A 72089-nucleotide genomic window follows, 5' to 3' on the forward strand; every position below is an offset into this window, starting at 1 on the left:
CTTTATTGTAATGAAACTTCCTCAGTATGGCATTGCTCCATCTTTCTATGATCATTTTTTATATAGAGGCTAATGTTTCACAGAATGTTTGTGAATAAACTCAATGTTAGTCAATTTCCGAGTTACAGTAATTAAAACAAAAATCAGGAGTCAATAGACAAAAGCTAAATTCAGAAGTAATTCCGTCACAACCAATACTTGTGCATCCTGAAAAATTGAACATCTCTTCCACAAAATTAGACTGCATTGCTCAATGAACTCATGTCAGATTGGCCAGATAATGTGAAAAGGTTCATCATTAATGGGACAATATGCAAGAGAGTTGTAGTTACAGTAGTGAACTAGTAAACTAAAGACCTTGGGGGCAATTTCCAACTGCTGGCCACCCATTTCTCAACTGAAAAACAGGCGGCTAGCAGCTGGAAATCAGGTGGGGGACCAAGGCAATCCCATTGATGCACGAAGCCTGGTGCAATTTGGGAAACTGTGCACAAAGTGAAGAACTCCTGATTACACCTTAGACGCCGACTGAAATTTTCAGGTACAAATGGATGGGATGAGTGCTGCCCACACAGTGCCCATTTGTACTAGGTGTTGAAGCAGCCTAATCAATGGTGTTTAAATGGATTACAAGAAGCCGCTCAGAAAATGTCCTAAAAATGGCAGTCCTGCTCCTCCAGAGCCTACAAAAAAGCTTTGGTTCACTGACAGCCCATTCAAAACCTCTGCTTGCATTGCCTCCACCTTAACCCACCTCCCACCCAAGCACTACTCGCTGGCTGGATCAGTGTAGAAATTGGCCGATTTCCCACTCTCCCAGAACCCACGAGCTATAGTAAGACAGTCATTTGGTGCCCCTGACTCACAGCAGCAGTCAAATGACAGCCAAACAGAAAATGGCTTTCCATGTCGGCATTGGGCAGTAATAAGCGACCACCCCTCCCCTTCCCCCCCCCTAACATTTGCTCAACTCTTGACCGTGGCAAGTTTTGCAACTGAATTCAATAAATCTGGCAATTTGTGGACTGCCACCTGGGAAAGAATAACCACATAACTCTGCAGGATTGTTATCAAAACCCAACTGGTTTATTACATTAGTATCCTTCAGGAAAGACACTTACCAGTTTTATCTGGCATGACTCACCTGTGACTCCAGCCCCAGCCATATCATTGGATCTTAATTCCCTCTGAAGAAGCCTAGCAAGCTACTCAGTGGTTCAAAAACCACTATGAAATAAGAAGGCCCAACACGATCATCTTTTCAAAGGAAAACATGAATTTTTCTAGCTGGCCGACGAGATCAGTGGCGAGCTTCAAAAATGGTGCGGTGCACGTGCGAGATGTGCGCCGCGGAGCTGCTGCGATACTCAAAGGGCTTAGAGTCCTAACTGACAGTTTCAATTATTAAAGTGACAGAGCATGTGAATTTATTAAAAATAATTGCAGAAATATTCCCAGCCTCTCTCCCATCACACCCCCCAATAGCATTAGATGTCATTCCTGCCCTCTCCCCCCCAAAGTATGTCTCTTGAGTATATGACCTTCCCCGCATCCCCCGCCCCACAAAGTTCAGAACCTTTTACCTTTACCCCTTCCCATCAGCCCCTCGACTAATTGGGTACGTTTTTTCCCTCTGCCGCACCTCCCCCCCCGGCCCTGAAAACTTCCCTGCTCCCCCCTTCCCAGCCAGTGTTGTGCCTCGGATCTCCAAACTGAGATCCAAAGGCGTAGGAGTTCTAGCAACTGGCTGGAATATTGCAGCGGGACAGCCGTCGCGATGAGGTAAGTATTAATTCATCTACTTACATAAATTAAAATATTTTAATGAGGCTCTCGTTGCTGAGCAACGGGGGGCGGGGCCGCCACGAGGCCTCGCCGCCACAGGTAAAATGGGGAGGGGCCTTCCCAGCATCAAGGCCCGGAGGTAATCCCCAGGCCTTCCGGTCCATGACTCCTGATGTCGGGGGCGGGGGGGGGTGCAGGTAAAATCCAGCCCATAGAGTCATAGATTCATTTACAGCACAGCAGAAGGCCATTCAGCTTATCAAGTGAATGCTGGATCTCCACAGAGCTAAGCAGTCAGTCCCACTCCCCAGTTTAATCCCCATAGTCCTGTAAGTCTATTTCTTTCAGGTGGCCGTCCTGCTTCCTCATGAAGTCATTGATCATCTCCACTTCCACCACCCTTGTGGGCAGCGAGTTCCAGGTCATTACCACCCGCTGCGTAAACAAGTACTTCCTCACATTCCCCCTGCATCTTTTGCCCAAAACCTTCAATCTGTGTCCCCTAGTCCTTGTACTATTAGTTAATGGGAATAATTTTTCCTTGTCTAACTTATCTAAGCCTGTCATAATCTTGTACACTTCTATTAAATCTCCCCTCAATTTCTCTTGTTCTAAGGTCAACAAACCTAGCTTCTCCAACCTAACCTTGTGCCTTTGTCTATCGTTATACTCCTACGCACTGCTATCCAAGTGGCTGCAGCTTGACTGGTGGAAGGTTGTTGACTTTCAATGTGGAAGACTACAAATGGCCTTGCAGGACAATCTTGAGCAGTTCTGGCCTTAGGAGAACTGGATTTGGACTGCACCATCTCAGCATGAGCTGCAGTAGTCTGGGCTGGCTGGCTGATAGGCAGCAGCAAGGGTACAGGCGGAATGTCGATGATGGGAAGACAATTGCTGTCATCCTGAGAGAGGACAGCAGGTTTGTGCTCCACGGAATCACTGCTACTCCACCTCAGCAATCCTAGTAATCTGCTGGAGAACAGATTGCTGAAAAGCTGTGACACCTCGCAAGTCCCTTTGAACATTGGTATCCATAGCCATGATGGCAGCAGTCTGAGCTTGCTTGCCAACAAGCTGAGATTTCATGACTTCAGTCTGAGCTTCCACTGCAGCACTTAAATGTTGGGTGGCTTCTGCTTATGTTGCAATGAAAGCTGAGACATCGGCCATCAGACATTACATCATAGTTGTGTCCACATGGTGTTGGTCACTAATTCCACGCTAGGAAGAAAGGGCAAAGCCCTGTGCTAAATTGAAGTTGGGCACCTTCATGCTCCTTGGCAGTGACAATAGGCTTAGTGGCATACCCAATATGCATTTTGCTGTATATCCTTTCATCAAAGTCATCATCTGAGTTCCTTGCAGCAGAACTTGTGTGTGTCGTCGCCCTCCAGGAAACTGGCACCCGCGCTATCTTTTCCCCCTCCCTGGCTGCAGGACACATATGTATGATGACCCACCATATGAAGATCCCGCCCTTATGCTATCCTCTAAAGTTCATGCAGTACCAGTGCCTGAGCTGGCGGCTGCTGGTGTCAGATCAAGTGGGGGGATTTCTTCATCATCAGTGGCTTGCTCCTCTTCCGCTTGATTTTCTGGCACCAATGCTTGACCAAGTGGCAGTTCTTGCTTTGGAAAGGAGCAAGACGCAAGGGCAAGGTTATGATTAGGGAAGCAGGGAAAGCCAGAAGAGGTAGTGAGATGAGAATTAAGTTTGGGATGTGAGAAGATGGATTAAGTAGGAACATACCACCATCTTTTATGGTCTCAGTTCTGCCATTGGCCACTGCCTCAGTTGTGGCGGCTCCAGTGATTGCCAGCATTTTCTCCTTAATGGAGGTGAGGGCATGCAGTCATGCCTGTCCCTCATTGGTTCGGTAGTGCTGTCTGTCGTGATGTGATATTTTGCCCTGCTAGAGAGAGGGAAGTGTGTCAGTGAGCATGTTGCAATGTGGTTGAATGATGTGCCTGTCATAGTTGGAAGCTGGCAGTATGTGAAAGCTGAGAATCGAGGGTGTGAGGCCTGCAGCATTGGTAAACGTGCGAAGGTGAGGTGAATCTATGAATGTTACGCATGAGCTGCGCTTGATTGAGACAATTGGTAGGCGAGTGAAGTGGGGGGGGGGGTGGGAGGTGGTTGATTAATGGAGCAGTATGTGAGGCTAGTGGTTCATTTGTAAGGATATGGCATTTGAAGATACATCCAGTGACCCTTGGCCACTCGTATGAGATCATTAAACTTCTTTTGGCACTGCACCTAGGTCCTCAGGCAACACTGCTGGCACCGACAGCTACAGCTATCTGCTCCCACTGTCTTCTCACTGTCTGTCTGGAGGGCCCCCAGGTCCCCTGTGGTCAGAGGACATCTCTCCTCCTCTCACCGCCTGCACCAAGGCCTCCAGTGCTACATCTGAGAAACTTTGAGGAGGCTTTCTATGCTGTTTTGTCATTTTTAATTTCTTGTGGGTCAGACACTCTTCCCCAGCCTCTTCCAGTACCCGCTACAGCCAGCTTGCACCCTCTTTTAAAAGCGGGTTTTAAGTAGTGCTGGTTAGCTTTAAGTTTTGCTAGGTTGGCACGAACCTGGGCCCTCTGATTAGGTGAGCAACCACTCAGCAGCACATTTAGTACTGGACTGCACACTAGTATCATTTAAGTTAGCAGGCAGCATGAAGTTTGCAAGCTGTCTGCACTGGAAGGAATGGACACAGGCTAATCACACACCGTGATCTTCATGCCCGTTGTCGGGTTTTATCCAATTTCTCCCTGAGTGCTTTATGACTAAGATAGATACTGTGACTCATTCTGAAAAATAACTCCTAGAGTCATAGAGTTATACAGCACAGAAACAGGCCCTTTGGCCCATTGTGTCTGTGCTGGCCATCAAGCACCTAACCATTCTAATTCCATTTTCCAGCACTTGGCCCGTAGCCTTTTATGCTAAGGTGTTTCAAGTGCTCATCTAAATACTTCTGTAGAAATTAAAAACATTTAATTGAGTTTAAAATTAAAAATTTCCTTCAATAATTTACAAAAGATCTAGCTCATATGACCAATAACATTTTGCCAGTTTAAAAAGGTAACTGTTGTAATAAGGTTAAAGCAAAATACTGTGGGTGCTGGAAATTTGAAATAAAAACAGAACTGCTGGAAGCACTCAGCAGATCAGGCAATACCTGCAAGGAAAAAAGACAGAGTTAACGCTTCAAAAATGACCTTTCATCAGAACTGTGTTCCTATTGATAGATTATTTCAATTTGATAGTTTAGGAAAACCAGGGATCATGCACCTAAACTACACAAGGATAGGGCTAGGTTAGAATTTAACCAATTTTTCTATTCCCAGAGGATGGTAGACCTAAGGAACAAGTTACCAGCTGTGCAATGTGTCCTGGCTCTCTGCATACCATCAAAAGAGAGCTGCTCTAGTTGCTGCTGGGGTGGAAATAACATCTTATTAAAGGTTGGTGAAATGCCAGATAATATACGGATGTTCAATGTGGTTTCCCGGACTAGTTTTGATTGGCTATGCCAGTTGAAAAGGAATTTTCCATATATTTTCCTACTCATTGGGTATGGACTTTTACCTGTTTTTTGCTTCTCTGGGCAGAGAGTGGGTAGGGAATGTCTAATCACCATGCTGTAGGCATCATGACTTTATGGGCAAGATGATCTTTTCCTGACGTTTGTATGGCGGTGAGCGCATCCATTTTCTTGTTTTTTTAAATTCATCCATGGGATGTGGGCGTCACTGGCCAGGCCAGCATTTATTGCCCATTCCTAATTGCCCTTGAGAAGGTGGTGGTGAGCTGGTGGTGAGTTTATTATATGCCAGCTTTCCTGGTGAAACAGTGTAGGTCCTTTACTTTTTGTACCAGCTGTAATCTGATCTCATGCGTTGGGGAGGGAGGTAGGACATCACTGTAGGAGTTCCTCAGGGTAGTGTCCGAGGCCCAACCATCTTCAGCTGATTCATCTATGACCTTCCTTCAATCGTAGGGTCAGAAGAGGGGATGTTCGCTGATGATTGCACAATGTTCAGCACCATTCACGACTCCTCAGATACTGAAGCAGTCCGTGTAGAAATGCAGCAAGATTTGGACAATATCCAGGCTTGGGCTGATAAGTGGCAAGTAGTATTCGTGCCACACAAGTGCCAGGCAATGACCATCTCCACCGAGAGAATCTAACCATCTCCCTTGACATTCAATGGCATTAGATTGCTGAATCCCCCACTATCAACATCCTAGGAGCTACCATTGACCAGAAACTGAACTGGAGTAGCTATATAAATACCCTAGCCACAAGAGCAGGTCAGAGGCTAGGAATCCTGTGGTGAGTAACTCACCTCCTGACTTCCCAAAGCCCGTCCACTATCTACAAGGCACAAGTCAGGAGTGTGATGGAATACTCTCCACTTGCCTGGATGGTTGCAGTTCCAACAACACTCAAGAAGCTTGACACCATCCAGGACAAAGCAGCCCACTTGATTGCCACCCCATTCACAAACATTCACTCCCTCCACCACTGATGCACAGTGGCAGCAGTGCGTACTATCTACAAGATGCACTGCAGGAATGCGCCAAGGCTCCTTAGACAGCACCTTCCAAACTCAAGACCTCGACCACCTAGAAGGACAAGGGTAGCAGATGCATGAGAAAACTCCACCTGCAATTTCCCCTCCAAGTCACACACCATCCTGACTTGGAACTATATCATCGTTCATTCACTGTCAATGGGTCAAAATCCTGGAACTCCATTCCTAACAGCACTGTGGATGTACCTACACCAGATGAACTGTAGCGGTTCAAGAAGGCAGCTCACCACTACCTTCTCAAGGCCAATTAGAGATGGGCAATAAATGCTGGCCTAGCCTGTGATGCCCACATCCATGACGAATAAAAAAAAAGAAGAGTGAGTTGCTGCGCCTATTTCCTGATTATGAATTGAAAGTTATACCCTGTTTCCTCGCAGTCTCATGGAGGTATCTATATTCACTAATGCTGCTGAGAGACTGTACAATCAGGATCAGAGTTGTAGGTTTGGCTTCATAAACACTCTAATTTTGTCTCCGATCCTTATTACTCTATTAATGTCAAATGAGGACATGACAAAGGTACGCCCAGCGCAGGCGACGCTACAAAGTCCTGTTCACTAATACCTTTAGACTGGTGCCAAAATTGGGGGAGGTATTTCACAGAGCAGTCAAGCAAAAGCCTGCCATAGTCATACTCACAGACTGTAGCTTTCAGCCAACGTCCTGGACTTCTCCGTCATCCCTCAGTATGTTCTGCTCCACCCACCCCTCATAACTCAGATCTCTAACACTAGGAGTCACCCCGTGGCTCTTTTCTGTACTACCTTTACCCCTTGAGAGTCTCGCTTTTCACCTATTTTATAAGTGAAGCCACAGCAATGTGAGCTATGCACCATTTTGTCTACTACACCACCTTTTCAAATTAAAACAAAAAGGTAATATAAGCATTATTTCATAAAGACAATGCCCCTTTAATTATTTTCCTAATCATCAAGTGAATAATTGTTCCTAGAGGGAAGACCCAGCAAGGCTCACTGTAATGACTGTTGATGGCATGAACAGGCTTTAATAAAATACCTCACAACTACAAATATTCTCCATGGTTGTCTCCCATGGCATAATTATTTATACTGCCATCCTTCCATATTCTCATGCAGAAAGAAAAACTTGTTTAGAATCCCAAAATGCTTCTTTATTATTTTGTTGCTCTTAAAAGGTCACTTTGTAAATAAGGGTCAAGTGATACTTTTGAAATTACTATAAAACTTCAATCATTAAACAAAAAAAATCCCAGATTTCGTTATAATCTGCCAACAAAAAAGGCCGCTGTTTGCAAATATGGATTTTTAGCTTTCAAGCTTTTATCAATGGCAGCTCCTCATTCACTTGCTAGTCATTTGCATTTAATGTCATCACCAGAGCAAGGTAAGGATTAATGTAAGAAAATACTTCTGTTTAACTCTCCAAAGAACTGTATTGTATCTCTCCTTAATGATTTTTAGTTCAGTTACAAAATGCATTCATTTTTCGACTGACAGTGAATAGTCTGTAAAGCTAGCCAATCTTTTCATTCATTCAAGCCTGCAAAGAGGTTTCTCTGTGTGCTAAAAATACATTCAGCTTTTAGCTGCTTCTGTTTTATTTTTAATTCTCCACAAATCCTGTATCAAGTCCCACAAATCAATGCATTTACTGGCAGAATCTCTCTCTCTCTGGCGATGTAGCTGTCATTTAAGCCATGCTGTCTCCACAAACAAAATGGTAAAAAAGGAATTGTTGAGTGCATGACTCACTTGTGAAGCAGCAAGGACAATTTATCTGTGTTCCCATGGGTTGTGCTTGAATGCCATGCTCAAGCAAGATGCCACAGAATTTTGCTTTGCAAATGCAGATCTAAAAAAAATTGGAGATGCACAGAGGTTAGAGGTCAGTGACTGATGGTTTACCAAAAATAAACTACCAGATGTGGTGCAGCCACACAGCTCATGAACAATATATTACGAGAAAATTATAGCCCTGGATATCAGATTGCGCCCAAAAACAGGGATGTGGGGTACAAACTATCCATGTCAGTTACTATCAATGGATGCAGCACCTCCTCAAGGCAGCTGAGAACTCTTAAAGGGGATGTACATTCTGTCTGCAAAGTCTAGGTAGCAACTTGATTAAGAAATGGCTGAAGGACGGAGTAAGCAGCCACCAAGTCTCTCTGATGATACAATGGAGGCTTTGGTGCAGGCAGTGGAGAGGAAGAGGAACAATGTTTTCTACTAAGGAGGCAGGAAGCCCTCCAGGCATTTACTTAGGAAGCAGGGGCAAGAGATTGCTGAGTACGTGTTTGTGGGGGCGGTAGCATGGTGGTAATGCTATTGGATTAGTTATCCAGAGGCCCAGATTAATGCTCTGGAGACATTAATTCAAATCTCACCATGGCAGCTGGTGGAATATAAATTCAATGAATTAATAAATCTAGGATAAAAAGCTAGACTCAGTAATGATGATTATGAAACTTGGATTGTTGTAAAAACCTATTGGTTTACTTATGCCCTTCAGGGGACGAAATCCGCCATCCTTATCTAGTCTGGCCTGCATGTGACTCCAGACCCACAGCAATGTGTTGACTCTAAACTTCCCTCAGAAATGGCCTAGCAAGTCACTCAATTGTATCAAGCCTCTACAGAAAAGTCAAACAAGAATAAAACTGGATGGACCACCCAGCATCCACCTAAGCACCAGAAATGACAAAGGTGCATTCTGCCCAGTCGACCCTGCAAAGTCCTCTTCAGTAACATCTGGGGATTTGAAATTGAGAGAGCTGTCCCACAGACTAGTTGAGCCACATCCTGATATAGGCAGACTGATTGAATCATACCTTACAGCCAATGTCGCAGAATGCTCCATCACAATCCCTGGGTGAGTCCTGTCCCACTGGCAGGACAGTGGTTTACAGTCGGATGGGAGAGGCCCTGGAAGTCCTCAACATTGGATCTGGACCAAATGAAGTCCCATGGCATCAGATCAAACATGGACAAGGAAATCTCTTGCTGATTAACACCTACTGCCCTCCTTCAACTGATGCATCAGCACTCTGCCATGTTGAACACTATTTGGAAGAAGACATGAATGTAGAAAGAGTACAGACAGTAATCTGAGTGGAACTTCAATGTCCATCACCAAGAGTGGCTTGGTAGTACCACTACTGACTGAGCTGGCTAAGCCTTGAAGGACATATCTGCCAGACTGGGCCTGTGGCAGTTGAATTTGCAAATCCTCAGATACTGAAGCAGTCCATGCCTGCATGCAGCAAGACCTGGACAGATTTGGGCTGATAAGTGGCAAGTAACATTCATGCCACACAGGTGCCATTTAATGACTATCTCCAACAAAAGAATCTAGCCATTTCCCCTTGACATTCAATGGCATTACCATTGCAGAATCCCCCAGCATCAACATCCTGGGGGTTACTATTGACCCGAAACTTAACTGGAACAGCCATATAAATATTGTGGCTACAAGAACAGATCAGAGGCTGGGATTTCTGTGGTGAGGAACTCACCTCCTGATTTCCTAAAGCCTGTCCACCATCTACAAGGCTCAAGTCAGGAGTCTGATGGAATACTCTCCACTTGCCTGGATGGGCGTAGCTCCAACAACACTCAAGATGTTTGACACCATTCAGGACAAAGCAGCTCTCTTGATGGGCATCCCTTCCACCACCTTCAACATTCACTCTCTTCACCACTGGGGCACAGTATTAGCAGTGTGTACCATCTACAAGATGCACTGTAGCAACTCACCAAACCTCCTTAGACAGCACTTCCTAAACCTGCGACCTAGAAGGACAAGGGCAGCAAATGCACGGGAACACCACACCTGCAAGTTTCCTTTCAAGTCACAAACCATCCTGACTTAGAACTATACCACCATTCCTTCACAGTTGCTGGGTTAAAATACTGGAACTCCCTCCCTAACAACACTGTGAGTGTAGCTACACCACATGGACTGATGTGGTTCAAGAAGACAGCTCACCCCCACCATCTGAAGAACGCAGGAAGCAGGAGCAGAAGTAGACCATATGGCCCAATGGCTCCGCCATTCAATATGATCATGGTTGATCTTGGGCTTCAATTCCACTTTCCTGCCCGCTCCCCATATCCCTTGATTCCCTGCAAGACCAAAAATCTATCTATCCTAGCCTTAAATGTATTCTGTGATAGAGCATCCACAACCCTCTTGGGTAGAGAATTCCAAAGATTCACAACCCTTTGAGTGAAGTAACTTCTCCTCATCTCAGTCCTGAATGATTGACCCCTTATTCTGAGACTGTGTGCCTGTGTTCTAGATTCCCTGACCAGTGGGAACAATCTCTCGGCTTCTACCCTATCAAGTTGTTTCAGCATCTTGTATGTCTCTATTAGATCGCCTCTCATTCTTCTGAACTCCAGAGAATATAGGCCCAATTTACTCAGCCTCTCATCATTGGACAACCCCCTCATCCCAGGGACCAATTTAGTAAATCTTCACTGCACTGCCTCCAATGCGAGTATATCCTTTCTTAAATGTGGAGACCAAAACTGCACACAGTATTCCAGGTGCAGTCTCACCAAAGCCCTGTACAATTTTAGTAAGACTTCTTAATTCCTGTACTCTAATCCCCTTGCAATAAAGGCCAACATGCTATTTGCCTCCCTAATTGCCTGCTGCACCTGCATGTTAACTTTGTGTGTGTTCCTTGTACAAGTATTCCCCAAATCTCTCTGAACATCAACACTTACCAGTTTCACACCTTTTAAAAAATATTCTGCTTATCTATTTTTACGATCAAAGTGAAAAACTTCACACTTCCTTACATTATACTCCATTTGCCATCTTGTTGCCCACTCACTTAACCTGTCTATATCTCTTTGCAGCATCTCTACATCCTCCCCATAGCTTACCTTTCCACCGAGCTTTGTATCGTCAGCAAACGTAAATACATTACTCTCTGTCTCTTCATATAGAGTCTAAATAGCCGAGGCCCCAGCACTGATCCTTGCGGTGCCTCACTATTCACTGCCTGCCAACTTGATAATGCCCCATTTATGCTCACTCTCTGCTTCCTGTCTATTAACCAATCCTCTATCCACGCTAATATATTATTCCCAACAACGAGTCCTTATCTTGCCTGTTAATCTTTTATGTGGCACCTTATTGAATGCCTTTTAAAAATCCAGGTATACTACATCTACCAGTTCCCCTTTATCTACCCAACTAGGTACATCCTCAAAAACTCTAATAAATTTGTCAAACAGGATCTCCCTTTAGTAAAATGATACTGACTTGTTCTAATCATACTCTGACTTCTCCCTCACTCCACACACTCTGTACGACAAGCTGCAGATGCTTTCAAAACTGATTTCTTTCTCACTGCTCTGCCTCACACCACAAGCTAATCCTTGTTCCTTTCTTTCAGTTCAGCTGCTGAAAATGTCAACATACTTCATCCCATGTAGCAAGATGAGCACAGTATTCCTGAAGATGTCATGCAATCTCAAGACAGTTGCCATCTTTGCTTTGTGGGCCACTGTTGAAAGGGGTTTCCAGGGAGTCACATCACTACCGCACTCTGTTCTCACACAGAGCCGTGAGTGCTGAGGCACTGATGAAAGCTTAACCTGAAGCGTTAACTCAGTTTCTCTCTTCACATATGCTGCCTGACCTGCTGAGTATTTCCAGCATTTTCTGTTTTTATTTCAGATTTCCAGCATCCGCAGTATTTTGCTTCTGTAAATTGAAGGCCTGTTTGGAATAAAGGTGGATAGGGAACTGGTGCTGCTTGAAAGAGGCATAACTGCTCCCACAATAGTGGGCAGAGACATTCATGAGGTGCTGCTTGTGGTTGCAAACCAGCTGTATGGTGAGTGAGCGAAATCCCTTTTGATTGTTAGAGGTGCCTGGCTGCTGATGGGAAGCACACATGGCAAAGTGGATGCAGTCAATTGGCACCCTCCACCATGAGGAAGCCTGCCATACATGTGAAACCTAGTACTTTCTTGTTCTGCTTTGCTCTGTTAATACAAAAGAAGATGTAGGTGTATCTCCTAGTGTGGAAAACCTCATTGATCTCCCTGATACATTGAGGGGTTGCTGATGTCACCTGTTGAAGCCTGAAAGGAGCAAGTGGCATAAAAATTAAGGGTAACAGTGACTTTGACAATCACAGGCAATGCTGTCCATGCCCTTGTTTGAGGCTGGAGTTGTGGCTGCGGCAGGTGACCTAGCCCCTAGGTGCTAGGACCCCAGCAATTCACAATATATATTAATAATTTAGATGAGGGAACTAAATGCAACATCTCCAAATTTGCAGATGACACAAAACTGGGTGGGAGGGTGAGTTGTGAAGAGGATGCAGAGAGGCTTCAGGGTGATTTGGACAAGTTGAGTGAGTGGGCAAATGCATGGCAGATGCAGTATAATGTGGATAAATGTGAGGTTATCCACTTTGGTAGCAAAAACAGGAAGGCAGATTATTATCTGAATGGCTATAAACTGAGAGAGGGGAATATGTAGCGAGACCTGGGTGTTCTCGTACACCAGTCGCATGCAGTTCCAACAGGCAGTAAAAAAGGCGAGTGGTATGTTGGCCTTCATAGTGAGAGAATTTGAGTACAGGAGCAGGGATGTCTTGCTGCAATTATACAGGGCCTTGGTGAGGTCACACCTGGAATATCGTGTGCCGCTTTGGTCTCCTTATCTGAGGAAGGATGTTCTTGCTATAGAGGGAGTACAGTGAAGGTTTACCAGACTGATTCCTGGGTTGGTCGGACTGACGTATGAGGAGAGATTGAGTCGGTTAGGATTATATTCGCTGGAGTTCAGAAGAGTGAGGGGGGATCTCATAGAAACCTATAAAATTCTAACAGGACTTGACAGGGTCGATGCAGGAAGGATGTTCCCGATGGTGGGGGAGTCCAGAACCAGGGGTCATAGTCTAAGGATACGGGGTAAACCTTTCAGGACTGAGATGAGGAGAAATTTCTTCACCCAGAGAGTAGTGAGCCTGTGGAATTCACTACCACAGAAAGCAGTTGAGGCCAAAACATTGTATGTTTTCAAGAAGGAGTTAGATATAGCTCTTGGGGCAAAAGGGATCAAAGGGTATGGGGCGAAAGCGGGAACAGGTTACTGAGTTGGATGATCAGCCATGATCATAATGAATGGCGGAGCAGGCTCGAAGGGCCGAATGGCTTACTCTTGCTCCTATTTTCTATGTTTCTATGTATTGGGGGCTTAGTAGACTGCTTTATGCCTAAATAATGGACGCTGTGTGGCAGAATTTCTAGACTGTTTTTTTATTTCCAGACAGAAAACTCCTTGTGTACAATTATCTACAAATCATATGGCAAAATGAATAATTAATGCAGGTTGCATCCTGAAATCTGGAAATGCTAGTGTTAGAGCTGTCAGATAGTTCCATGAGAAATGATTTTAATACATCTGTTTTTCAATTCATCTGACTGTTCAGACATAATTGTTCAGATGTTTAATGTTTCATTGGATATATTAACATATTCATAAAATGTCAGAATGATACAGCACAGAAGGAGAACATTTGGCCCATCATGCCTGTGCCAGCTCTTTGGTAGAGCAATCCAGTTAGTCCCACTCCCCTGCACTTTCTCCATAGCTCTGTAAATTTTTTCCCTTCAAGTTTTATTCAATTCACTTTTTAAAGTTATTATTGAATCTGCCTGCACTGCTCTTTCAGTCAATGCATTCCAGATCATAACAACTCGCTGCATAAAACAATTTCTCCTCATCTGCCTCTTGGTGTTTATGCTTATTGTGCTAAATCTCTGTGGTACTCTGGTTATTAACCCTTTTGCCAGTGGAAACAGTTTCTCCCTATTCACTATCAAAACCCTTCATAATTTCGAACAGCTCTATTAAATCTCCCCCATATCTTCTCCAGTCTAAGGAGAACAATCACAGTAATCTCTCAACATAACTGAAGTCGCTTATCTCTGGTATACTTCTAGTAAATCTCCTCTACACCCTCTGCACAGCTTTGAAATCCTTCCTAAAATGTGGGCCGGAATTTAAGGTTGGGTGGGAGGCCCCACCCACTGGCTGAAAAGGAGGTGGAGGTCCTGCCCAAGACCAATTAAGGACCTGGGGAGCCTCGCGGGGATTGTTCGCTCCCCAGGCCCTTAATTGGTCTTGGGCGGGACCTTGCCTCCTTGAGGCAAGTAGTCCTGCCTAATGGAGCTGCCGGCCAATCAGTGGGTCAGCAGCTGTTAGTCAGAGCAGCGCCACCGGGAGCGGTGGCTACTGCTAGGTCTACACCTAACCATCGCAAGCAAGGTGAAGGATGGCTCTGGAACTCAGATAGGTTTTTTGGGGCCTTGTCAGGGACAATCTGCCGGGCCCCAGTGAGGCAAGGGGTCCAGTTTGGAGGAGGGGTAGCGTTGCGCGATGGTGGGTTTGGGGCTTCGGGGCAGCCCTCCGTGGGGCACAGGGTGCCCAATCAGGAGGGGTCACCCCAACCTGCAAGAAGGCCGCCAGGTTTTACCTGGTGGTGTTCTTAGGGTCTTTGCCATCTGCTCGCCAAGGGTAAAATACCCGCAGTCGTGGGAGGAAGCCCTTAAGTGGCAGTTAATTGATCGCTTGAGGGCATTGATTGGCATGGGGTGTGCAGGCCATTTCTCACTGCTGCTGCCCTGCATAAAATTGCAGCAGGGCGGGAGGGGTTTGGGAATGGCACCCCCCCACCCCCCCACCTCCCACTCAATTTTACACACCCCCCTCCCTGCCAGCAGCCCGCTTTTTGCGGGGGGGGGGGGGGGGGCATAAAATTCCGGCCGTGGTGTCCAGAATTGGGCATAATACTCCAGCTGAGGTCTAACCAGTGAACAGAAGGAATATTGCAGGGTATTTCGAAGAATCCGAGTTTCAAATCCCTTTGCAGCTGAGGGATCAGAGCAAAGCTCTGAAATGAACACTGTAGATTTAAAAGGGAGTTTTTAATGGATCAGGTGTTGAGGTTGAGTCGGGGGTGGAGTTGAGTGGGTGTGCAGAAGGACCCTGAATGTTCTTGGTCCACATGGTCCCAAAATTTCTTAATCTTGCTCTGCTGCTAAATTCACACTGAATGGCTAACAGGGTACAGGGATTTATGAAAACAGCACCAGGCAGCCTGAGAAAGTTCCAGACATGGAGAAACCAAGTGCAATGGTTTCCTCTCAGATGGAACAGTTAGAGGAAAGTGATTAGTATAATGTAGTGCAGTGGTTACTTCACCTGTAAGAAACCGTAACTTTATGAGATTAGGCCACTGATGCAACTGATGACATCATCAGGCATCTATAAGGAGGAACCACCATTTTGAGAGCTTTATAGAGAGCATACACACCAGCAAGGAAAAGACCTGTACCTGAAATCATGCAATCTGGATACGTAAGGCAATAAATGGTGTTTGTGTTGACTCAGAATATAAAGCCTGCGGTTGGCATTTAAAGAAGACTTAAGAACACAGCACCGCACTACAATTTCTGGCAACAAGGAGAAAAGAAAGAAAAAAAAAGAAAACAGGAGGCATAGAAATTTCCCAGGTTAAGAAAGCAAACACAGACAAAAAAAAAGTCAAGAGAAAATGTGGAATGGACCAGAGAGAAAACCTGGGCCGGAACAGAAAAAAAAAACTGTTTTGCTGGTAATAGAAATAAGGAAAACAAATGTGATGCAGCCATAAATTAATTATTAAAAGGGATGCAAATCTGAACACACTAGCCATTTGAAGAAAAAAAAAGGGGCTCCAAGAAGGCAAGCTTTTAGAGAGGGTAAATCATTAAATTTGCAAAGGTTACTCGATATTGGAAGAATGCTGGAAGCCAGTGAAAGACAAACTGAAGTCTAGAAGGGAAAGAGGCAAATAACGTAAGGCAAGAATCCCCTGAGGTCAGGTCAGGATCGTTGACAGAATATGTGAATACCACAAGAGGAAGGTTTAACCAGAGAAACACACCAAACACAAGGGCACAGAGGAAACCCAGAGAAAGGTCTGAGGCACGTCAAAGAACTGCAAGACAGAGATTGCAATCACCTCATGTTTGAACATGCAATCATTGTAGTTGTGCATATCCTCACTACAAAACTTGTCCTGTGAGACGAAAGAAGTGTAACGCCTGCAGAAAAATGGAACATTTCGCAAAAGTATGCCGATCGAAACCTACACAAGACATTCATAGAGTTGAATGCCAGAAAGAAGATTACATCTTTGCAGCACAAGAGAAGATTTTTGTTTCTCCAAAGCACAAGTACTGGCACCTGCCCATGTGTGATTTGTTCATAGGTAATTCGACAATCTCTGCAGTAATTGACTTGATCAAAAGGACATAGACAGATTGGTGGAATGGATGGACATGTAGCATGTGAAATTTAATGCACAGAAGTGTGAAGTGGTTTATTTTGGTAGAAAGAATGCAGAGAGGCAATATGAAATAAAGCGTGCAATTCCAAAGGGGGTACAGGAGCAGAGCAGAGCATAAATCATTGAAGGTGGCAGGGCAGGTTGAGAGAGTAGTTAATAAAGGAAACAGCATCCTAGGCTTCATTAATAGGGACATAGAGCACAAAAACAAGGAAGTAATGTTTCATTGCTCTTCACAATGTAGTTTCCTCTCTTCGCTGTGATCATGTTTCCTTTTCTCTGAACTACCCTGAGCACTTTTGGGTCAAATGGTGAGCTAATTTTCAATGTGTTCTCTTGCTGAACTACATTGTGAAGAGCAATGAAACCTTCTTCAAAAAAGTCAATGCTGAAACAATTGCAGAAGAAAGTGACAAAGATGACTTTGATGACTTCACACCTGTGACAACTCAAGAAGTAGCCAAATTAAGCACAGCTGAGTTTGATGCTGCAATATCCACAGAGAAGATCATCGAGACCTCACCAATTAGGTGTGCGATTTAAAGACTATGTCATGCAATGATGATGAAGACTTAAGAATACAGCACAATACTACAATTAGCATGTGTGACCTAATGTTACAAGGCAAATGCAATAATAGTTGCAATGTGTGATCCTATGTCATGTGATCAGATGTCACATAATCAACGCTCCTGGAATATGTCTAACCAGAGTTGGAAACCCGACTGAATCTGTTGGTCCTCGTTGGATCGTACCTCAACCAGAATTATCAACATAGAAGAAACGAAATGGGAGAGGATTGGATACAAAAATAATAATTTGCACCAGTGATTTTTTTTAATATGTTATACAACTAGAGCTTGCAGATTCCCAGTAGAAAGGATTACAGCAGTAGCTTATTGGACATATAAATCAGAAAGGAAACCATCACAGTTAATTATAAAAAGATACCATATAACATAACTGATGACCTCTTGTAGTTCTGTAATCGCCTTTCATTTAGAAGCAGTGGTAGAGCCACTGGGGAAAGGGGGGGAGGGGTGCTGGGGATGTGGTGGAGTTGGGGGGCCATGACTTCCTCAGTCACCTTGAGGTCGGCCAAAATGGCATTGGAGAACATGTTCGACTCTGATAGGTTCAACCAGGGAAGTTAACATTGGATTTAAAAGAGAAAAAAGACCAAAGGAATCTGACCTGAGCTCTTGGGCGTTTGGAAAGGACAATGCAATGATAATATTGGAGGACAGAACGAGGTGGGAGGAGGAGCGTGGAAGGGAATTGACACCAAGGCGGCAGTTTTGGTTCCAAAAATGCAGGAGAGTTGGCAAGATTGCTAAAGGCTTGAGCCAAAACAGAGAAGGATCCTGGCACACAAATGGGAAAATTGATGCAAACTGAGGAAAAGTGTGGGCCAATGGGAGAGGTGACATATGGGCGGGAGGATGATTTTTCAGGAGTGGCTGATAAAAGTGCATATTCAGAGAGTAAGTCAAGAGGTGGGGGTGGCACTGCCCCCAAAGGAGAGCAAGAGGGAGGTGGTGAATGGCTGGGCATTAGCACAGAACTAGCAGCAGCTAAGGACTACTATATATTAAACATACAAATCCAATAAGAACATGCAGCGACATATACTACGATTATGAAATCTAAGGAATCCTCCAGTGCAGTCTTTTCATCTGATTGACAATGACATTAAACAACACAATATGTTAATTTCAACAAAATTACCTTGGTTACCATTTCAAGCAGTGTTCAAGTGGATTATCATACCTGATTTGGATTTTTTTTAAATTATTCTTTCAGTGTTAAAGCAGAAAATTCATGTTGTTGGCAGTGTAGTTACATATAATTCTTTATTTTAAATTGCACTTGCTCAAGGTTAACTTTTCCATTAATTCTGCAACTTTGACCGTGGTAATCTGAATACTACAATCAATTGCATTGACATTGGGTCTATCCTACTTTCATCTGAGTTTCTGCCTGCAATTGAAACAGAATGCAATCGGTTGAATTGCTGGTGAAAGGGAAAAAGACACGGAGGTGAGCGGAGGCTGAAACAAGTCGGAACCATCAGCCTTAATGACAGCGATGAATGGAGGCATATATTCCAGTTACCATGAATTTCTTTTCAAATCACATCACAGGTCTACTGCATTGACACCACTTTTGGTGACATCAGAGCATTCTTCTGTGCTGTGTGAATGAAGGAGCAAATTGATCCCAGCGGGGTTATACGCTCAGATGTTGAGAGTGAATCGAGGATTGCTGCTCAGCCAGCCTGACATGTTTTTGAGCTATTCAGAAGCGACGGTCGACCTGGAGCAGCTGCACATTTCAGATTCTCGCCCCCTTTGAACCTTTTCTTTGTGATTTGATGTGAGACAAACCCCCCATTTATATCACTGCATTCACTCGCACGGAATGGAATTACATGACTCAAGAATCAAAACCAGCCCATTAATATAGTATGGCCTGAAAGAAATGCAAGGGTGCTAAGGTGATCCTTTATTACTGGCGGCTTCAATGCGATCATAAATTGGGTACATTTTTAGTCCAACAGCTCCCTGCTGTATAATTCACTTTTATATAATGGGCATGGTCCAGAGTCAGTGTAATAATGGGTTACAGATGACAAAGAACTGAGCACTATGTCATAGAAAGAAAGAGAATACATTTCTGCTGCAACTTATCACACTCTCAGGGATTCCCAAGGTGCTTCATATATTACTGCTTCCTGTTCATAGCATTATTGGTTGGGATGCACTGCTATACTATTTCAATTAATGCTCTGACTTTACAGAACCAAATGTGGATATTAAAAAGGATCTATTATGCAATAAAAGGGCTTATATTTCTCAGCATTTGTATTACAGAAATAATGTACTTTGTAGTTTTTACTGTAATGTGATATCTGCAAATGAAAGATCAGACTAGACATATGCACTCTTCAGTTGTCTGTTCCACTGTTTCTCAGCAGACTCATTCATAAATCACAATGACTTGTATTTCTACAATGCTACTCATGTAGGAAAACATAGAACACTTTGCAAGGGGGAATGAGAGTGTACCATGCAGGAAAGAAAGAGGATTAAGGCAGACATGGATCGAAAGCATAGTTGCAGACATGGGTTTTTAGGAGCTTTTTGAAGGAAGGGAGAGAAATAGAAATCCAACATGTTTTGCAAGAGAGTTCTGAAGATCGGGTACTGAAAGATCAGCCTCTGAATGCAGTGGAGGAATGGAGGGTTATCAGTTACTCAGCTTTGAAGTAAGGTAAATTGAGATTATAGGTACAAGAAGACAGTCACCCTGAAGTGTCCTGTTCATGTCACATCTTCAGAAATTAAGTAACATTTCAAATAACTTATTTTATATTTTAAACTTTTTTAAGCACCATGACACAACTGCACTTATCCACTGATGATGCTGACGATATCATTGATTTTTGATCTGTAACAATTCAGGATATTGAAATAGCAATTTTACATTTATTTTCAATACATGAAAGTCGTACCAGAATATTGTTGTACAGAGTCTTTAGGAACCTAGGAAGTTGTTACAGATGTTTTGCAGAAAATGTATGCACATCACAGGGGCTCACATAAGTTTGTGATTACAGTACATGACAGAGTGTCTGAATCAAGCTGGCTGTATTTGGGTAAAGAGATGTTTATCTTGCATGGTTTTCTAGTCACAATGTGGTGACTGCACAATTGCTACAGCTGCCTGATATTGGATTCATGTGTCTCAGTTTTATGAGTTGTTAGTCAGGCCACCATATTGGAGCACACAGCAGATGAAATGGACTGCATGGAAAGGACAGACATCAGACACTCAACCAATTGAATTGTGCTTTGCTGCCTGGACATAAAACAGTGATATCAAGGATTTGTACTGTTGACTCCGGGCCTGTTCAGTTTATCCTTTCAATTACATGCCAGGAAAAGAAATAAAATTAAGGATTTTTTATTTAGAGAAAGGGATTTAAAAATAAACAGTTGCGGGGTTGTCAGAAGGAGGGACCGAGTAGTGGGTTAGACACAGTGGGGTAATTTTAACTTTCGATATCAGATCTGCTGCTCATTATACACCCCACCAGACCTTGCTCTCCATTGACTTCTCATAAGGAAAAGTGAGCAAGGTGTATAATGGGCAACCAAACTGGTATCATTCATTTTCCACATAGCCAAAAGGTAAAATGATCCGCAGTCGCCTTTCATGTCTGGGAACTGGGTTCAAATATAAACCAGACAAGTCTCTGCTCTCTACAAGTCTCTAGCTGTAAATATCCTGTATGGAATGTGTTTCGTCAGTCTAAATCCATTCCTTTGTGGATATGGGCCCACAGAACAAAAAATGCCCTTAATACAACACCAAATTGAGAACCTTGCTCAGAGAGATTATTAAATGGCTGGCATGGAAATTGTCACATTGATGCCCTTTTGATGTCGGGGTCAGGACACATTGCAGAACCAATGTTTGTATCTATGTTACACCTGTTCTGGGAGTGCTTGTTCCTGACACTGGGGAACAGATTTTCAAAGCCCGTTGGGAGCAGAAGCAGATGAGTGTGCGATTTGAACATCACCTTCTTGGAGGTTGACATTGGGTCCCGTCATCTCTGGAACGCAAAGCTATTTATAAAGGGATGCCGGGAGGGAGAGACTGGCAAACAGACACGCCTCCAATTAATTGCCTGTTGAGCCCAATGTGGAGCCCGTTAACAAGCTTGTCAGCAGCAGTTTGTGATTTTCAATAGAAGGGCATGGGGAAAACCTCATCTCTGGACCACAGCAGGGATTAGAAGACATGAACAATGCGGAGGTCCATGAGGGCTATGGGAATGGCCAAAAATAAAGCTCAGCTACTCCAAAAGTGCCATTGCTGCTTCTCTCAGTGGTGAGTGGTAGGACTCTGGAGAGAGATGTGAGGCCGCTGGCATCACATGGGCAGCGAGGTTGGCAGGGAAAGGCCTGGTGAATGCACAAACTCAGCTCTCGGAGCTCAGATGGGAACAGGCTACTCTGACATTGGACAGAGCAGCCAGGATGAGCTTCAGCAGATGCAACCTCCTGGACAGAAAGAGGCCAGAGGAGCACAGCAGGGGGGCTGCAAAGGTATGAAGGTGTTACCCTAGACATTGTGTATACTGCCTAAGGGTCAGCTACCTGCAAATGACAGAGCATCTGTGCCATAGGAGGGGGCGCCTATCCAGGCAGATGGTCTCGGTCCTGTGTGCTCTGATCCACAATGATCTGAGGCCCGCATGGCAATCTCTTACACGCAGTAGTCAAGGTCTCTGTCACTCTGGATGTTTAGGCAACCGGATCGTTCCAGGGATCATTTGTGGACCTAGGTGGCATCTCACAGTCGGCAGCTCATCACACCATCAGGAAGGTCATGAATGCCATAATCCAGAGGGCAGGGGATTACATCCACTCTGACACAGATGGACCAGCACAGGCACAGACAGCTTTGGGCTTTACCGCCATCGATGGATTCCCTCAGGTCCAGGGGGTCATTGATTGCACCCACATAGCCATCAAGGCACTGACAGACCAGCCAGCCAGATTCCTGAACAGAAAGGGTTACCCCTCATTAAATGTCCAGCTGGTCTGTGACCACAGGAAGTGAATTTTGCAGGGCTGCACCCAGTTCCGAGGCAGCTGTCATGACTCCTTCATCCCGCGAGAGTCCTCGGTGCTGCACCTCTTCAGGCCCATATCCAGACTCTGTAGGTGGCTGCTGGGAGATAAAGGTTATCCCCGAAAGAGGTGTTCCTGAAACCTGCCCAAAACCCAGACACAGATGGAGAGAGCCGATACAACCAGAGCCATCTCCTAACACGGACCTACACTGAACAGACCATTGGCATCTTGAAGATGCACTTCTATTGCCTTTACCGGTTGAGTGGTGCCCTCCAGTATGAGCCAGCCAGATTGTCCTGTGTTGTGTTCATCTGTTGCACCCTGCACAAAATGACACCGGAAAGAGGCCTGGAAATGAATGAAGAGGAATAGCTGGAATGTCACTCCACCTTGGAGGAGGACTGGGAGGAGGAAGAGATTGCTCAAGATGTGGCCGGCTCCCATGCAGCAGAAGACACCTGTCAACGCCGTCCCAAACCTCAGCGTGAACTCCAGGCTGGCATGGCAGCAAGGGCCACACTGATTCAGCAGCGCTTCACCTGATGTGCCCTGAGCCCTTGCAGCTAATGACCCCAAATCACCTTCCAGCATAGAGAGCTATTTTACCACTATGACCTTTAACTGTGAGGTCAAATTGGCAGCCAAGAGCAGGGAGATGTAAGATTCCAACACTAACATTGTCCAACATCCCAGGCCATGGGCACATAACATTCTTAGGCCCCACATTCCTGGCACCCTCCCCACAATGCTAAGCCCTCCTTCTGACATGAAACATCAACAACACACCTGTCAGAGTGGTGAAATAAAGAATTTATATTGTGATGCACAGGAAATAACAAACAGAAGTCGACAATAGCACCCAGGTAACCCATCTACATAGGAAAAATTTCACATAGGAAATAGGAGCAGGAGTAGGCCATTTGACCCCTCGAGCCTGCTTCACCATTCAACTAAATCGTGGCTGATCTATCTCAATGCCATTTTCCTGCACTATCCTCGTATCCCTTGACATCTTTAATATCTAGAAATCTATTGATCTCTGTCTTGAACATGCTCAATGATTGCGCCTCCACCGCCCTCTGGGGTAGAGAATTCCACAGATTCACCACCCTCTGAATGAAGAAATTCCTCCTCATCTCAGTCTTAATGGCCTACCCCTTATTCTGCGACTGTGTCCCCTAGTTCTAGATCCCCAAGCCAGGGAAACCATCCTTCCTGCATCCACCCTGTCGAGCCCTGTAAACACTTTGCATATTTCAATGAGATCACCTCTCAAACTTCTAAACTCCAGAGAATACAGGTCCAGTCTCCTCAATCTCTCCTCATAGGACAATCCCACTATCTGGGAATCAGTCTGGTGAACCTTCATTGCACTCCCTCAATGGCAAGTATATCCTTCCTTAGGAGATGAGACCAAAACTGTACACAATACTCCAGGTGCGACCTCACCAAGGCTGTATACAATTGCAGCAAGACCTCTTTACTCCTGTACTCAAATCCTCTTGCAATAAAGGCCAACATATCATTTGCCTTTCTAATCAATTGTTGCACCAGCATTAAATGAATACGACTGTGTGTTGCCTTCCTCTCCCGAACACTTCTGTGGGGTTCTCCCCCTGTGGCAGAGGATGAGATGGAGGCACCCTGCTCCCTACTGTGTTCCATGGCTGATATGCCCGTGGCTTCTGTCCTCATCTTGCAGGTGCCCGTGGGGGCTCCTCCACAGGTTGCCATGCCTGCGTCATGGCAGGGGCTGCCTCTGTCACAGGGCCTTGATACACAGATGGCTCTGAGTCAGAGGGGGCAAAGGGCTGAAGGGTGATGCCAGTGCCCCTGAAGGGGGGCCCTTTCATTAGCCGCTACGTCCATCTCAACCCTTTCCTGGTGCCCTTTGTTGCTAGATGTGACCGCCGAATGGGACACAGCTGGCATCCACTCGAAGCATCTCTGTGCCATCAGCAACACTGAGCGGTCTATACTACTGAGAGTTTCATATCAGCGCACTGCTCCTGCACCCACTCAGAGTGTTGCTGCATTTGGCTCTCCAAGAGGTTGCCCAATCTCTCAATGGAAGAGTTGATGTGATCAAAACCCTTTAGGACTCCTCCATTGCCTACCCATGGATCCTCAAGGCCTCAGGTAACTCTGACAAACAGGAACATATCTGCCTTTGGTTCTTGAGGAAGTCCCACCTTGTCTGTGACATTCGAGGCCCAGCATCTTCGCCCAGCGAAGCATCACTGTGTCTGTCCTCTATCCTCCGAGGAGGCTGCCTACAGCTGACTCTGCCTCACCTTCCTCCTCCTGCTCACGCATGATGTGAGATTCACCCTGTGTTCTCTTTTCTACGCTACTCTGTAGCCACACCGAGGTGAGTGTGTCAACGCTGGTGGACGGTGCTGAGGTATGATGTGTCAGTGCAGGTTTCATGGAGCTCCCCTCCATCGCCGAGGATGGCAGAGCCAATTTGGCAGGTCCACTTTGATCCCCTCTGCTACTGGCCCTGTAGGAAACCAAGGAAATAGAAACAAGGACTTGTCCTACTCAACAAGTGCCCCAGCACAATCATCCCCTTCAGATGACACTGGTTTTAAATTCATAGCACATATGGGGAGGATTCTCCTCCATGCCCTTCACCCAAGGAAAGAGCTATCCAATGACCCTGTTGCTCACAGTCACCCATCTTGCCATACCCCAACAAATGCCTTGAGGGCACCCTGGCGATCTCCAGTGCTGCCTGCTGCCTCCTCCACTGCTGTCAATGTGTGGTGCTGGGTCATTCTATCTCCCGTTCTGGCCATCTCCCTCATATTATGGGCTCTCTTCTCCTACAGGATGAGAGGAAGATGATCATGAATAGGCTGCCCTCCCTCATCTCTTCCAGTATGACAAACATATGGGCTGATGTTCCTCTGTGATGTCCCCATCTGACTGTTGCCCCATATATTAGGGTGGCTGCATCTCAGTGTTGCGACCGTTCACTTACTTTGACAATGTGAGGGAGAACTATGGACATTATGTGAGGTCAGCTCATGTGCTTTCTGGGGCTGAGAGAGTTGGTGTCCAATCAAATGGGTGCCGCTGGCCACTCACCTTACCAGACCGCAAGTGGTCATTGAACCTTTTCCTACATTGATTCCAGGCCCTTCTCATGGGTCCCCAGCTGCTGACCTCCGTGGCCATCTCCATCCACATCCTCTTGGTCTCGCTGGGTGTATTACTGTTTCCTGAGTCCAGGAAGAACAGCTCTCTCTCTGTGATACTGCAGCAGTTAGTGCCTCCAGGGAGGCATCAGAGAAATTTGCTGCTGCCCGGGGACACATGTTTTTATTTTATTTTATTTTATTTTTTTGTCCATGTATTATGTGCTGTCCAAGTCCTATGTCCATGCCACATAGGCCAACCGATCTCCCTGCTGCTGCATTTCTGAAAGCAACGACAATCCCAGTAATGGCTGCAGCTTGCCTTTTAAAATTGCCCCCAGAAACCTGTTCCTGCCTCTGTTCCATTGTTCGTCCTTAAAGGCGAAGATGACCATGTCCATCATCTGGGTTGTTTGGTAAGTTTCTGGTGGGTATGTAGGTGACTGTTAAGGCCGACTGTTATGATCAGGTGAGGAGGGGTCACAAGGCTCCCCTCTTTGCCTTCTCCTTGTCTGACCGCAAGTTATTCCTTTTTGAAACACTGGATGTGCTTATGACTTCAGTGAGTGTTTCATCTTTTTCCTTTGATGTGATCTTAAAAGAACCAATCGGACAGGTTTTCTTGAGTTTAAACAAGAAAGAGGTGAGTTTATTGTACTTAAAGAAAACTAAACCTGATCTGGATAAAAATAATAAAACTACACTTTCACTCACACATGCACACGAGAATCACACTGTTATGGCAAGGTGAGGATTGGGGGGGGGATCTCAGGCTCCCCTTTCGCCCCTTCTCTCGTTTGACTGCAACAGTGTTTATCCTTTCTTAACACAGTGATTGAGCTTACCACTAAAGGCCTGCTACCCGACTCCAACCCGACGGGACCCGACAACACGTGTCGGGTTCGGTTCGCGTCGGGTCGCTCTTCCAAGTCTGGCTTTCGGGCTCGGGTCGGGTCAGGCCGGGTCCGGGTCGGGCCAGGTCCGGGTCGGGCACACAACATTTGAAAAGCCTACCTGAGCTGAGAGTCCGGGACGTCAAGGCGGGAAACATGCATCCGGACTCCACAGACTCTGAGTCTGCACTGTGAGCGAGTGTGCGTCTCTATGACGTCATCGCACTCATGCTGCAGCTTCCTTCCATTCCATCCATCCAAAGGTGGTAAATACAGTGAGTGCACTATGGTCGGGTTGGGCGCGGGTCGGGTCGGGTCGGGTCGGGTGCGGGAAAGAATGGAAGGACTTGGGCCGGGTCCGGCTCGGGTCCGATGTGCGTCCATCGGGTTCGGGTCGGGTTTTTTTTTCCAGACCTGAGCAGGCCTTTACTTACCACCTCAGTGAGCGTTTGCTCCTGTTCCTCTAATGTGATTGCAAAAGAACCAATCAGACAGGTTTTCTAGAGTTTAAACAAGAATGAGTTAAGTTTATTACACTTAACACCCTAACCTGATTTAAAATACTAAAAATATGCTACGCATTCACACATACATCCACACGAGAGTCAGACACACAAATAGATTAAAGAGGGAAACAGATTTGGTGGTTGGATAAAAGTCCGGAATAAATGGAATTTAAATACAATACGTGAGTCCAATAGTCCTCAGCTGAAATTGTAGTCTTGAAGTTTTCGCTGGGCCACGTGCATGGTGGTTGTTTTGCTTTGTTCAGGACTCCTGAAGGCAGAAGGGTGGTGGTTGATTCTTATTCCCTGGCTGCTGGCTGTAGTGGTCTGTATGTTTGGGGGTTGGGGGTGGCAGTGGGTGTTGCCAGTCGCAGCTGGATCTTCTCTTGATATTTTCTGGGGAGAGAGAGAGAGCCTGCTTCGTTGATTGCTTTTCAGTTACTGCCTCTCCTGTCTGCGTGACAAAGTTTACAGTTTCTTCAGAGCTGCACAGATTGTCACGTGTCTCTATCAAACCCCTTTGTTTTTAATGAGGTTTTTTTCTGGAACCTTCTCTGATATTCAAGGTGCTACATGCCTCAGAGGTCCAGTCATATTTGGAGGGGGTTGGCTTTTTCAAAGTCATTGGGTGCAGATGGCCTTGACGATCATGTTGATAAAGCCATTCTAGGTAATTCAATCACCGAGAGCAAACCATTGTTCTGGCTAAGTCTGGTTAGACTTTTTGTCTCCAGTTTAATCTCCTGGTGTTTCAAATGTAAATTGCAGTGGCCATATTGGCTGCCAGTTTTTAAAAAGTTTACTTGTAGGATTTTTCCATTAAAAGTCTAATGTAAGGTCCCAACCAATGAAATAAATATTTCTCATTTGGCATATAGGGTTTTTCATGACAACTCACACAAATAGAGTGCAGAGTGATAAGAAATAGTTTGGTTTAGATTCGAGTACAGAACAAATAAAAAATATATAATGTCTGTGGGGTCAGGTAATTCTGTTGTCTTCTGGCTGAAGTTGTGATTTTGAAGTCTTTGGCTGCTGGAAGTGCACTTTGTGCCTGGCTCACCTGGTTTAAGTTTTTCTTGGAGACAGAGGTGTAGGTGGCTTTCCTCCCTGGGGTCTCTGTCTGTAGCAATGTTAGACTTGGGGATTCCACAGTCGCAGACAGGTTTAAAACTTGCAAGAGAGAGAGAGAGAGCGAGAGACAGTCCCAGTCGCGGTCTAGTCTGGTTAGCACTCAAACATTGTCTGCTCAAAATCTCAGGACCTTGTCCTTTTGCAAAAGACTGTTGGTTTTTCCACAGATGTGGGGGTGGGGGGGGGGGGGTGCAGGGGGTGGGGGAGTTGGTGACGGTTGTTCATGATTGTTCAGTGTCCTTGTTTGCAAGTTAATTACATTTGAGTCTAGGTATTTTCAATCTCTCTCTTGAGTCTCATTGTTTCAATGTTCACCCCCTGGAAGTATGACTCAACTGTTAATGTTCCAAGATGGTTTTGAATGTTTTGCCATTAGAAGCAAAGCTATTAGCTGTTTCCAAATTCATGAGGCATTGTCCTGGATGCAATCTCGTTAGACATGTATCTCCAATTTGATGTCCTGGAATGTGAGATATTTCAATGCAAATTGTGGTAGCCATCTTGGCTTTTTAAAAGTTAACTGTAGGATCCTAGCTCCTTTTTAAAAGTTTAATGTAGGTTTCCAACTGATGAATTAAAAATTCTCATTTGGTATCGCATATTTTCTTCACACTGACCTTCACCCGGAAGGACAAATAGGGCAGGATTCTGCAGACAATTGAGTTTTGGATGAGCTGCTGGTTTGGGATTTCCTCTCCTTTTGTTTTGCTCTGCCTCTGATATGCACTTGCTTTTGAAGGAGTCTACACCCTTTTTTATTTGGTTGTACCAGGTACAGCGATCCTGGGTGAGCTTCTCCCAGGACTCAGCTTCGATATCAAAACTCCTAAGCAAAGCCTTCAGACTGTCCTTGTAGCGCTTCCTTTGACCACCATGAGAGCGCAGCCCAAACTCAAGCTCTCCATAGAAGATTTGCTTTGGTGAGCGAGTGTCAGGCATTCTGGCTACATGACCAGCCCAACTCAGTTGTGACTGTCTCAATATGGTGTGGAGGCTTGGCAAGCCAGCTCGGGTGAGCAGCTCAGTGTCTGGTATTTTGCCCTGTCACCTGTCTTTAGAAGCTTCTGAAGGCAGCTCAAGTGAAAGTGGTTGAGCTTCTTGACATGATGCTGGTACACAGTTTAAGTCTCACATGCATAGGGCAGAGTGGGCGGGACTATTGCTCTATAGGTGTTCAGTTTGATCGGCAGACTTACTCCTCTTTGTTCCCAGTCTGCCAAAGGCTACATTTGCTTTGACAATTCTAGCATGTGTGTCATCATCGATATAGACAACTCGATTGTATGCCAAGATAGGTGAATTTATCCGCTGCTGACAGGTTCTGGTCATGGACTAAAACCCTGGGCTTGAGATAGGGCTTTCCTGGAGCAGGCCAGTACATTACTTCAGTTTTCCTTGTCCTGATTGTCAGGCCGAAGTTGTTGTATGCATTGGAGAACAAGTCCAAGCTACATTTCATATCCAGGTCTGAACTGGCAACTAGTACACAGTCATTGGCAAACAGGAAATCATGAAGTATGTCCTTGGACACCTTGGATTTTGCCTGGAGTTGTCTGACATTGAGCAGCTTCTCATTCATGTGATATCTAATTTTGATATCAAGATCACCATCATGGAAGGCATGGGAGAGCATGGTGAAGAAAAACATGCTGAAGAGGGTTGGTGCCTGCATGCAGCCCTGCTTAACTCCATTAGTAACTGCAAATGGGTCAGAAGATTCACCATCATCCAGGACACGTGCGAGAATGCCTTCATGGGACTGTTGAACCATTTTGATGTATTTCTCCATTACCTTTCAGAGGCCCTCACAACTGACTGTGCTGAAGGCCTTGGTCAGGTCAACAAATGTGATGTAGAGGTCCGTGTTCTGTTCTTGGCATTTCTCCTGGAGCTGTCTGACTGAAACCACCATATCAATGGTTTCTCGACCTGTTCTGAAGCACACTGGCAGCAGATCCTTGATGAGATGTTGCACTTAGCAGTTCAGAAGGATTCTGGTGAAGATTTTTCTGATGATGGAGAGGAGTGAGATTCCTCAATGATTGTCTCAAGATTGGTGAGTTCCTTTCCACTTGTACAGGTGGACAATTTGTTTTCTTGTGGGATGGTTCCTTGCTCCCACAGAGACTGAAGGATTCAGTGAGCTTTTTGATTCGGCATTGACCTCCAGCCTTGTAGACCCCAGCTGGGGATAGCATCAGCTCCTGGAGCTTTGCCACTAGACAAGAGTTTCATAGCTTTGTTGTTTCTAAAAGCATGGGAGAACAGTTGATGGCAACTTGTGGCAGCCTGTTGATGAACGAAGGCTGACTGAGGATGTGGTTAAAGTGTTCTCCCCGTCTTTCTAGAATTTGAGCTTTTCTGTGAACAGTGTTGACTTGTTGGCAATGTGGTTTGGTGATGAATCAGTAGATTGGGGCCCGTTGACACATTTCAGAGCATCGTAGAATCTCTTTCAGTCTTTGTGGTCTGCATATGACTGGAGTTCGTCTGCTTTTTGATTCAGCCAAGTGTCTTGCAGCTCTCTGAGCTTGCACTGGACAGTCCAGTGGATGTTTCGTTCAGCATCATGCTTGGAAATTGATCACTTGTCATTGAGGTAAGCCCTACAGAGGTGATGTTTCTCCTCTAGTAGTTTCAGGATCACCTCATTGTTTTCGTCAAACCAATCTTGATGCTTATAAGAGGTAGAGCCAGTGGAGTACACAATATCCCTGAAGATCGCCCAGTCATCCTCGATGCAGTGAGTGTCCATTTTCGCTGTACACATGTGACTCTCGAGTTTCTCTGACAGATGTACCTTCACCCCTGCCTGTTTGAGCCTTGAGACATTGAGATACCTCTGAGCCTTCATGCTCTGGGGTCATTTAGGGGGATGGATCTTGATGTTTAGCTTTGAGATGATAAGACAGTGGTCAGTCCAGCAGTCAACGCCGCACATGTATTTTATTATATCCTGCCTTTCCCTCTGCCTGGTGATGACTTAGTTGATTAAATGCTAATGCATAGAAAGGAGATGCATCCAAGATGACTTGTGCAGTTCGGGAGGCAGAAAACTGTGTTGGTGATTAGGAACTCATGTTCAGCACACATCTTCAGTAAGAGGAGACCATTGCTGTTATAACCTGCAACCCCATTTTTTCCAATGACTCCTTCCCAAGTCTGATGATCTGCTTCAACTCTTGCGTTGAAGTCACGATTAGCTTGTCGGAATTTGGTACAGCAGTAATCAAGGAGGTCATCGTAAAATTTATCCTTGACTTCATCAGGGTTAGTAATGGTGGGGGTGTACACATTGATGAGAGTTGCTTGCCTGTTGCTGTGCAGGTGGAGTTTAAGCACCATCAGATGATCATTACCACCCTTGGGAAGGCAAGTCAACTTACTGATGAGACGGTTCATGACAGCAAAGCGTACACCAGCTTCACGCCGGCCTTCTTTTCCATGGCCACTTCAAAAGAATGTTTAACCTGTGCCGATTTCCTTGAGCTGACCCTCCTCAGGGAGAGGAGTTGCACTGAGGCTGGCAATCTGGATGTTGTACCTAGCCAACTCTCCAGCAACAAGAGAAGTTCTTCTCTCATGTCAGTCAGCTGTGGCATCGTCTATGAGGGTGTGCACGTTCCATGTGCCAATGGTGACCAGTGTCACACTTACTTTCTTTTTTGAGATTGACTTATGACTGTGTTGGTGGAGTCTCCACCAGCTGTGGTCTGCTGGTCAGGGTATGTGAAGAAGACAATGTTTGGGGCTCCTTTTCTAGCCCCTTCCTCATTCTAGGGAGGTGAGCAGCATAGTCCTGAAAAGGGCTGCTCAATTGCTCAGGGGGCTGCCAAGTTCCACTACTGTTTCCTTCAAGTGAAAAAGGACCCTATGGCCTGAGCCACCTGTGTGCAGGTTCAAGGCTACAGCTCCCAGTGAATCCACACCTGATGTTATGTTGTTCGCCCATCACCACAGGACTTGTGACAGATGGATAATGGATTCCTGCCTCCAGGACACTTCCGACACCTCTAATTGAGCGCTGGACTCCGTCCCGAGCCAATTAGGCCCTTTATATATGGAAATTGCATTGTGTCACTGATGCTGATGCAGCATGGATTCGGGACCAGGAAATGTTCCAGGCATCGGGTTTCTCACCCCATACCAAAAATTCCAGACTGGATGATCGAAATGGGAAGTATTCCAAATTCCAGCACCAGAGTTAACTGAAAGAAAGCCGAATTTCTGTAGTGCCTTTAATGTAGGGAACCCATAAAGTACTGTATAGAGAAATGCCCAGCTCAAGAAGCAGAAGAGTTAGGGAATTTGAACAGAGGCATGAACAAAGAGATGGGGGAAGAGATTTGAAAGTGGAGGAGTTGAAGGTGAGAGATAAAGATCTCTGCGTGTATCGCCAGCATTTCTAATTTATTTGAGATTGCAGCATTCATAATTATTCTTTTTATCTCCACCCTTTAAATTCAAAACTATTTCAGAATTTTCTTAGATTAGTCTTTAAACTCACCACTGATCCAACACAAAGTCAGATATAATGTCATTAGTTCCGCTGAATGCACTTGCATGAACAATCATGAAAAATGATCAAGAATGCTTACGCCTAGGGGAAGAAATTCAACACATGCAAAACAGAAGGCCAGCAGTAAAAAATTGACTAGCGGGGGGAGATGAGAGGCTCAGCTGCCCCTTTGATGACCAAGTCCTGCATGATGCAATATTCAGCCAGGACTGTTAGTGGGTGAGAAGGCTGCTGGCCTGGAACAGACATATGGCTGCTTAAATTGGGGCTTACGTTAGTTGTCTCGATTGTGTGATGTTCACTTTTTCTTTCATCAAATCTAACAGCTAAATAGGCATTTGAGACCCCTGGGAAGCTGGGGAGACTAGTGTTGATACTGTGATTTAATTTGCAGGAGCTGAATCTGTAAATGGCAACACAGCGATATGGCTATGCAACCTCCAAGATGGTGCCATCATTGCTACTGTATCAACAGCAGCGCCTGTTATTCCACATTAATAGCTATCTGCAGGTCCCTGTTTCCTCGCTTGTGCTTTGATATGAAAATCTCATACAGCTTGTTCTAAGGGGGAGGGTTGGAATTAAAATTAGAATTAATGATTCGTCTTTCTTTTCTTCTTTTGGGCCTCCTTATCTCGAGAGACAATGGATACGCGCCTGGAGGTGGTCAGTGGTTTGTGAAGCAGCGCCTGGAGTGGCTATACAACAGGTGTCCTTTTCTGACTTTGCCCTTCTGGTGGGAAGCCTCACTCGTTCACCAACTGCAGGTATCAGAACTCAGGTGAGTCTGCACACAGTTTGTCAACCATTTAAAATAATGATTGGAAAATAGTGTACAGTAGATGCTTGAATTTCTAATATGAACTCTCAGTGTGAGAAACTCCCTGTCAGAAGTGCGACGTCAGAAAATTACTCCTGTAGTGTTATCACCCCAACACTACTGAAGAGCAACACGATGAGGATAAAATACTACTGTCTGCCTTGTTAGCCTAAATTTTCTTAACCGTAGTATTGTGAAATGAACTACTACTAAAAATGACAATCAATGTGGTATTCTACTATGAAAAAATGGACTATTTGTTTACTTTAATGTATATTTTATATGAGATATATGTTTTCTTACTAAATGTGGAATTAATATTAATCTATATTGGTCCATCTGTCTCTTCACTAGTGTTATCTATGGTAGCACTGAACAATATATATTTAATGAAGAATTGATTTGAAATCTGAGCTCAGTGTGGGTATTATTAAATAAGAAGCTGGTGTTCCTCTTGGTGGCTCTCAATTATTTCTTACATATCTGAAATAAAGATTAAAATTTAATTTATATTTAAACATTATTGGTGGTAGCAGTTGCTAGTGCTGAGACAATGTAATATTGGCAGCTAGTCAGTGGCACATATGTCTGTGCTGATAATCTGATTGTGTGTAAAATTCATTTTTAGTTACTACCATGGCAACAGAGAGGGGTTGAAGTCACATGTACAAGGAAGCGAGTGGACAGAATTACTGTTGTGTGGAGAGGGATAGAAAGAGATTGGTGAGGGAAGCAGCCAATAGGACTCTGAGGGGCATGCCTTGCTATATGCTGGAGCTAGTCAAACTTGTTTTAATTTCAATGCTCGCAGCTGACCAGAAAATTCTGGTCAGTTGCTATGACTACATTTATTTTCAGGAAATGAATTCATACTTTGTTTTATGTAACTTGAATGAAAGCTGTCAGACACTCCCAATGGAAGTCAAAAGCATGCTGTAGGCAATGAGCATGTGCCAATGCAAAACAAAGGCATAACAGTAAATGAAATATTATGTTAATGTTGATAAGGTTAATAAAATAATATGGTAATTCTATACAGCACAGTTCAAAACACCATATCCTGAAAAACATATCACAAAGCCTGGTAATTAGGAATAAAATCATTAAGTGTTATTTGTAAATGTGTTAAAAATATTTTAAACGTTCTTGCTGAGATGATTCCTGATGTGTCTGTCCATTTCTGGGTCTTGACACCCTGGCTGTGTTACTTGTAATTCCTCCTCATATTAAAAAAAAAATGCATTACTACTCTTCGATCTGGATATGTACTCTGCTTAAAATCAGATTGTGCAAAACGCAGCAACAATGAAGATGTTGCAGACTGTACTGGGACAATACTGTAAGACAACATCAAATATGCTTGAGCGTCTCTATCTCTGTTTCTACATTTCCAAATGTGTGTTGGACAACTGGATTGTGGTTTTATGGACTGCGCTCAGATTTAATGTGTGCCATCCAAATCAGTTATTCTCCTTAAATATTGCGGGTACACAAGAATTTTGCAGGATGATCCATGGATACTGGGAAATTTGCCAGTAATCAATGTTATGATGTTCTGTGCCCCTTACAGAATTTGCATGTCCAGGGAATGGAATTCCATCATGTTAATTTAAACCACATGGATTAGTAAAGTGTGGGCCCACCTCCACAATGATCTCTCTACTGAATCCACACATCCTCACATTGTGTTTTTGGATATTCTAAGACTTGGCATTCATTCTTCCACCTATTCCATCTACAAATGGGTTAGACGCTCCTTCTCAATCACAGTGGCTATCCTGATCCCTAAAGTCAGAGTGAGTATGTGGATTGTATCTCAACTACACTAATTATTGGTTTAACTGTTGGAATCAGTGACTGCTTAAAAATATTCTTCTACTCATTTTAACATGGAGCAGACAATTGAAATTACTATGAATTTGGGAAAAATTCAAATTCCAATAAATTTTGGTTGTGAATTTACTGATGGATGGACAATTCTTTTCCTGTTCTGTTGAAAAATGTTGCGGTGGTTAATTTCCAACCGACGCATGAATTGTCTTAATGGTACCTGCATGTCTTGCTTGGCCCCCACCTGCCAAGAATGAGACACATTAATTTTGTCATGAACATTGATTTTAAACTGTTACTGTAGTGAAGAAAGGACTTATTAAACAGATCAGCCGTGGCTGGAAAATACATTTGCATATTAACATACGGTGCTTAGAAGGACAAAGGACCATTCCCTGACACATTCAATCCACAATGGACCTTGATCACCAGATATTGTGTGTAAGAGGAGCATTCCAGAGATTGCTAAGGTGATACAATCCAAGTCGTGGTCAGACCAGCTTGGCAACCTGGGTTTTTCTGAATTGTACAAACAGTTTGAAGTCAGAAAGTCTGCTTGCTGCTGAACTGAGAAGACCTCTACGGTCTGCTCCCATCTCTTTCTCACGAGCCTCTGAATCCACTGAAGACACATGAACCTCAAGAGAGAAAAGTCTCCTATAACGAACATGGGGCCCCCACAAAAAGCAAGATCTACCTACAACCAAGGACTCTACAGTGAGCTCGAAGAACCGTAACAAAAACTCTTCAGATATTGTCTCAAACCTTTCCACTTTATTTTTCTTCTGCTCTTTTCTGACTCTATTTGCTTTTGTGTATCACCTATGCATGCTAGCATGGGCGCATCGTGTATCCATTGGTGTCAACCGAGGTTAAGTTCAAGTTTAATAAATTTCAACTTTTCTTCTTGAAATCTAAGAAACCCCATTTGTGCTGGTTTCTTTGCCTTATAAGCGGAGAGTGGTGAACAGGATTCAGCAAGGTGGAGCTACAAAACACGGTGTGTTTAAAATTAAACCCTGTTATGGTAAGACCAGGTGAAGGCTGAAAGGGAATCCCTATACCTCTTTCTCACCTGGTCATAATGTGCAATAGACATTAATAAAAAGGTAAATTAATTTGATTGGATCAGCACTTGTGATTTGGAAAATGTAATTTAAGTTGAGGAACTCAACTTCCAAATCTCAAAGGAAATCATTAGGTTCATTGATGTTTGAACACTCCAAGATGTTCATAAAAGTAAAAAAAAAGTGCCAATTTTTCACTTCGAATACATATTGTCAAATTTGAAGTTTCTCAGATCTTATAAATAACTGATACAAATAAAAGAATTTAAGTGCTAAATGCATCAGTGAAAATTGTTCCATAATGGACAGGTGTTACGACCAGGTGAGGAAAGGTCAAAAGGCTCCCCTCTTGTCCCTCTCCTTGTTTGACCACAACAAGGGTTATTTCTTTTAAACAATGGATGTGCTTACCAACCAGTGAGTGTTTAACCTTTTATGTGCCATGGTCATAAAAGAACCAATCATACAGGTTGACTTGAGTTTAAACAAAACCTGATCTAAGTAAAAATAATAAACAACGCTCCAACTTTCATGCACACACACACACACACACGAGAATCACATACATGCACAAATAGGTTACAGAGTGAAGAAGAGTAGATTGGTTGGATTAGAGTCCAGAACAATAAAAGAATATACAGTCTTTGGGGTCTGGTAATTCAGTGGTCTTCTGGCTGAATTCGTGGTCCTGAGGTTTCTGGGGGTTGGTAGAGGTGGCCATCTGGTTCAGGGTTTTCTTAGAGACAGTGGTTTTCTCCCTGGAGTCTCTGTCTGCAGAAATGATAGACTTGGATGTTTTGTAGCCCACAGATAGTGTTGCCTGGAGAGGGAGAGAGAGAGATCACTTGGATCATGCACTGGTTAACTTAGAAGCTTGTCTGATGTGTCCAAAAGAAACTCCAAATTTCATACAGATGACGAGACTGTCACATGATTGTCCCATAATGAGCTCCAAATCTAAAAATTCCAATCTCTCTCAGTTCTTATTGTTTCAAATGTTTACCCTGTAAGGTTCATCTCCACCACTGTTAATGTTCCAAGATGGCTTTGAATATCTTGCTAATGAAAGTGATACCAGCTAGCTCATTCAAACTGCTCAAGCCATTGTTCTGGATGAGGGCTATTCAGACATGTGTTTCCATCTCGACAGCTTGGAATGTGAGCTTTTTCAATGCAAATTGCAGTGCCCATCTTAGCTGCTGTCTTTTTAAAAGTTGAATTTAAGTTTCCAGCTTTCCTTTCAAAAGTTTAATTTAGGTCTTCAACCGATGAATTAAAAATCATCATTCAGCATAGCACATTTTCTTCACACACCCACACCACACGAAATGAAATGTAATGACAGGAGCATTTCAGTGAGTGTCTGTGTTGATGCAGGATGTGCAAGAAAGATGTGACGGCGAAGGTTCCGAGTTGTCTTCCTCCCCGATTCCTTGGGATCTTGTTAGCATTGTATGGGCTTCTGCCCCTTTGTAGCTGGCCCTGTGGGAGACATAAGAGAAGATGGTGATGAGAGATCGGGACAGTCAACAGATGCACACACTACTTAAAATAAGGAGATGGCAGCTCATGCTTTGATCGCTTGTTGCATGGGGAGCATTGCCATGCATCCCTTGAACCTGGAAATGTTGAGGTGTTTTTATCCTGTCTATGGTGTACACCTATTTCTCTGATCCCAGAGACCCTGTGGCTTGACACTCTGGCCACATCAAAGGCCAGCCCTCAAAGTGCATCAGTAATGCAAGGTGTGGCATCCCACTGTCCAGGCATGCTCTCGTGTTCTCCCTGACATTAAACTCCCCTTAGCCTGCAAAGTGAAGAACGATGCAGTTAGGACAATGCCATTCTTGCTCACCTCTTGTAGCTTTTCAGTTGCATAATGTGTTGCAGTCTGCACTCCAGCTACCTGTCCAATATCACGAGGGTTCTGACCTATGCTTGAGGGTCTTTAAGGCTGCGTAGCACACATCTCTACCATTGTCTGGAGAACTCTATGCACCTTCAGGATGCCCCTCTCCTTTGCACTCTGATGACTGGTGACCAGGTGGCATGCCAACTGGGTCTATCTTTGGACTCACCTTGCCAGACCTGTAAAGGTAATCGAAGCATTTCTGCCACTGCACCCAGTTCCTCCTCACCACTGCCCTGCTGCTGACCAGATGGCACCTCCAGCCATGCCATCTTGGTAAGTCTTGCAGGCTTTCTGTTACCACTGGCAAGGAACAGGTTGTGTTTGCGCTCAGTCACTGCCTCCAGCAGCATCTCGAACGAGGCATCAGAAAAACAGAGGTGGGGGTTGGGGGGGGGGTTAGTGGCTGCTCCCTTCCTACTTCCCTCTGCTCTGCTCCTTCTTCCATGCTTTGGATGAATGGCAACCTCAGTAATGGCTGCTGCCTGCCCTTTAAATCGGGCCCGCTGCTGCCTATGTCCCACCCCTTTCCTGCATCTGCAGCTGCTAATTGGGTGGCAAATATGACTCTAGGCCAATTACCTACTTTCCATATTGAAATTGCAACAGATGGACATTGCTGATGCGGTGCGGGGTCGGGACCCAGAAGTGACTGCGATGTCAGAGTTCTGACCCCGGAATGGAAATCCTGCCTAATACCTTTGGATGCTGAAAGTTAAAGCACTTAATAGAGGAATTGCACAATTAAAGTTAAAATATAATGATAATTGCATTTCAATGCTTTAACCTGCTGTTGTGAGTCTCTTTATCCCTTCAATACATAGTTCATCCTATAATCCACATGTGCTGATTGGAAACTTGTGAACCATGACTGTGCAAACAGGAAAATCACATTTCAAGGAAATAAAAAATGGTCTTTATCATCTTGGAGGTACTGACTTGATTAGTCTGTCTCAAGGTGAATGGCCACCATGGAGGAAGCACTGCTGTGGCTACTATTGTAGTGACATTGTACATGCTAATGATTCTGTGACTTGATATTAAAGGCCTGCTCGGGTCTGCAAAGAAAAAACACGACCCGAGCCCGACTGAACCACATCTGACCCAAGTCTGACCTGGCCTGATCCTTCCATTTTTTCCCGTACCTGACCCGACCCGACCATCAGTTAACTTACCTTCCATTTTTCACTTTGTTGCTGATCTGCACAAGGTTAAAATAACTGTAACAAAACCACCTTTCTAGTCCAAAAATTCAATGAACATTGGAGCCACTTACCTGTGATATAGCGTGTCCGACCTGGCCCGACCCGAGCCCGAATGCCAGACCCAGAAGTGCAACCTGACACAACCTGAGCCTAACACATGTCGTCGGGTCCCGTCGGGTTCGGGTCGGGTAGCAGGCCTTTACCTGATATTGTGCAATTTTGGGGCAGCCTAAATTCTTGGAACAGTTTACTGTGAAAACTTTGTACTCTCTTTTTTTTGTGAAGTAAAGACACTACAACAGCCATTAAGCCCCTCAAGCATGTTCTGCCATGAAATTAGATCATGGTTGATCTGTATCTTAAATCTATCTGGTTCTATATCCCTTAATACACTTGCCTAACAAAAATCTATCAATCTCAGTTTTTAAATTTTCAATGACCAAACTTCAACAGTTTTTTGGGGGTGAGTTTTGACTTCCACTACCCTTTGTGCTTCCTGATATCACCCCTGAATGAACCAGCTCTAATTTTAAAGTTGTGCTCCTTTGTTCTGGACACTCCCACCAGAGGAAATAGTTCCTCTCTATCCACCCTATCAATTCCTTCAGTTATCTTAACCACCACAACTAGATCACCTTTCAACTTCTACATTCAAGGAAATACAAGTTTAGCCTATCCAAGCAAATTTTTAAAGCATCTTTGGAAAGAATGGCCTTGATGGAATGAATAGCACTTTCTCTTTCATGGTTTCCTAAATTATGTCGTTGAATCTCAATAACATTATGCAATGCTGTTTTTTCCACGCTTTAGAGTGACTAAGATAAGGTTTTAGCTGTAAATGAGTAAACATTCTTTCGTATTTACAGCGAGGCTATCTATGCCGGTTTTGGGATCAGAGTCCAACAAATTAGGAAATAGTTTATGATTGATAACTACACAGGCCATTTGCAGAACCCATTCATTTACGCAGCACTGCCAGCTACATTAGGCATATGTATTTCTTAACTAGTCTTTATTATCACGAGTAGATACTCTGTGATATTTCTCACAGTGAGATGTTTTGTTGCAAAAGAGGAGAGACGTTTGATGGGTGGGGGAGGGGTGTTAATTCCTTTGTCCATTGGACGTATAGGGAATAGGGCAAAGTGACATTGTGATTAACAGCTGAAATGGTTTATAATAAATCATTTAAGTAATTAACTCACTGTATAGTTATTTACATAATCCTTCCTCTCAAATTTAGGTGAAAATAAACATTTCATGTTATATGTTATTTTGATGATTTTAAACAAGATAAAACTAATTCACACCTTTACAGCCATAAATAATGATTTTTTGACTTTATTTGTATTTGCCATCACTGCAGAGGAGAGGGATGGGGCAGTGCTTTCAAACCACTATGTGAATGGTCTGTGTAGCTGTTAATCATAAAAACTCACCACAGCACTAAAATGCAGGGTGTTCATTCGTATCAGGAAGGCAAGAGCCTTAATTACATTTTCGAGTGGCTTACAATGATTGACATGACCTGCAGCCAATCAAGATGATAAAGACATGAGTGGAAAAGAAACACAGGCATTAAAGCCAACTCAGTAATTGATGCTTCAACCGAGTATTCAAATACCTGACACAAAAGTAGGCTTTGCAAGAAAACAAGTCTCCAGGAATTTATACTGTATATGCAACTTTGAGTGTAGGTCAACAAACAGGATTTGAAAGCTTACAAGCTGTAATGGAGAGAGAGAGGGACCCACCCCAACCATCCCCCCTGCAGCACCCCCCCCCCACCAATGTGGGTCTGCACGTGTCAGAGTAGAGCATGGCTCCCCGACTTGAACCCAACCAGGCCTGACGACATGTGTCGAGTTTGGGTTGGGTTGCTCTTCCGGGTCTGGCATTTGGGCTCGAATCGGGTTGGGCCGGATCGGACACAGTGACAGCCAGGACGTCAAGGCGGGAAACTAGTCTGCAGTGAGCGATTCCATCCAAGGTAGAGCACAACCTCTTTAATAAAACAAAGTGATTCCTGACAATGCAGCTGGCCACTGATGTCATCAGGCTGTGCCAAGGTGCGCACATGTACAGATGGGCTCCTGCTCTCTGTGCGTGCGCTGCGTTCCGACTTGCCAGGACTGGTTAATGCATGCGATTACGTCATCGCGTGACGCGTGCATCTTCCGGCAACGCGCCTGGTCGGCCTCTGCGCATGCGCTTTACGCGTACAGCAATGCAACGCTAAATGGGTATTCACGCATGCGTCAAGCTCTGCTCCCCTCCCCCCATCGCTGCTCTCTCCGGCCGCTCCGCCACCCCCTCGCTGCTCTCTCTGGCCGCTCCACTACCTGCCCCGTCCCCAGCTTGTTCGCTCGCTCTCTCCCTCTCGCCATTGTGTGCTGCCATGTGTTTAGGTTAGGTTGCCTTCGTGCGATTATTTGAGCAGGGCCATCTTTAGTCCTGGCAGCTACCTGAAGTCGCACATGTGCACCTAGTGGTAGTGTTGTCAGCAAAAGCAGCCTTAATATAATCAACTTCATTATGGTGGTTGGGCCGGGTCAGGTCAGGTGCAGGAAAAAAATCAAAGGACTCGGGCCGGGTCCGATGTGGTTCTGTCGGGCTTGGGTCGGGTTTCAATTGCAGACCTGAGCAGGCCTTTATGTCAGAGTCCAGAAGCTTCTCCTTTGCTGCAGAGAGAACACCAGCTTAAAATCACAGATGGGGTGGGGCTTGTTACAGTGATGCAAACATAGTAGTTAGCAGTATTTCTGTATTGCTAAAAGGAACAGGTATTTCCCTTGAACTTCCTGCGTCTTGGATCTTGCTATGAATGAGCAGACATTTCGTCTCCGTCACAGGCCTTGCAATGTATGACACAGAGTTGCAAATTAGGTGGCCATCCTAAGCTGCTAGCAAAGTCATCATTTTTATCTGTTTTTTAAAAAAAATTCTTCTAAAAATATAAATTCAGATCCCCAGTCAATGGATTAAAGAAAATTATCATTCAACAAAGCAAATTGGCATGACAACGCTATGTGCAGTACTCAATTTTATAGACAGAAGAAATGTGATGATGATGATAAGTTTATTAACTTTAAATCATCTATCAAATGGAAAACAGTTTAAAAGAAAAGGTAGCCCATTTTATATTGATTATTTAGGTATCTATTGTCAAGGGCCAACAAACCTTTCAGTCACATTTTAATAGATTAATTCCTATCCAAACTAAGCAAACTGCTGGGTAAATATACCAAACCGTTATTAATTCTAATAAACTCCTTTTTATATTTTTATGGGTACACTTATAATGGGACTCAGTGAAGTTGGAGGTTTTCCAACTACCATACTCCAAAGTCTATGGAGCAACAGTAATAAACAGTAATCAGAGTTCTGATATGCAGTAGTTGTGTATCCATTGTATGATTATGCAAATGACTTAGTTGGTGATGGAAAAAAAGTTTAGTGGTTCAAATTGTGTCAGAGATCTATTGCTGCTGTAAGAGATCAAAGTTTGGTCCAGTATTGAGAACCTGCTGAACTCAATGGTAATCACCTTTGACCCATGGGCTGTACTGCCAAATTCTTTTGACAGGACTTTGTGTATTTTGTATTTTATACCTAGTGTTCTTAAAATTATTTGGTGGTAATTTTCTGGGCGTTCTTCTTAGTGCCTGGACTTCAGTGGATCAGCAGAAACTCCTGGAGAACTGGAATAAACAGCCATTTATGCTATTTCTACAGGGCTTTTGCTAAAGTTATGATTGATGAAAAATCCCTGTGGAAATTCTACCTCATGATTTTGTTTAGCAGTACATTGCTATCAGTTTCAGCTTTATCCATAATCAAAGCTTATAATAACCTAGAAATTCCTGTCTGGTTGTTAATCACAGGCACAGTAGTCTACAGGAACTTGTTGTGAGAAGTTACTCCATTAGGTTTACTCTAAAATGTCCTGCTTTACTCTGTGAGCATTGCCTTCTTTGACGTGACTCAACCAATGAAAAGGATGGATCGGTAAAACAAAAATAACTAATCACTTACCACGTTGCTGTAGAAATGGGAATCACTGACTGACAAAAGCCAATTTGATAGTCCATCAGCTGAAAACCTTCTCAAAGACTCAGACAAATGACACACCTACTTAAAGAAACTGACACCCACTCTTGTACCTACTGCACCAGGCATGGAAGAAGGCATCTTGAAGCTGCAACACCAATCAGCTACCACAGATTCCGAGAAGCAATGCCTTAATAATACATAGCCTTCGGATGCCTACAGCCACCAGATGCCCTTTGACCTGCCAGTTAAGCTTCAGTTAGCCAAAATATTTACTTACTCCCCCAAAAGAGAATCAGTTAGAAAAATTGATAAGTGAAATATTACACATATGAAGCTAAACACAAACACCCTTGAAAATACTCATGGCCTGTTTAAATAATAATTCTGGATCTAACGTACAATTTATTGCAGTTTCTATCTATTCCTGTCTGTACTTGCTGCAATTGTGTCACCAGCTAAGCCTAAAGTGAACATCCTTGGTCTTTGAAGAGATATCTGTCCACTCGGCCTTCAACTTCAAATAAGCTTGGAACAGGCTGGAAACAATGGTGGCTGCTGTATAAGAAGCAGACGTTGGCTTACACAATATGATATCAATGGCCACTGAGCAGCTCCTCAATGTGGAATAGAATCCCCTCTGTTCACATGGGCCATGATGTTGTGCCTAGCAGCCTGAACGCCAACATGGGGACCATCAATAACCCCGTACTTCAAAAAATACAGTAACATGGTGGAATTGGACAGTCCTATCTCAGTGTGATAGGAGTTTAAAGTGTTGCTCCTGCTGAACAATGTATTGGACCAGTATTTGATACTTCTGTGGACAGCAAACTATCTGAAATTGATGTCCCCGTCACAGCCGAGAAGGAGCAAGAAGCATAAAAGTTGAGGGTGTGCCTTGTTACGATCAGGTGAAGAGGGGTCAAAAGGCTCCCCTCTTTTCCCTCTCTTGTTCGACCACTACAAATTTATTTATCTTTGAATTGGATATACTTGCCAATTCAGTGAGTGTTCAACTGTTTACATGCTGTGATCATAAGAAGAACCAATTGGATAGGTGTTCTTGAGTTTAACAAAGAGGTTAGCTTTATTGTACTTAAACCGATCTAAGCAAAATAGAATATGCTCCAACTTTCTCACATGCACACACACACAAATAAGTTACAGAGTGGGGAAGGATAGATTGGTCAAATTAGAGTCCAGAGAAATAAAAGGGGTAAACAGTCTGTGGAGGTTGGTGACTTGGCTGCCTTCAGGTTGAATTCGGTGGTCATGTGACTTTCCTTTAGTGGTCCTGATGTTTCCGATTTGAGGATATGGATGCTGATTCGGAGTTCTCTGGGAGGCAGCAACGTGGCTGATTTCCTTCAAGGGGTGGGGGTGGGGGTCTCTGTCTGTTCTTTCCAGAAACTTCTATACTCTGAGTTGCTCCCCCCTCAGGCTTAAGTAATTAAGTACAGTGAACATTGATCGGTGAACAGATTAACACAACGAAACTCAGATCAGTTAATCCACTGAACACTACAGTGTGCAGCAGGGAATATGTCTCAGTGCTCTTGGTCCGCCGGCAGAGTTCGAAGCTTGCAAGGTTTGAGCGGTTCATCACCACCAGTTTAATATTCAGGTTACCAGCCAGTGGATTAAAAAATCATTACTCGACGTGGTATGTTTTTGTGGCTCCTCCACACCATGCAAAATGAAATGCACGCCAGGAGCATTTCATTATGAGGTTTGTGATGGAAAACCACACCTGTCAAATGGAAATATATTAATTTCGCCATATGGAGCATTATTTGACTGCCTACTGGACACTGAACATAACTTGTTTTAAAAAGACCACAAAACAATGGCTGAGAACATGGCTGCACATTTGCATTCTGAATGACAGTTGCATGGAGAGACAATGGGAGTACTCCCTGATGCAATTAGCCAGATGGGTTTTGTCAATAGTGATGATCAAGAGACATTGGGAGTCATTGAATGTGTAAGAGCCAGGATTCCACACACCCCTCCCCCACCCACTGAGAGTGTCTGGTAAGCTTGGAGGAATCCACAAACCTCGCAGGTGAGGCTGTTTCAAACATGGAGCTAATCACATGACTAACCTGCTGGCCAACCTGAAGCTTTTTGAAATGTGCCTGACATGGAAAGGAACAGGCTGCAACTGAACTTCAAAAAGAAAGCACCTCTCTCTCAAGCAAAGTTCCAGGGACCTACGGAAGTAATTCAAGCCTCAAGACGGAAGACTCCTGCAGCCTTCTGGTACCAACGAAACAAGTTTGAAAGTGTGCACTGGGCCCCAATGAGAACTGCAAGATTTATCTTCACTCAAAGACTTTACATCTAACCCAAAACCAGTAACTGAATTCCATCTATTATTTCTAACCTTCCCCCTTTTAATTCTTTCTCATCCTCTGTATCTATTTGTGTGTGTGTTTATCGCATATGCATGCTAGTGTGGTCACGTCACGTATTCTTAGCAGTTTTCACCGAATTAGAGTTTTAAGATTAATAAACTTACACCTATCTTGTTTAAACCTAAGAAAACCTGTCTGGTTGATTTCTTTACAATTACAATTAAAGAGCAGTGAGCAAGGACTCATTGAGGGAAAGCTAAAAACACTGTGTTTTAAAAGTTAATCCCTGTTATGGCCAAACCAAGAAAAGGCTGCAAGGGGAGCCCTAGACCCCTTTCTCACCTGGTCATAACAGATTGTAAACAAACAAAAATAAAGGCTCACCCACATTCATCTTCAAGCAGTCACTTTTCTATCTCATATTACCATCGCTACGCTCTGCTTTAGTTTTCATCCGGGATGATTCTGTGCTGAGTTAGACTGGATACAGCATCAGCTATCACATTGTTTTTCCCTGCAATGTGGGTAAAGCAGGCTCCATCAAAATAGCCTTGCATTCTGGGTTTTGAATTTCTGCACAAATGTCAAAGGATTGTCGTCAGTATAAGCTACAGTCTCTCTATATCCATTTCAGACATATACCTTAAAATGCTTGAGGGCCAGTAACAGTCCTAGAGTTTCCTTCGCCATAGTTGAGTATCGTTTTTGATGTCTGCTTAATTTCTTGGAGAAATACCCAGCTAGTCTCCTCATGCCTGACTCATCATCTTGGAGCAGGATGACACCTACCCCTAGATCACTAGCATCAAACTGCCACTTTAAATAGTTGGTTAAAGTTTGGAGCTGCTAGCACCAGATCGTTTGTTAAGATGATTTGCAGGCTCTCGAAAGCTGTTTGGCACCGCTCCCCCGATCACATTACCTTTGTTCTTTTGTGCAATCAGTCTGTCAGCGGGGCGGCTATAGTGCTGAAGTTTGGGATGAACCTGGGGTAAAACCCACACATCCCTAAATATTGCATTATTTCCCATTTGGTCGTGGGGACGTGAAAATCCACCAGCGCCTGTACCTCCACTGCTCTGGGCAGCACTCGCCCTTGACCCACAACATGTCCTAGGTAGGTTACTTGAGCTCTAGCAAAGTTGTTCTTTGCAAGGTTTACTGCTTGGTTAGCCAAATATAACCTTTGGAAGAGGGCTACTACTTGGTCTAGGTGGTTCCCCCCAGGTACCACTGCACATGAACAAATCATCCAGGTACACCCACAGTTGGGCACACCAGCCACTACCTGGGTTATCAGCCTTTGGAAGGTGGCTGGGACATTTCTTAATCCATCCAGCACTGGAATAGGCCATATGGGGTGACAAAAGCCGAGATCTCTTTAGCTTGGGTGGTTAAGGGAACCTGCCAGTATCCTTTTAATAAGTCAATTTTGGTTGTGTAGGTGGCATTTCCTACTCTATCTATACAGTCTTCCAGGTGGGGAATTGGGTAAGAGTCAGCTCTGGTCACTGCATTAACCTTCAGGCGTGAGCACCAGCACAACTGGGGAACTTCAGCTGCTCTGACTGGGCTCAATCAGTTTCCACTCCAGCATATACTGAATTTCTTCTCGAACTTGGGTCAGTGTCATGCAGGCCTCTACCTGCCAAGTATGAGGCACATTAACTTTGCCCCATGAACATTTAATTTCAAATTGTTGCTGGGAAGAAGAGAAGGCCTGTGACAAAGGGTTGCCAGGCCCCTGGTTGGAAAGACATTTTTGCAGATTAACAGACAGTGTTAAACAAAGGATCCACCCCCTGCTCCAATACAATTCACAAACAGATGTGGTCAAACCAGTTAGTCACATGACTAACCTGCTTGGCAGTCTGTTTTTTTTCCCTGAATTGTCAGTTTTGAACTGGGAGCTGGCAGAAAGCTGCTTGATCCTGGATTGAAAAGACCTCTCCTGGCTGGCTCACCACAGCCTCTCCTGTCTGCTCCCATCTCTTTCTCATGGAACTGAATCCACTGTAGACACATGAATCCCAAGAGACAAAAGTCTCTTATAGCGAACAAGGTTTAAGAAGAATACTGGGCCCCAATTGACCTACAATCAAGGACTCTACAGTGAGCTCGAAGAACCATAACAACAGCTCTTCAGATATTGCCTCAAACCTTTTCACTTTACTTTTCTTCTGCGCTTTTCTGTCTCAATTTGCATGTGTGTATCGCGTATGCATGCTAGCATGGATGCGTCGTGTATCCGTAGGTATCAACCGAATTAGAGTTTAAGTTTAAGTTTAATAAAATTTCACCTTTCTTCTTTAAACCTAAGAAAGTCTATTTGTGCTCGTTTCTTTGCCATATAATTGGAAAACGGTGAACAAGGATTCACCAAGGGGGAGCTAAAAACAGTGTGTTTAAAAAAAACCCTGTTACAGTAAGACCGGGTGAAGGCTGAAAAGGAGTCCTAGACCACTTTCTCACCTGGTCGTAACAGAAATTTGGGTGATAGCATCCGGAATTTTACCCACAGACAAATGAAAGAAATTGGAAGTGGGAATCCAAATTGTTCCCAATCAAAAAAGAGCAAGATTTTAATACAGGTTTTCTTGTGATCATGTGTGTGTGATTGCACACGAACATGTCTGTAACTGAAGCTGGTAGCTCCCCAAGCCAGGATGAAGTAACTTGGGATAAGTTAAAAGCACTGTCTATCGAGGAGTTGAGGAAAATGGCTGAGCAGTGTGGGATCACTGTACATGGCAAGGCTAGGAAATCTGAACTCCTAAGGCTAGTGGACAACCATTTTTCCCTTGAATCCGAAGAAGCAGAAACAGGGTTAGAAGCAGACCCAGACAGGATATTGCCAGCAAAGATACAATTGGAACTAAGGAAACTTGAATTGAAAGACAGGGAAAGAGAAAGAGAAGAGACAGGAGAGGGAGAAAGAGCAAGCCTTCTAGAGGAATGTGACGAGAAAGAAAGTGAGGAGAGGGACAGTTAAAGACTGTAGAAGGACTGAGAGAGAGAGGAGAAAGAGAGAGAAAGAATATTCTGGAAGGAATGCGAAGAGAGAGAGCAGAAGCGGCTTGAGTTAACTAGCAGGCAACAGAGTAACCCCAGTAAAAGCATGGTCAATATGGAGGAGCGTAATTCAGGGCTGGGTACAAAATTATTAAAACTAGCTCAACCAATCCCAAATTTTAATGAGGAAGATGTGGAAACTTTTTTTTTGTCTTTTAAGAAATTGGCAAGGCAGCTAAAATGGCCAACTGAGACCTGGTCTATTTTACTGCAGAGCAAATTAACTGGAAAAGCCCATGAGGTTTATTCCCTGATGCCAGATGAGAATTCATCAAATTATGAACTGACCAAAATTGCTATCCTCGGGGTATAAGAATTAATATCTGAAGCCTATCACTAAAAGTTTAAAATCTTCAAGAAGCAAGCTAATCAAACTTATCTGAAGTTTGAAAGAAGTTAACAGCTGACTTTTGACCAGTGGCTGAGGTCTCTAAAAGTACAACTCAGCTATGAGAATCTCAGGGAAGGAGTTCTGTTTGAGGAATTTAAACACTTTCTCCCACTCTCCATAAAGACCCCTGTACAGAAGCAACGTGTTCAGAGAGCCCAGCAAGCAACTGTTCTAGCTGATGAGTTTGCTTTCATTTATAAGTCAGTTTCCCAGGGGAGAACCTTTCCTAATCACCCCCACAAATCCAAAAAGGACAATGGGTGGGAAGGTAATCTCCGCCCAGGCAGTCCTGGGAGAGAAAGGAAACCAGGAGACACAGAGGGCCCTCTTCCAGCCAAAAGGAAAGGTGCTGTGAGCAAGAGTGAGACCTGGAGACCTGTGTAGTTCCATTGTAATAAAGCAGGGCATTTAAAAGCTGATTGCTGGAAACTAAAGGGAAAGCCAGTAGGGTTAATCAGGGCCCACCCGTTCAGTGAAGACAGTAACCTGATGGAAAGCACAGCAGAACAAGCTGTGGCTTTAACTGCAGTAAGAGTAAGACCCAGGAGGTCTACCGCTGCAAGTGCAGGAAAATTTAATAGGGTTCCTGAGGGTGATTAGGGTTTTGTGTCCGAAGAGAGAGTGACCCCATACCCTTCGAGTGGGGCAAGCAAGCCCATAGTGATTCTCAGGGACATAGGGGCCACTAGAGCCCTATTACTGGGAAAAGGCCTGATCTTTCCCCCAGAGAGTGCAGTGAACACCAGAATGGTGGTGAATGGTATTGGAGGGCAGTGTATGTCTGTACCTGTGCACCGGGTGCACCTGGAGTGCGACCTAATTTCGGGACCGGTTACCATAGGAATTGTCCCAAGTTTGCCTGTGGACAGAGTTGACCTGCTTCTAGGTAATGATGTGGTGGGGGTGAAGGTCCCCAGTAGTGAAAGAAAGACCTCAGGAGGTCAGAGAGACAGGGCCTTGCCGGGAGACAGTCCCCTGCAGTGTCCCTGAATGTGTAGTGGATCAGCCCATGATCAAACCAGCTCCCCCAGAGGAAACTGCATTGGCACTGCAGGCAGATGACCATGAGGTCTGCCTGTCCAAGAATTTCTTTGGAAAGTTAGGAGAACCAGGGAAGGAATTAAATGGGTTTTCCCTAGCTGAGGCTCAGCGAGCCGACCCAGTATTGCGAGAGTTAGCACAGGCTGCCCAGTCAGAAAGTGAAGTAGAGGGACTTCCTGATTGCTACTATTTAAAGAATGAGGTACTGATGAGGAAATGGAGTTCTCCTCACAGACCTGAGGGCAAGGAGTGAACAGTAGATCACCAGTTAGTGGTGCCACAGAGGTATCGGAGAGAAATATTAAGAAGGGCCCACGAGACTACAGTGGCAGTACATGCCAGTTTACGAAAGACCAAAGCCTGCATTAGACAGCAGTTTGACTGGCCAAAACTCCACAAAGATGTGGTGGAGTACTGCAGGAGTTTCCACATGTGCCAGGTTGAGGGGAAACACCAACCTACAGTGAAACCTGCACCCCTAAGTCCTGTACCGGTGTTAGGAGGATCCTCAAGCCGAGGGATGCTGAACTGTAATGGACCCCCTGCTGAGAATAAAAGGGGACAGGCAGGCCCACGGCTGGCAAAAGGTTAGACAGGGAAGGGAAAAAAGTGACCAAGAGGACAGGTTAAAGGAAGTCCGGGAGGAATCCCAGGTGAAAACCCCTACTGTTTGGTCAGCCAACACCGGGAAAAGTGAAAAGTTAGATCCCACATCCTCCTACGTATATGCAGACACTAGAAGCACCCCACAAGAGTTGCTAACAGCATTTACAGGAACCTTCAGGCACAAAGACAGACCTCTAGGGGGCAGAGAAACAGTGAAGGTGATGCTTCACCTAGTTGAAGTGCCACAGGGGAGTGCAGTAGAGTCTGCCGACATATCTGCAGGCAGGAGTGTCCCTGAGAACAAAGGGGAGATTAACAAAAAATCCTCCTCCACAGTCAGAGAAAAAGGGAAACACCCACCCCCTGAAGTCAAAAGTCTTTGCATGACTCAGCAAAGCACTGAAAAAGAGTTCAGGTTAGACCCACCAACTACTGACTCTCCTGAAAAAAAAATTACCTTAGCAGGAACGAAGACCCTAGGCAGTCATGGAAATGGGCAAACTGAAGAAAAACTTGCCCAAAGAACAACATGCTTACTGGAATGCCATAAAGGGGGCAATTAAAGCAACACTGGCACCAAGAAAAGACAATTTTAGTAGGTTTTAGGATTCATGAATGAATGGGAACGAATGAGAGAAATGCATGGTTTGCTGTATCTTATATATTCTCTCAACAGTTTCATGAAATGCGCTTTTCTCAAAATCGCATTTCATTGCACTAGGTGGGGAGGTGTCATGCAGGCCTCTACCTGCCTAGAATGAGGCACAGTAATTTCGCCCCATGGACATTAAATTTCAAATTGTTGCTGGGAAGAAGAGAAGGCCTGTGACAAGGGGTTACCAGGCCCCTGGCTGGAAAGATATTTTTTGCATATTAACAGACAGTGTTTGGGAACAAAGGAGCTATCCCCTGCTCCAATACAATTCACAAACAGATGTGGTCAAAGCAGTTAGTCACATGACTAACCTGCTTGGCAGTCTGTTTTTTTTTCCGAATTGTACAATTTTGAACTGGGAGCTGGCAGAAAGCTGTTTGATCCTGGATTGAAAAGATCTCCCCTGTCTGCTCCCATCTCTTTCTCATGGAATTGAATCCACTGAAGACACATGAACTTCTTGAGAGAAAAATCTCCGACAGTGAACAAGGTTTAAAAAGAATACTGGGCCCAACGAAAAGCAAGATTGACCTACAATCAAGGACTCTACAGTGAGCTCGAAGAACCGTAACAACTCTTCAGATATGCGGCACAGTGGCGCAGTGGTTAGCACCGCAGCCTCACAGCTCCAGGGACCCGGGTTCGATTCTGGGTACTGCCTGTGTGGAGTTTGCAAGTTCTCCCTGTGTCTGCGTGGGTTTTCTCCGGGTGCTCCGGTTTCCTCCCACAAACCAAAAGACTTGCAGGTTAATAGGTAAATTGGCCATTATAAATTGTCACTAGTATAGGTAGGTGGTAGGGAAATATAGGGATAGGTGGGGATGTTTGTTGGGAATATGGGATTAGTGTAGGATTAGTATAAAAAATGGGTGGTTGATGTTCGGCACAGACTCGGTGGGCCGAAGGGCCTGTTTCAGTGCTGTATCTCTAATCTAATCTAATCTAATATTGCCTCAAACCTATCCACTTTATTTCTTCTGCTCTTTTCTGTCTCAATTTGCATGTGTGTATCATGTATGCATGCTAGCATGGGCGCGTTGTGTATCCGTAGGCGTCAACCGAATTAGAGTTTAAGTTTAAGTTCAATAAAATTTCACCTTTCTTCTTTAAACCTAAGAAAGCCTGTTTGTGCTTGTTTCTTTGCCTTATACTTTAAAAACAGTGAACAAGGATTCACCAAGGGGGAGCTAAAAACTGAGTGTGTTTAAAAATAAAACCCTGTTAACAGTAAAACCAGATGAAGGCTGAAAGGGAACCCTAGACCTCTTTCTTACCTGGTCTTAGCTGTCAGTTTCCGAGGCCCTAGGTGATAGGGATTTTGCTTTATGTGAGGGGTCTCTCCTACATCCACATCATTTAGGACTAGGGTTGTGCACCCTGGTTTGTCCCTGAAGATCTGTTTAAACGCTGTGACCAGCCTTGTTGGATCTCCTCTCCGTTCTGCATTTAAATAGGAGAGTATGGTGTCTAATCTCCCGAACATTTCAGTGTCAGATAATTGAACAGTAGGGGGTTCGATTTGGAAATCCTCCAGGTCTTCCTCTAACTCATCCTCACTGTCCCTTTTGCCCTCCTCATTCTTAAGTGTCTGACAGACCTGTGCTTCTTTGACCTGTTCCAGGTTATAATACTGCTTTAGCATATTGATGTGACACTGCCTTTGCTTTTTCCTATGATCTGGGGTGTTAATTAAATAATTCAGCTCGCTAATCCTCTTTACTACTCTGTATGGGCCACTGAACCGGCCTTAAAGTGGTTCACCCTATATTGTGAGAAGCACCAACACGTGGTCCAGGATTTTACATCAGGGCAGAGGCCCAGCCCACTGCTTAAAAGGGTAAGCCTGCCTCCACCGGGCCTGGGAGCCACGCAGAGATTTTACGTGGTTCAGGCCCTTAATTGGCCTTGGGCGTGACTTCTGCCCTTCTGAGGTAGGAAGTCCGGCCAATCAGGGGGCCACCAGCTCCTCATTCCCAGCAGTGCCACTGAGAGCGCTAGACACTGCTAGGATTGTACACAGTCTCAAGAGGCCCGTGGACGCCAACGCTGAGAAAGGTGAGTGAGGTTTTGGGCCTCGCCGGGGACAATCGGCTGGGCCCCGGTGAGGGGGGTGGGGGTCAATTAGGAGGGCAGTGGAAGGTGCACTCGAAGGGATGGCAGAAGCTGCTGGGGGGTGCTCTCTGTGGGGCACAGGCTGCCCGATCAGGAGGGCCCCTCCCTTGACCCCCGCAAGGAGGCCGCCTGGATTGCTGCTGACACAGCTGACAAAAATGTGGTGGTGGGACAAGGCACTTAAGCGGCAATTAATTGGCCACTTAAGGGCTCAATTGGCCTGGGGTGGGTGGGCCATTTGTCACCTCTCCCACCGTTTGTAAAATTGCAGCGTCAGTAAGGCGATGGGAATGGCATCTCCCCGCTTCCCACACAATTTTATGCCCCTCCCCACTTACAGTCCACTCCCATGGGGGGCATAAAATTCCGGCCATGGTCTCCAGGTTGAAATGTTCTGTCCTTGGCATGTTTATCCACTTGCCTTTTCATAGCTGTCTGGGAGGTTTTTAGGTGTTGCTGAGCCACCACACAGGCTCTCATGGAACTGCTCATGGAACAGGGAGATGTAGTCTAACATGGAAGGTTTGTCCCTGTGTTCTAAAAACCTCTCCTTGACTAGTTTTATATGACCTCGCACCTCATGTCCATAAACTAATTCAAAGGGACTAAAACCAGTGGACTCATTGGGTGAGTCCCTGGTAGCAAACAGAAGAAATCCCACCTCACTAGTCAGGGAAAATGCCAGGGACCTTTTCCTGTAACTACTCTGTCTCCCGGACCTCCTTTGGTCTCTCTATAATTACTGGGGCAACTACCACCTTTGCTCCCGCCAGATCATTACCAAGAAGCAGGTCGACCCTATCCACAGGTAAACTAGGCTCAATCCTCATGGTTACCGGTCCTGAAATAAGGCTGCACTCAAGGTGCACCGGATATAAAGGTATGGGCATATACCTACTCCCGATAACATTCACTAATACTTTGGGATTCAATGCACCCACTGGGGGAAAGGTTATGCCTTTTCCCAACAGAAAGGATTGGGTGGCCCCTGTATTCCTAAGTATGACTACGGGCTTGCACGCCTCACTCGAGAGGGTATGGGGTCACTTTTCCTTCAGACACAAAATCCTCGTCACTCTCAGGGATTTTGTGAAGTTCTTCTGCACTCACATGGATACATTTACAAGGACTTACTGCTGCAGTTAGAGCCACAGCCTGGTCTGCTGTGCTTTCCTTCTGGGCCCCTTTTACTGCACTGGTCTAGTGTACCCTGACCATTCCTATGGGTTTTTCCTGTAACTTTTTAAAAATTCATTCATGGGATGTGGGCATCGCTGTCTAGGACAGCATTTATTGCCCATCCTTAATTGCCGTTGAGAAGGTGGTGCTGAGTCATTTTCTTGTCCCGCTGTTGTCCATGTGGGAAAGGTACACCCACAGTGCTGTTAGGAAGGGAGTTCCAGAATTTTGACCCTGTGACAGTGAAGGAACGGCATTATAGTTCCAAGTCAGGATGGTGTGTGGCTTGGAGGGGAACTTGCAGGTGGTGGTGTTCCCATGCTTTTGCTGCCCTTGTTCTTCCAGGTAGTAGAGGTCACGAGTTTGGAAGGTGCTGTCGAAGGAGGCTTGGTGCATTGCTGCAGTTCATCTTGTTGATGGTACACACTGCTGCCCCTGTGCGTCGGTGGTGGAGGGAGTGAATGTTGAAGATGGTGGATGGGGTGCCACTCAAGTGGCCTGCTTTGGCCTGCATGGTGTCGTGTATTGTTGGAGCTGCAGCCATCAGGCAAGTGGACAGTATTCTATCACATCCTGACTTTTGTCTTTTAGATGGGCTTTGGGAAGTCAGGAGGTGAGTTACTCACTGCAGGATTCCTAGCCTCTGACCTGCTCTTGTAGCCATGGTATTTATGTGGCTAATCCAGTTCAGTTTCTGGTCAATGGTAACCCCCAGGATGTTGAGGCTGGGGGATTCAGTGATCGTAATGCCATTGAATGTCAAGGGGAGATGGTTAGGTGCTGTCTTGTTGGAGATGGTCATTGCCTGGCACTTGTGTGGTGTGAATATTACTTGCCACTTATCAGCCCAAGCCTGGATATTGTCCAGGTCTTGCTGCATTTCTACACAGACTGCTTCAGTATCTGAGGAGTTGCAAATGGTGCTGAACATTGTGCAATCATCAGCGAACATCACCACTTCTAATCTTATGATTGAAGGAAGATCATTGATGAAGCAGCTGCCGATGGTTGGGCCTAAAACACTACCCTGAGGAACTCCTGCAGTGATGTCCTGGAGCTGAGATGATTGAGCTTCAACAACCACAACCATCTTCCTTTGTGCTAGGTATGACTCTAACCAGCAGAGAGTTTTCCACCTGATTCCCATTGACTCCAGTTTTGCTACTTCCAACAGTCAGCTTGAAGGTGACCTGCCTTGTTGTGATGGAAACATATAGGCATTCGGCATCACTCCTGATCTCAGCACCTTTTTTGGTCTGAGGAGGGCCCTCTGTGTTTCCAGCTTTTCTTTCTTGCCAATGGCTATTCATCCTCCTATCACCCTCCCAGCTTCTATCCTTTTCAGGTTTTTGATGATGTCTAGGGAAGGGTTTTCCTTGGGGAAATGGGCTTGTGGAGAAGCTCATAATTATCAACCAGGATTGCTGCCTGCCTGGCTCTTTCAACCTTTTGTTTCTCCACGTGGACTTTTATGAAAGGGCAAGCGAGTTTTTGAACTCCTCGAGGAGGAGCATCGCTCTGAGGTTTTCATAGGAGTGCTCTACCTTATGCACCTGTATCCATCGGTCGAAAGTGAATTGCTCAACCCTTTTGAACTGTGGAGTTGAGGTTACAATCAGATCAGCCATGATCTTATTGAATGGCGGAACAGGCTCAAGGGGCCGAGTGGCCTATTCCTGTTCTTAATTCGTATGTTTGTATGTTCGCCCATGTGTGTGGCTGTGGTCAGCAGAGGGACTGAAAGGATTGAAGATGATGGTACGTTCATTTTTAATCCCTTGTCACCCAGTAGTCACCCTCTGGTTTGACGTGGTGACGAAAATACTGATCGTAGAGTGGACTAGTGCAGAATGAAGACATTATGACTGCTGCCATGATACTGGGCATTAACTTGCATGATATGCTGCGCTGAGCATGGTCACATACCAACTATGTGTTTAGGGTCTTTGTAGTTGTGGTACATCTCTGCATTTAGACGTGGCATCTGCAAAGCAACATATGTACAGTCAAAGGCACCTTGCACCAGGAGAAGCTTGCTATCCCGGCAAAGCCATGTACATATTCCTCCTGCTTGTCTCTGGAAGGAGAGAATGCAATGCACTTACCAAGGAGTGGAGCAGCAGCAGTCAGTGGTGGACCTGGAAGGAGGTGGATCCGGAGCGGGACCTGGAGAAATAAAGAGCGGGGCTCGAGGCCCTTACTTAACAAAGAGCGGAGCAGCGGCAGTCAGCAGTCTCTCTCTCCCTCTCTCTCTGTCTCAGCGAGTGCTGGGTTTGAAAAATGGAAAAAAAACTAACAGTGACATCACGGGACATCTGTAAACTGATTGGTTGTAAGTAACAGGTGTTATTGCCTGTAAATAGCTTAACAAATCAGAGAAAAAAATAGTTCTTTTCTTTAAAACCCTCAAATAGCTACCTTGTAAGTGGTAAGGTCGGTACTACTAAGGTTTTAGTTGGTGTAAATTATTAGTAATTACTAATTGGAAAGTGCTGTTTGGACAGAGAGTAAAGCAGTGAGTTGTGTGTGAAGGATTTTACTGACGAGGGAAAGGAGGTGCTCTTTGGTCTCTTTCTTTTCTTTTCTGCCTTTACAGCCTCCACAGTACAGGGGAAGAAGCTGATTGGCAAATTGCTGGTAAGTTGTTCCACTTATTATATAAGCAAAATTTTTTTGTAAAGATAAGGTATAGCAGGGCAGCTCGGCCGAGTGGAATGTGCCTCCTGTAGTATGTGGGAAGTCGTGGACGTACCACGTGTCCTTGACAGATACATCTGCAGGAAGTGTCACAGCTGCAGAAGCTTGAGCTCTGGGTTTCGGAACACGAACGGTGGCTGGAGTCACTGTGGCGCATCTGGGGGGCAGAGAGCTACGTGGATAGCACGTTTCAGGAGGTAGTCCACCTGGAGCTTAATCGAACACAAGCAGAGAGGGACTGGGTGGCTGCCAGACAGACAAAAAGGTCAAAGCAGGTAGTGCAGGAGATCCTAGAGAGCATACCACTTTTTAACTGGTATTCAGTGCTGAGTACTGATGGGAGAGGGGGTTCCTCTGGAGAGTCATGACCAAAGCACAATGGGTGGCTCAGCTGTGCAGGGAGGGAGGAGAAAGGACAAGAAAGCAATAGTGATAGGGGATTCTATAGTTAGGGGAACAGATTGGTGTTTCTGTGGTTGCAGAAGTGATTCCAGGATGGTATGTGGCCTCCCTGGTGCAAAGGTCATGGATAGCACCAAGCGGCTACAAAGCATTCTGGAGGGCGAGGGTGCAGAGCCAGCGGTTGTGGTCCACATTCGTACCAACGATATAGGAAGAAAGAGGGATGAGATCCTGAAAGCTGAGTTTAGGGAGTTCGGAACGAGATTAACAAGCAGAACCTCAAAGGTAGTAATCTCTGGATTACTCTCAAGGCCACGTGCTAGTGAGTATAGAAATAAAAAAATACACCAGATGAATATGTGACTGAAGAGATGGTGCGGGAGGGAGAGCTTCAGATTTCTGGGGCATTGGGACCGGTTCTGGGGAAGGTGGGACCTGTACAAGCCAGACGGGACAAATATCCTTGCAAGAAGGTTTGCTAGTGCTGTTGGGGATGATTTAAACTAGTTGACAGGGGGATGGGAACCTGAGCACAGTCTTAGATAGGACGGTTTCAGGACTAGGAACGGGAGGCAGAAAATTAGCGTGTGACTCTGAAAGACAGAAGAAGCAAAGGTTAAAAAGTGTACAGCACAGGAAATTGGCAGTGTTAAAGGGTATTTATTTAAATGCAAGGAGTATAGTAAATAAAGCCGATGATCTGAGGGCACAGATAGACACATGGCAACATGATATCATTGCTATAATGAAAACTTGGCTTAAAGAAGGGAAAGAATGGCAGCTCAACATCCCTGGATATAGAGTTTTCAGGCTGGATAGAGAGGGGGATAAAAAAGGAGAGAGGGTGGCATTATTAGTTAAGGAGTCAATAACAGCTTTGAGAAAGGATGATATGCTAAATGAATCATCAAACGAGGCCATATGGGTGGAGGTCAGAAATAAAAAGGGGGCAGCCACTACTAGGAGTGTACTATAGACCCCCAAATAGTGAGAGGCAGATAGAAGAACAAATATGTAGGAAAACTTCTGAGTGCAAAAACTATAGGGCAATAGTTGGGAATTTCAACTACCCCAATATCAGCTGGGATACAAATAGTGTGAAGGGCATAGAGGGGACAAAATTCTTGAACTGCCTTCAAGAGAACTTTTTTAGCTAGCACGTAACAAGCCCAACAAGAGGGGGCACAATTCTAGATTTAGTCTTCTGCAATGAAGCTGGGCAAGTGGATGAAGTAACAGTGGGTGACCATTTTGGAGATAGTGAGCATAATACAGTTAGTTTTAGCATAATCATGGAAAAGATAGAACAGGAGTAAAAGCTCTAAAATGGGGGAAGGCAAATTTTACGAAACTGAGAGGTGACCTGGCGAAAGTGGACTGAATACAACTACTTGAAGGAAAATCAGTGGCAAACCAGTGGGACGCATTCAAAAGCGAGATACTACAGGCACAGTGTAGGCATGTCCTCATAAAGACAAAGGGTGGTACTGCCAAATCTAGAGCCGCCTGGTAATCTAGAATCTTACAGGGTAAGTTAAAGCAGAAAAAGAAAGCTTATGACAGTCACAAAAAACTTAATACTTTAGAAAGCCTAGAGGAGTATAGAAAATGCAAGGTGAAGTAAAAAAGAAAATTAGAAAAGCCAAGAGAGGACATGAAAAATTATTGGCAGGTAAAATCAAGGAAAACCCAAAGATGTATTATCAGTACATTAAGAGCAAGAGGATAACTAAGGAAAGGGTAGGGGCTATCAGAGATGTACAAGGGAACTTATGCATGGATGCGGAAGATGTGGGCAGGGTTCTAAATGAGTTTTTTGTCTTTGTCTTCACAAAGGAGAAGGTTGATGCAGATATTGTAGTTAAAGAGGAGGAGTGTGAAATATTAGATATGATAAGCATAATGAGTGAGGAAGGACATCCTTGAAAGTGGATAAATTGCCCAGGCCAGATGGATTGCATCCCAGGTTGTTAAAGGAAGGCAGGGAAGAAAGAGCGGATGCGCTGAGGATCATCTTCAATTCCTCACTAGATATAGGCAAGGCACCAGATGATTGGAGGTCTGCGAATGTTGTACCATTGTTTAAAAAGGGTGTGAGAGATCGGCCAAATAATTATAGGCCGGTCAGTCTGACCTCAATGGTGGGGAAATTCTTAAAATCAATTCTGATGGACAGGATAAACTGCCACTTAGAAAGGCACAGATTCACCAGGGATAGTCAGCATGGATTTGTTAAGGGGAAGCCATGTCTCACTAAATTGATTGAGTTTTTTGAGGAAATAACAAGGAGGATTGATGAGGGTAGTGCAGTGGAGGTGGTCTACATGAATTTTAGTAAGGCATTTGACAAGGTCCCACTTGGCAGACTGGTCAGTAAAATGAAAGCCCATGGGATACAGGGGAATGCGGCAGGTTGGATCCAAAATTGGCTCAGTGACAGGAAACAAAAGGTAGTAGTCGATGGATGTTTTTGCGAATGGAAAGCAGTTTCCAGTGGCATTCCACATGGCTCAGTGTTGGGTACCTGGCTGTTTGTGGTATATGCGACACAGTGGCGGCACAGTGGCGCAGTGGTTAGCACCGCAGCCTCACAGCTCCAGCGACCCGGGTTCAATTCTGGGTACTGCCTGTGTGGAGTTTGCAAGCTCTCCCTGTGTCTGCGTGGGTTTCCTCCGGGTGCTCCGGTTTCCTCCCACATGCCAAAGACTTGCAGGTTGATAGGTAAATTGGCCATTATAAATTGCCCCTAGTCTCGGTAGGTAGTAGGGAAATATAGGGACAGGTGGGGATGTGGTAGGAATATGGAATTAGTGTAGGATTAATATAAATGGGTGGTTGATGGTCGGCACAGACTTAGTGGGCCGAGGGGCCTGTTTCAGTGCTGTATCTCTAAATAAAAATAAATAAAATATTAATAATTTGGACTTAAATGTGGGAGGCATGATTGGGAAATTTGCTGATGACACATAAATTGGCCATATAGTTGATAGTGAGGAGGATAGTTGTAGACGCCAGAATTATATCAATGGTTTGGTTGAGTGGGTGGAAAAGTGGCAAATGGAATTTAATCCAGAAAAGTGTGAGGTAATTCATTTGGGGATGGTAAAGAAAGCGAGGGAATACACAATAAACGGGAGGATATTGAGAGAGGTAGAAGAAGTGAGAGATCTTAGAGTGCATGTCCACAGGTCCTTGAAGGTGGCAGGACAGGTAGATAGAGTGGTGAAGAAGGCATATAGAATGCTTTCCTTTATTGGCCGAGGCATAGAATACAAAAGCAGGGATGTAATGCTGGAACTGGATAAAATGCTGGTTAGGCCACAGCTGTTTTGGTCACCGCATTACAGGAAGGACATAATTGCTCTGGAGAGAGTACAGAGGAGCTTTACAAGAATGTTGCCAGGGCTTGAAAGTTGCAGCTATGAGGAAAGATTGGATAGGCTAGAGTTGTTTACCTTAGAACAGAGGAGGCTGAAGGGTGACTTAATTGAAGTATACAAAGTTATAAGGAGCCTATAAAGAGTAGCCAGGAAGGACCTGTTTCCCCTAGAGGAGAGGTCAATTATCAGGGGGCACAGATTTAAGGTGATTGGTTGAATGATTAGAGAGGACATGAGGGTGGTGGGTTTGTGGAATTCACTGCCAGAAGTGGTGGTGGTGGAGGCAGAAACCCTCAATTTTTTAAAAGGTACCTGGACATGCACCTGAAATACTGTAACCTGCAAGGCTATGGACCAGGTGCTGGAAGGTGGGATTAGATTGGATGGCTAGTTTTTCTGCTGGCACGGACACGATGGGCTGAATGGCCTTCTTCGATGCCATAATTTTTCTATGGTTCTATGGTTCCTCTGTTTGCATACAGAGCAGCAGTGACCTCCCTTATACAACAGTGGATGGTGAACTGCAAGTTGCTGGTGATGTCACCTGCTCCAGCAGGGAAGGAGCTGACACAAAGATGTTCATAGCCATGGTCACTTTTACAGCCACTGTCAATGCTGTCCTCTCCCTGCACTGAGGCTGCAGTCCTGCCTGAAACAGGTGGCAGATTTCAGTGAGCACCTCCTTCGTAAAGTGGAGACTTTGTATACACTGTTCCTTGCTGAGGTTGAGGTAGGAAAAGTGCTTCCTGAAGACCCTGGGTAGATGTACCCTCCTGCTGAGAGCCTTCCTCTCTCTCTTTGAGCAGCCTGTCCTCCCCTGTGTTGCCTCTGCTTAATCTCCCTGTCATGCTACAGGCCAGGAAAGATGGGAACTACATCACCCATGACTGGGAGCAAGTGGTCTGATTGGAACCCTTGAAGTGAGTACAAAGACCTTCAAAGGAAAAAATCATATAAGTGCTTGCTTCATGTGGAACTTAAATATGTAATGGATCTTCCACACCGAGTGCATAGCCTGCAAGCACCCTGATCAAGAAAATGTCTCAAAGTGCAGAGGAAAAAGAAAGGGGACGAGTTCCCAAACTCACAATTTTCCACCCTGCACTCAGCACCATGTGTCACACCACTCCCTGCACACTTCACCAACTTTAAGTAGCAGTACAAACACCAAATACTTCCACTAACACAGCAACAGCCAGTTCAGCCAGTGGAAATTAATCAGCAACAAACCTGATAGTTGTCGATGATCTCTTTAAATAGCCTTGGTTGGGTGTCCTTCCTGCTGCTCAATGCATGTGAAGTTAAGGGCAGGATGTTGGCCCCAATATGGGGGCGAGAATGGATATGAACAGGCTAGTAATTTTGCACCACTCGCTGGTGTGCTAGTTTCCAGGCAACATCCCACTTCCAAGCCATTTTGCTGGAGACTGGTTTGGGGGCAGAATGATTATCTGCCCATAAACGGTGGGTAGCTTGTTAAGATAATATTAAGATCAATTATGAGAGGCTGACTGGAATTTTCCAGTTGGTCTGTGAGCCTCTGCGCTGTTGGCAGAATGCCAGGTGCCTGGAGGTGGTCTCCTGGTGGCAGACCAGGGGTCAGCACTCCAGGGTGCCTTTTGAGGCCCCTCTGTCGAGCTGGCCACATCTGTGGCCACAGGCTGCCCTGTGGAGGGATCCACGTTCACAATGGTAGCCTGGCAGCTGTGGCCATTTTTTAAATTCAACTTTCTAAAAGTTGTTGAGTGGGAATCTCAAGATGGAGGTGCCCTTATCTGAAAGGACAGACCAAAGCTCTTTCCATCCTGGGGGGCCTCCTATTGGCCCTCCAGCTTCGAAAACCTGCCTGCCATCCACTAATTGACCAATTCAGGCAAAAGCACTGTCAGGTGACATCTCTGGACACAGTGCAGGGTCGGGACCCCCATTTGAACCTGACGTTGGGGTCCTGACCCAAAAGACAAAATACTGCCAGAAGAGAGGGCCTTAGCTGGAGTTTTGGGGTCGAAAATGACACTGCTACAATCAAATCAGTGCTACACATTGACTGATATCACAATCTGCCTGCACTGCACACTTCCAGCACCTGCTCCTAATGCCCTCTCAAAAATGGAGTTCGACACAACCTGTACCAGAAGTGTGCACGTGCAAAGTGGATACCATTTTGCAGAAAAAACAGCACCACTAACACTGAAAAAATGGGTACTTTTGAGCTGAGTTTTGCAGCCAAAAAGACTCGTGAAGAGAAAAAGAATAGAAAAGCTCAGAAATAGTTTTTGAATGCTATGGGCTAGATTTTACCAGCCCCCTGATGCCATGGGTTCTGGCCGGGTGGCCCAGAAAATGCCTTCGAGAGAGGCCCGCCATGGGCCTTGATGCCGGGAAAGCCCCACCCCATATTGCCGGTGGTAGCGAGGCTGCATGTCGGCCCCCCCGCCATTCAGTGATGGGAACAGGAATGAATTATGTCAATTAATTACCTATCAGCTCCCGTCGGCCATCCCACTGCCATATTCCGGCCAGTTGCCGGGACTCCCATGTCTTTGAATATCCGACCAGCGATCCGATGCAGGACACTGGTGGGGAGACGGCAGGAGGTAAGTTTTCAGGGTCGGCGGGGGAGGGAGCGAGGAAAACTATTACGATTGGTGGAGGGGATGGTGGGAAGGAGTTGAAGATGAAAGCTAATGAAGTTCGGTGGGGGGAACGTCGGGATTGCAAGGTAAGTTCTCTTGTGGGTGAGAGGGCAATCAATAAAGTGTTTAGTCATGGGGGGGGGGGGAAAGAGACTTCAAACATTTATTACATTTTTCAAACTAAATTTTTAATGACTGTTCCCTGAAAAATGTAAATAAAATTTAAGGGCTTGTAGCCCTTTAAAAATGGCGCCTGCGCAGTGGCGCCAGATGCCGTTGCTGGGGATGGAGCGCCCGCCCGCTCCAAGTCATCGGTTGTGGTCCGCCCCATCCATGTAAATGAGCCGCCATGCTAAATATCGCAGCGGCTCCGCTCTTGCGCATGCGCCCCACCGTTTCTGAAGCGGCGAGCTGGAAAAATTCAGCCCTATGTTTGTACAGGTATAAAACCATTCAAGCTTTTCTGACTTGCAATATCCAACAGCTGGCAAACACACTGATGTTTAATTTACTGGAAAAAGTCAAAAATAAAGTTCACACAAACATGGCACTTTCATGTCAGCTCCTTCGTACTGATAATATAACAAATAGGAACTCCTTCAAAGGTCATTCTGGTTACAGATGTGCTTTTTAACCAAATAGTGCTGTGTAGCTCTTATCAGAAATCCAGCATGGCTGATTGATTCCCTTGTTTTTCTTCTTCAGAATTGGATCCAGCATGTTCTTTCATACCATTTCTAGTTATAACTAACTACATAATCAGAAATTACAATTCAAAAGCACATTAAAAAAATTTTGGTTGGCTGTTCACATGTAAACATGCAGAAATGTATCTCCAAGATAGAACCTTAAAAGGAAAGGCAGAATAGACTCCTTTTCCAAACACCACCTCCCCCACACACACATCTCCAGAAGCTAAAGTAACTGCATGCAATTGTTCATAGCTGTGGCTTTGCCTAAGTGAATAAAAACTTTTATTTATAACTAAAATTGTAACTGGCCTTTCATGTGAGCCAGTTCAGCTAGTGTGGCTGTCCTCAAACCAATGACTGTCTCAATAAGAACCCTTATATTGCTTGAATTAAATGAATCTAAAAAGTACAAAGCCCTTTTATTAGAAGGCTATAATGTATAAAATACATGAGGAGGATGGTATTCCTTCGACAGGGTACATAAAGTTATAGAGTTATACTACATAAAAACAGGCCCTTCGGCCCATCGTGTCTGTGCCGGCCATCAAGAACCTAACTATTCCAGTCCCATTTTCCAGCACTTGGCCCATAGTCTTGCATGCTACGGCGTTTCAAGAGCTTATCTAAATGCTTCTTAAATGTTGTGAGGGTTCCTGCCTCTACCACCCCTTCAGGCAGTGTACTCCAGATTCCAACCACTCTCTGGGTGAAAAAATGTTTCCTCAAATCCCCTCTAAACCTCCTGTCCCTTACCTTAAATCTATGCCCCCTGGTTATTTATCCCTCTGCTATGGGAAATATTCTCTTCCTATCTAACCTATCAATGCCCCTCGTAATTTTGTATACCTCAATTATGTCCCCCCTCATCCTTCTCTGTTCTAAGGAAAACAACCCTAGCCTTTTCAGTCTCTCTTCATAGCTGAAATGCTCCAGCCCAGGCAACATCCTGGTGAATCTCCTCTGCACCCTCTCCAGTGCAATCACATCCTTCCTATAGTGTGGTGCCCAGAACTGTACACAGTACTCCAGCTGTGGGCTAACTAGCATTTTATACAGCTCCATCATAACCTCCCTGGTCTTATATTCTATGCCTCGGTTAATAAAGGCAAGTACCCCATATGCCTTCCTAACCACCTTAGTTACCTGTGCTGATGCCTTCAGTGATCTATGGACAAGTACACCAAGGTCCTTCTGACCCTTTGTACTTCCTAGGGTCCTACCATCCATTGTATATTCCCTTGACTTGTTAGTCCTCCCAAAATGCATCACCTCACACTTCTCAGGATTAAATTCCATTTGCCACTGCTCCGCCCATCTTACCAGCCCCTCTTTATCGTCCTGTAATCTAAGGCTTTCCTCCTAACTATTTACAACACCACCAATTTTCATGTCATCTGCGAACTTACTGATCATACCTCCTATATTCAGGTCTAAATCATTAATGTACACTACAAACAGCAAGGGTCCCAGCACCGATCCCTGTGGTACACCACTGGTCACAGGCTTCCACTCGCAAAAACAACCCTCAACAATCACCCTCTGTTTCCTGCCACTAAACCAATTTTGGATCCAATTTGCCAAATTGCCCTGGATCCCATGGCTTCTTACCTTCTTAACCAATCTCCCATGCGGGACCTTAGCAAAAGCCTTACTGAAGTGCATGTAGACTACATCAACTGCTTTACTCTCATCGACACATCTAGTCACCTCCTTGAAAAATTCAATCAATTTAGTTAGACACGATCTCCCCCTGACAAAGCCATGCTGACTATCCCTGATTATTCCCTGCCTCTCCAAGTGGAGATTAATCCTGTCCCTCAGAATTTTTTCCAGTAGTTTCCCAACCACTCATGTTAGACTAACCGGCCTGTAATTAACTGGTTTATCCCTGCTACCCTTCTTGAATAATGGTACCACATTCACTGTCCTCCAGTCCTCTGGCACCTCTCCCATGGCCAGAGAGAATCAGAAAATTTCTGTTAGAGCCCCTGCTATCACCTCCCTTGCCTCACATACAGCCTGGGATACATCTCATCTGGGCCAGGGGAATTATCCACTTTTAAGCCCGCTAAAACATCTAATGCTTCCTCCCTTTCAATGTTAATATGTTCAGGTATATCACAATCCTTCTCCCTGATCTCTACACCTACATCGTCCTTCTCCACAGTGAAAACAGATGAAAAGTAATCATTTAAAACCTCACCTATGTCCTCCGGCTCCACATACAGATTGCCACTTTGGTCCCTAATGAGCCCTACTCTTTTACTGGTTATCCTTTTGCCCTTAATATACTTATAAAATGCCTTAGGATTTTCCTTTACCTTGCCTGCCAATGGTTTTTCATGTCCCCTCTTCGCTCTCCTAATTACTTTTTTAAGTACCCCCCCTATACTTTCTATACTGCTCTAATGCCTCTGCTGTTTTCAGCTCTCTAAATCTGCCATAAGCTTCCTTTTTTTTCTTGATCCAATATGCTATATCCCTTGACATCCAGGGTTCCCTGGACTAGTTGGTCCTACCCGTCACTTTAACGGGTACATGTTGGCTCTGAACTCTCACTATTTCCTCTTTGAATGACTTCCACTGGCCTGATGTAGACTTTCCTACAAGTAGCTGCTCCCAGTCCACTTTGGCCAGATCCTGTTTTATCAAATTGAAATTGGCCTTCCCCCAATTCAGTACCTTTATTTCTGGCCCGACTTTGTCCTTTTCCATAACCACCTTAAATCTTACAGAGTTATGGTCACTATCCCCGAAATGCTCCCCCACTGATACTTCTATCACTTGTCCAGTTTCATTCCCTAGGATTAGATCCAGTACTGCCCCTTCTCTTGAAGGACTTTCTACATACTGGCTCAAAAAGCTCTCCTGTATACACTAAAAGAATTCCTCCCCCATTAAGCCTTTTGCACTAGGACTATCCCAGTTGATATTAGGTAAGTTGAAATCCCCTACTATTATTACCCTATTATTTTTAAACCTCTCTGAGATTTGCCTACATATCTGTTCTTCTATCTCTCCCTGACTGTTTGGAGGCCTGTAGTACATGCCCAGCCAAGTGATTGCCCCCTTTTGTTCTTAAGTTCTACCCATTTGGCCTCATTTGAGGAACCTTCTAAGATATCATCCCTCCTTACTGCAGAATTGACTCCTTGATCAACAGTGCAATGCCACCTCCTCATTTATCCCTTCCCCTATCACGACTGAAGATTCTACACCCTGGAATATTGAGTTGCCAGTCCTGCCCCTCCCTCAGTCATGTCTCTGTGGTAGCAATAATATCATAATCCCATGTGCTATTCAATGCCCTCAATTCATCTGCCTTATTAGTAAGACTCCTTGCATTAAAGTAAATGCAATCCAGCCTTGCATTTTTCACTTGTGCCTTAACAGGTCTATATTTGCTCTGCCTTCCAGACTGACTCTTCTATATTTGGCTGTGCCTCACCCCATACTGTACCTCCACTCTGTATCCCACCCCCCTGCCAAATTAGTTTAAACTCCCCCCCACCACCCCCCCGCAACAGCACTAGCAAACCTCCCAGCAAGGATGTTGGTCCCTTTCTAGTTCAAATGCAACCCGTCCAACTTGTACAGGTCCCACCTTTGCCAGAAACAGACCCAGTGATCCAGGAACCTAAAGCCCTCCTCCTGCACCATCTCCTCAGCCACGCATTTGTTTGCTCTATCCTCCTATTCCTATACTCGCTATCACATAGCACAGGGAGTAATCCAGAGATTACAACCTTTGAGGTCCTGCTTTTTAATCTGCTACCTAACTGCCTAAATTCTTGTTGCAGTACCTCATCCCTCTTTCTACCTATGTCATTGGTACCAATGTGTATCACGACCTCTGGCTGCTCACCCTCCCACTTCAGAATGTCCTGCAGCTGCTCCGTGACATCCTTGACCCTAGCACCAAGGAGGCAACATACCATCCTGGAGTCTCATTTGCGACCACAGAAACGCCTATCTGCACCCCTTATGATAGAATGCCCTATCACTGCAGCTCTTCCACCCCTTTTCCTCCCCTGCTGTGCTGCAGAGCCCTCCGTGGTGCCACGAACTTGCCTGTTGCTGCTTTCTCCTGGGAGGTCACCCCCCAAACAGTATTCAAAGCGGTATATCTGTTTGAGAGGGGGATGGCTACAGTGGACTCCTGCACTACCTGCCTGCACCTACTACGCCGCCTGGTGATCACCCATCCCTTCACTAAACATGCTATCCACTATGTTCTCAGCATCGCGGATGCTCCACAGTGAATTCACCCGCAGCTCCAGCTCCGTAATGCTAGTAGTCAGTAGCTGCAGCTGGATACACTTCCTGCACACATGGTCATCACGGACACTGGAAGCATCCCTGATTTCCCACATAACGCAGGAAGAGCATATTACGGAGCTGAGCTCTCCTGCCATGACTTACCCTTAGATTAATTAGTTACTCCCTTAATTAAAAAATACTAATTATACTAGGGGCCTTCTTCTACCCACTGTAATCTAAAGTCTTTAATAAGTTACACTGAAATAAAAAATAAATTAGTAGTACTCACCTTATCACTAGAGGTTTTTTTCAACATAAAAACTTTCTCCTTTTTTTAAGTTATTTAAATGCACCAACAGCTGCTACTCAACCAACCAAACACCTTGCAGATTTCCCGTGATGTCACTGTAAGTTTTTTTTCCCGAGTCTCAGCGCGCGCCGAGAGAGAGAGCAGGTCCGCCATCCGCCGCCCCTCCTGTCTTCAGATAAGTGAGAACCTTGAGCCCCGCGCTCTCTTTTACAGCTCCTGCTCCGGATCAGCTTCCACCCAGATCCGCCAGCCGCCACCGCTCCTGTCTTCAGCTAAGTGAGGGCCTAAGGGAGGGCCATCTATGAACAGCAAGAACATTAGCTGGGAAATTCTGGTCAGCAAAATTGTATGAGTGGAGGGTAGAAGATTGAGAGTTTGAGAACACACTCCCTTTCTTTTTGCTCCACATTTTGTGCCAGTTTCTCGATGTGGTTTCTTGCTGGCTATGTGCTCTGTGTGAAATATCCATTATATATTTCAATTCCACATGAAGGAGGTGTTAATGTAACTTTTCCCGAAATCCTTATACCACAGTGCAGCAGTCTGATTTTGCCCATTCATATAGGCATTAACACCATTAACTTCCTGGGGGCTTTTCCGATCCTCCTTCATAAATTCAGCAGAAGATCCGTGGAAGCTCCAGAAAAATGGCATAAATGCAATGGCAGATAATCGGGAGAACCTTTGCGGAAATTTAACCTCGAAAGGTCAATCACAATCTGATCAGCTGGAAAGTGACCCTTAAAGCTGAGTTCTTCATTTTTTTTAGCTGCTGTTCCTTAGGAGGCGATGGGGATTGCTTTCAGTGCTCACCACTAACTGCAATTCATTGAAGAAAATTAAGAAAGGGGAAAATGAGATGCCAGGAACATCAGATAGCACCAGAGATGAACTGGCTGCACTCATTATGACACCAACAATAAAAGCCCATTCACAGCTCTCCAGTAATGATGGAAGAAAAGTGTCTTCACAGGCTAAAGTTCAGTGAAAACCTAGTTAAAGAGGAAACTGACAGCCATCCTCCACCATGGGGTCGACACAGCCAGTTGCAATCGACATCAGTACTACCCTCAATTATTTTATTTCAGGCTTCTTTCAGGCTAGTGTGAGGACATCAGCAATACCAACCAATATGTAGGTATATGAAGCATGTCATAGAGTCTTTATAGCACAGAAGGGAGACATTCAACCCATGAGACTGATGCATTTCTCAGTAGGGGCAGCATTTCTATCTCCATTCTCACTCAACAGCAGCAGTATCACAACAAGGTTGTCCAATTTTACTCACAGCAGGGGTCACTGAAAAAAACCCATGCACCATCAATGTCCTTTGCTACAATATCCGACATGAACAGAAGGGGATCTATTCCTTTAACGTGCAGCTGGTGAGTGGTCAGCAACATCAAACAATAGAAATTGCTGCTTGCTTCCCAGGCAGCAGCAAAAATTCTTTCATTTTAACTCGATTATCTGTGCTCGGCTTAGTTGAAGGCAAAAAGCAAAACAAAAGAATGCTTATTGCTGAAAAAAAGAAACATGCTGTCGAAACTTTTTGTCTTGCACTCAACAGGACGGATGCAAGAATGTCAAATTTCAAAGGGAGCAACCATTTATACTGCATGAGAAAAGGGTGCTGATTGGTTGGCAAGTTGACTCTGATTGGTCAAGGCATTGTCATGGAGAATGCACCAGAGAACATTTGACCCCCACGCTTTTGTTTAATTCAAAAAAGGCACAATACCTGGACATGTTTCCTTTGCCTGCAGAGGACAGGTCACTACCTATAAATATATGTATAAGTGAAGCCACATTGCGAGCCCAACTGATAATCTTAAATTGTTTGTTATTGTAATTCTTAGCACACTCGGGATTGTTCAGTAAGTGCTGTCCAATCGCGGAATCACATCTAATGTTCGACATTGTGTTCTGAGTTTTGAAAGTATGGGCTGGTTGAGTCCGGCCAATACTCTGCCGATTGCGAACAGCTGAAGGGACATGCTGTTTGATACGCTCCGCAAAACGTTGGGACATACGGCTTATGTACCTGGCATTGCACTGGCACTGGAATTCATATACCACATTACTCATTTGTGTGGTAGGCAGAATGTCTTTTTGGCTTGACAGCAGCATCCTGTTGGTGGAAAATTCCACTTGTGTTGCTTATGCATAGTAGCAGTGTGAAACCACTAGCTCGTCCTGTTGCTCACAGTTTTGAGATATCTTACCCTTCCAGGGTAATTTGAGGTAGACTGTGCACTTTTCAGGTCCGAAAGTGGCGCCTTAGGCACATTCATGAGTATGCGCATCTCATGCAGACCCCCACCTGCCAAGAATGAGGCATGTTAATTTTGTCAAAGGAACATTGATTTTAAACTATTGCTGGAGTGAAGAAATAACTTGGTTGAAGATCACCAGACACTGGGCTGAAAGGACATTTGCATACTCAGAGATGCTGCTTGTGGAGACAAAGGACTATTCCCTGCTCCAATTAACCCAAATGGATTTTGATCACCAGACATTGAAGGTGTAAGGAAGCGCATTCTAGGGCCTGCTAAGATGATACAATCCATAAAGCCAGGACTGGTTAAACCATCTGGTCACATGACTAACTGCCTGGTCCAGGATTTTTGAACTAGCCACAGGACAGTTTGAATTCAGAAGGCAGTTCTGCAACTGAAGCTGAAACAAGAAAGCCTCTCTCCTGGCTGGGTCTCTCTCGCTTTCCCCCAAGCCACCAGATGCATGGAAGACACGTAAACTTCAAGAGAGAAAAGATTCCTACATCGAAACAAGTTGAAGCATGAACTGGGCCCCAATGAACAGCATGATTTACCGGCAAC

The sequence above is a fragment of the Heterodontus francisci genome, chromosome 3, assembly GCF_036365525.1.
Source record: "Heterodontus francisci isolate sHetFra1 chromosome 3, sHetFra1.hap1, whole genome shotgun sequence".
Lineage (NCBI taxonomy): Eukaryota > Metazoa > Chordata > Chondrichthyes > Heterodontiformes > Heterodontidae > Heterodontus > Heterodontus francisci.